This window comes from Miniopterus schreibersii, assembly GCF_964146895.1.
Source record: "Miniopterus schreibersii genome assembly, chromosome: 6".
In the NCBI taxonomy this organism is placed as follows: Eukaryota; Metazoa; Chordata; class Mammalia; order Chiroptera; family Miniopteridae; genus Miniopterus; species Miniopterus schreibersii.
The window spans coordinates 90,532,678-90,602,838 of record NC_138107.1 but is presented as its reverse complement, the minus strand read 5'-3'; the positions used below and the strand labels follow the sequence as shown (position 1 = coordinate 90,602,838).

Here is a 70,161-nt window from a genome sequence, read left to right as displayed (position 1 = left end):
CACGTGATCCCAGCCCTTAATGCCGCCACGTTCATTCCTTAAACGTTCTTACGCTGCTGCAGTTTATTAAGTGGTTTCTTACGTAGAATTAAGTTATTTAAAATAAAGTCCACACTTGGAATATCCACAGCAATAGTGATAAGCAATTGGACAAGCGTCTGTTTCTGCCGCGAGCTAGCCCACGTCGGGTGGGGCGGGCGAGGGGGGACCGTGTGGCTCATCGTCCGACTGACACGCGTCTGAGGGAGACTGAGGCCGCCCCGCAGGCGTGAACGGGGGCCGCGCTCTGCCCCGTGTCAGCAGCACTGCGGGGGACACGCGTGCACAAGTGCAGGGCGTCCCCCAGAATGTGCACCGCTGGTGGCTCAATTTTGAAAGTGAAATGTGTTTTAATAAGCACTGCCTCTGTACTTATTCAGAATGTGTGCAACGTTTTTTAGGGGGGCTCCCTGTATGTGTGACCTGTGACGGTTTTGGAGACTTAAATGGAAGTTTCATCGTTCGAGTCAGCGTTTAGGAATGAAGACAGCTTCTAATGCGAGAGACAGTGTAATTATCTGGGTCACATCTGGGGCTTTGAAGCTCGTTATTGGGCATAATGGTCGCTTGTGACTCTCCCGGGTCTTCAAACTACCCTGTGACTTGGGAATATTTGTGGCTGAACGTTTTACAATATCAAACGTGTAAACAGTCCGCTGGGAGCATCTCCTCTGGTGCCAGGAGTGTGGCCCTGGGTCCGCGCTGTCTGCCGTCGGGCTCCCGCCCGGGGAGAGGCCCGGCCGGCGGCAACGTCCGCTTTGACGGCCACAGCCCGGGGCTGGAAGAGCAGAGGGTCAGCCAGCAATGTTGAAACCACCTTGTCTGGGCCGCGAAAGGAGATTCCTGGAGGTCCTGGGATGAGCGGACACACAGGAGGGCAGGGCAGTGACCCCGATGCCGTTCACAAGAAACACGGACGGTTCGCCGGCCCCGTTCCTGAGCAGACAGCGGGCAGCGGGCAGGTCCCGCCTCGCGATGCCCACGGTGCGGACGCTTTTCTCCGTGTGGCTTGTGGTTTACCTCTCCAGGTAGAAACCTGAAATTGATGAATTATTTTCTTTTGTCTTATGGGTTCAGAACTATGGGCTGTTAATTCAGTTTGTTAAGAATCCTTTGAATGAATTATAGTTTATTTGTAATTATTATTTGTGCGTGTTAAGTAGGTCATAAGTGACTCAATGAATAAATTATAATTCAAATAATTCACCCCCCGCACACTCAGGCCAGATGACCGTGGCCCGGGCCAGCAGCACCTTCCGGCTGCCACCTGCTCTTGGCCCCCCCCCGACATCGAGCTCCAGCAGGAGGAGGGGGCCCCTCACCCCAGGGAGACTGGGTGCAGGAGGAGGGGCGGGTGGAGCTTCGCCCGGTGAGGGTGTGGACGCCGACGTCCCCCTGACCGGGTTTTCATGTTCCAAGTGACCGTCCCGGGCAGGGCCTGGGCGCAGACGGGGTGAAGGTGTAACTGCCCTGCGTGTCTCTCCTCCCACGTTCAGCTCATTAAATCAAGTGGGTGCCAGTGACGACTGGGCCATGCGGCTCCTTTGAACCACATGATGCCAACAAGCACCTCAAAATCATTATCTGTCCTTGAGGGCTTCGGGTTTGGGACTGAGATGACCGGCTGTGTCCTCGATTAGCCAGGTCTCTGGGTCGGCTTTCACGCTGAGCCCTCCAGCCCCGCGAAGCCCGCTGGGTTCCTCTGCCCCTCTTCTTGTTTGAGTCAGCAATGCCCGGCTTCCGCTCGTCCGCACCGACTTGGCGAGGGTGCGCGGTGTCGAGTGGAATTTGGAGCGGCGGAAAATAGCAGGCAGGCCGTCGACCAAAGCCAACCGACCCGAAAGAATTTCCACAAGGATCCAATTTCAGCTCCGACCAAGGCGCTGAATACTTTACGCCTGAGCCACCCCTGCTAAGACCGAAGTGGAAGAAGCCGGGGCGCGGGGGTGGAACAGCCCCGTTGCTTTCGTGCCGTGTAAACCTCCAGGCCAGGCCGCCCGCAGAGGACGGCGGGTGGTCCCCGCGCAGCCTGGTGCCGTGTCCCCGTGTGGGGCTGGAGCGTCGGTCCCAGGGCCCTACCGTCTCCTTCAGGTGACGGCGCAGGGCCAGCCAGAGGGAGCTGGGGGTCCGTGTCAGCGTCCGTGTGCACCTGCTCAGAGTGATATAAAAATGGGCAGTTTGTCCCTAAGTAGCACGTGATTTCTTTCCACACACGTCGTGAAGGCAGCGGTCGCCCAGAGGAGTGGAGTCGTCTCCGCCTGGCTGCCGTCGGGACAAAGACAAAGACAGAAACTCGGCTCTGAAAGCGGATGAACCCGGGACAGAGCCACCTCAGGGAGACCGTCTGCGTCCCCTCTGCTCCATCGCCGCTTCGGAGGAGCACACGACGCTGGCAGAGAACAGAGGGGCCTGCGCGCGTCCTGACTGACTGGGGAGACGTCTGTGAGCCGGACGCAGTGGCGTGGACACCGCCCGGGCCAGAGCGAGGCGCACCCAGCACCCACGTTCCTCCCCGAGGACGCCCCCGAGGCGCCCAGCGGGACAGGAAGCCCCCCGTCGGTGCACCTGGCGTGACGGGTGCTGTCTTCTCTGCTGTGCCCTGAGGCTCACGCCGTGCTTCCAGCGTTGCGTCTGTACCGCCCTTTGCTCGTCCGCAGGAGGGTGGCTTCTACTCGGGGTTGTGAACATCCCTGCGCCTCTGCTGGGAGCACACAGGCCAGAGCCCCGGTCACGGGACGGTGGATCCTGCCGAACGGTTCTCGCCTCCAGGTCCCGGGCTTCCCGTTGCTCCGCGTGTTTTCCAGCACTTGGAATCACCGGCCTCTCGCTTTAGCCACCTGCCAGGTGCCTGGCGATTTCTCCTCGAGGGCTTGTTTAATCCACACATTTCAACCATGTTCCTCGAGTGCACTTGCTCCGCATCCTGTGTGTTATGTTCATACATGTATGTGTATGTTATGCTCATGTTTGTGTGTGTATGCTCATGTTCGTGTGTATGTTCACGGGTGTGACATTCACATGCATGTGTTATGTTCACATGTGTGCACACACGTGTACACACGTGTTCTAGAAGCCGTTTTGTTCGCTCCTAAATCTACCTGTTAATATTTTACAGGCTCCAGTTTCTTCCCCATAGTTTTAATTTTCCCTCTTCTTCCCCCGCACACACCTCCATACTCTTCAACTGATAATTCCAACGTCTGAAGTCGTCAGGGGTCGAATTTGCCATTTTTTCCCTGCAGGCTCTCGCACATGGTGGCTTTTTCCCTTGTTTTGTGATTCTAGGCTCCACGTTTATAACAGGCTGACCTTCGTGGAAATCCACGGGCTCCTTCAGGGAGAATGACTGTCCTCCCAGGACCACGTCTGTGCTGTCAGCGTGGTTGCCACTCACCAAACGTGGCCACTTAGGTCAAAATGAGTGAAAAGGAAACAGGAAACCAGCTGGTTTGCACACTCGTCTGGTGCTCTGTCATGGCCGTGGCAGCCGTGGCAGCCGTGGCAGGTCCCATCACTGCAGACAGCCGTGTTTGAAGGTGGCACACTGGGTCGCAGGGGCTGACGTGGATTTGGACCTGGAATCAGCAGGCACCTTTTAGTGAGCGGGGCGTTTTCCTCATGGAAGAGGGATATTCTGTCTTCCCGTAATGTGTGTGTATAAGCGGCTCTATCCCAGCTCCCCGCTGTCCTTGGCTGCATTCAGCTGAGTGGGCAGCGAAATCCGTGGCTTCAGACTCTGGTGGGGGGAACACTGTCCCCCTGAAACCCGGGACTCAGTCTGCAGGCTCTGGGGATTTCCTGCAGATGTCTTTGAGCTTAACTGAGCATTTACAAATTTTGGTTGTAATTCATCTAGTTTTTTGGAGTATTTGGTAGGGCAATTTTTTAAAAAAATAACAAGTTCCCTACCACCCTGGGCTCAGCACATGTGAGAAGGAGATGCTTCATGGAGGGCGTTTCCTGCCCCCAGGAGAAGGTCACACCCGAGTTCCTCCGGCTCCTCCAGGGTGCCCCGGGCATGCCACTGTCCTGCCCTGACTCCCTTCCGTGTCCCCCTGGTCCCCGAGCATCTCAGGAGCAGCAACTGTGTCTTATTCAGTGCCTGGCGCTCCCCGGCCCAGAATGGACACCCACTTGCATCTGAATTTTAGCATCAAAGCGCTATCAGCTGTGAGATACCTAACCTGGAAGCTCCATTGCTGAGAATACCACGTGGACGGGACGCTACACCTGCCATGAGCTTCCCGTGGTGACAGCCCTGCGCCCCGGCTCACGGTGGAGGGATTCACTCCTAGACTTGAAAGAGTGCAAGTCACTAGGAGATTAAAGTTTCATACTTGAAGACAGTGGCAGTGGCCAGTCGGTGGCCACAGGTGGCCTTGGGTCTGTCTCCCGATCGGGGTCCCTCGAAGCTGGTTCTCACCCCGCCCCCAGGTGAAGCTACTGGGGACCCACAAGTCCCTGCGTTTTGCTTAATGGATGCGCCAGACAGGAATTCCTCACAAGCAGTCACAGAAAGTACCTTGGTTCTACTTTTAATATTTTCATTTTTAATAAGGAGTCTGGGGAACGTGGAGATGTTTACGGCAACGCAAGGCAGACATGTCCAGCTGGTCCCCCAGTGTGACTTCTTTGATGACACTCCCTCCCCTGGTCTTCAGGGCTGTTCCCAACTCTGGGACCCTCTAATGGGAGTGAGTGTGCACAGAATGCTCTTGCTGATACTTTCAGAACACCCTCCCGTAACCCCCAGAGCCACTTACGGGCCTTGTTTTCAGACGTGACACCTGGAGGGAGATGAGCCGCTGGATGAACAGGGCATGTGGGGCGACTCTGGGCCCGTCACCTGAGCATCGCACACGCAACACAGACACGCTTACCTCCAACTTAATTTTCTTTCTTGGAAATTGGCCAAGTGTGACTCATTCCTTGAAGTGATAAGAAACAGATCGTCTTTGGTTAAACTACTGAAAATTGTTAAGATGGCAAATCGGTTGTCACAGCAGCGAACGGCGAACTCTGTGCTGGGAGGAAAGTCCGAAGGTCTCTAATCACAAGGCCACCGCGTGAGAGGCGAATGCACACGGCTCCCGTGCGACCCCACGGCCCGCGGCGCGAGGCTGAGGTGCGGGGCGGGACCAGCCCCGGCTCACTCGCTAACCTGTGCCTCCCAGTGTGACCCCGAGAAAGCCACCTCTGAGAACCGCCTGTCGTTTTTATATTGTAGACAATAGTTCCCACCTAACGAGACCGTGGAGATGAAGTGTGTCACCACCTGGCGCAGGGCAGACAGCAGATGACACCGAGCGTGGCTGAGCAGTCCGGTTACCACCCAGCGTCCTGTCCCACAGACGGCCTTCTGCAGGCGCCGGCGAAGCACACGCTGGGCTATGATTCTGTGCTGCGCAGCTATTTTTGCATTAAAATTAAGCCTCGGTGTGGAAGTGCACTTTTTCTAAGAAAAAAAAAAAAAATACAAAGACCTATGTGTCTCTTTATCACGAACCAGAGAACTTTCAGAGTGTTGTCCCGAGAGGAGGAGACGGCAGCGGGCGGTGGGTGTGTCCCCACGTCCTTTATCAGAAAACAGGAGCTGGGCTTCCAGCGCATAACTTAATTCGTACATTGGATCTTGGAGCCATACAAGTTGTTTATGTCACCACAAAATGACAGTAAGTTTTAAAGCTTAATGCCTAAAAATACTAATATATAAAGAAACAAATAAATCTTTATGTCTACACAGAGTTGATGAAATAACTACACAGGAAAACAATGAAAGTGACCGAAACAGTCCTTGTGCGTCCTCCGCGAAGCACCGAGGAAGGCGAAGACAGCTGCGAAAAGCTGACGATTTTTTGTTGTGATCCTATTGTTGAGTCGGCAAGTAACACTGTCATGCTGAGAACTTTGGGTGTGGTGTGTGGGATAAGGGAGCGTGGTGATGATATTTTATTCTGTCATTTACAATATTATTTTGAACCTAGTTTCTGGCACAGGCTACAGAAAGCACAGATGTAAGATATAAGAGGTTTAGTGCAAACCCAGAATTATGAATATAAGTGGCTACCTCAGAATGAACTCATAATGTATTTTATATTTAAAAAAAGAGCCCTGTAATTTTTTCCACTAAAATGGCCTAAAAATAATGGCCAGTGGTAATGTAGAAAAAGTGAAATCGGAACCTTTTTTCATATCATGCCACAAAATTAACTCAAAATGGAACATTGACCTGAATGGCAAAACTAAAGTTATAAAATTTCTACAGGAAAACGTAGAAAATGTATTCGTAGCTTTATAAAAGGTGAAGATTTCATAGAATGTCACAGAGAACACTTAACCATAAAAAATGGTGAGTAGGATTTGATCAAAATCAGAAGTTAAAAATTTCGGGTCCTAAAATAACCCCGTTGAGGAAACCTGCAGGTGACCACAGACCAGGATGGGTCTAAATATAATGAATCTGGTTGAGGCCAACCCTGTACCTCAAGAAGGTAAAAAGAACTCCTGAAATTTAATGACAAAAAGTCAAAACACCCAATGAAATGGACAAAAAACAGCAACAGACGCGACATGCAGGTGGCTCAGGCCACAGGAAAGAGCTCAACAGCGCCAGCTGCCAGGTAAGCCGAGGCCACCCGGTGCCACGGCTGCCACCGCAGCCACCAGCGGAGGCGCCACGACCGGGAATTCTGCACATTGCTGGTCAGAGGGAAACGGGCCACGGCTCTTTGAAAAAGTTTCCTGTTTCTTAAAAAGTTAAACCCAGGGATGCAGCAATATATGTACTTAGCAGAAATGAAAACGTGCTGGCAAGAGGACGGGCACAAAGATGTTCACTGTGGGTTTACTCCTAACAGCGCGATCGTATGTTACGAGCTAGAGGCTGCTGCCGCCGCGAGAGTCAGTAGAACAGTGTGTGCAGGGAACGAGGCCCCCTCAGCAACGAGGAGCTACAGACCCCGAATCTCAGACATCAGGAGAGAGCCAGGCACCAAGGAGCACACGGCCCGTTCTTGCAATTCCCTGAACGGCCGGAAAATGCAAAACCAGCCGAGGGTGGCGACAGGGCAGTGTTTCCACCGGGATGCAGCTGGCGGGGGCGCCGGGCCTGCGGGCAGGTGCGGGGGTCGCCCCTGTATGTTTCCTCCCAAAGGGATGAGCGATTCGTGTGCGGAGCCCCTGCTGTTTGTCCAGGGAACGGCTTGTCCACGGGCATTTCTGGGTGACTGAAATACGCGGTCCCCCCCCCACGCATACACACACTTTGAATAATTACGAAGCAGTGTTCGTTAAAATACATCGTTTCCAAATTGAGCCATCAGCTGTTACCGTGTGCCCGTGTTTTTGAGACACTGTATCTGTAGGTCAGTATTTATACGACTCTCGAAACTGTGGGACCCCCTCCCTCTTCTTTCACGCGAGGCGGCCCCGGTGTTGACTTGAGGGCGGACATGACCTAAACCGGGAGAAATTAATGGGAACCGGAGGCTGATTCACCCGCCGCCCCAGTTACCCCGCAGCGGGGTGGAAACATCCGCCGGAGTCACGCAGGTGAAGCGCCGGCGCTACAGCTGCCTGAAGCTTTAATTGACTCTTTGTAACCGCTCGGCGAGGAGCCGCTTGGAGTCCGAAGGTCAGCCCCGGGGCCGGGGAGCCTCGAGGGACCTGCCACGCCCGGCCGCGGGTCCGCGTGGGCCGTGCGCAAGGCGCCGCTGGTTCAATCCCTGCGGGCGCCCCGGCGGCGGAGCGCGGACTCTGGTGAAAGAGAAGGTTCCGCGCCGCGGGGGAAGCCGTCCCCGCAGAGATGAACGCGGAGTGAGTCACGCGCGGGGGGCTGGGTGGTCGCCTTTCCCGGGACATCACGCGGCAAGGCCCTTGCACAAGGGGCACCCCGGCGCGTCCCGAGGCCCTGGGGTGAGCGCGGGGTCAAGGCCGCGGCTGAGCGCCCGGGCGTCCTGCTGGGTGCGGACGGGGTGGCCCGGGGCGTCCTGCTGGGTGGGGACGGGGTGGCCCCGGGCGTCCTGCTGGGTGCGGACGGGGTGGCCCGGGGCGTCCTGCTGGGTGCGGACGGGGTGGCCCCGGGCGTCCTGCTGGGTGCGGACGGGGTGGCCCGGGGCGTCCTGCTGGGTGGGGACGGGGTGGCCCGGGGCGTCCTGCTGGGTGGGGACGGGGTGGCCCGGGGCGTCCTGCTGGGTGCGGACGGGGTGGCCCCGGGCGTCCTGCTGGGTGCGGACGGGGTGGCCCGGGGCGTCCTGCTGGGTGGGGACGGGGTGGCCCCGGGCATCCTGCTGGGGGCCGGCCCTGCCCCTGGAGCGTCTCCGGCGCCCAGTGCACCCCCGCTGCCCCCCCCCCCAGGCCTGACCCGCGGCCCCTCCGGGGAGCCCGGAGCCCGAGAGCGGCTGCTCACAGCGGGGTGGGGTTAAGGGAGGAGGCAACGGGTTACGAGGTCGGGAGGCTCGGCGAGGGGCCCGGAGCCAGCCGGGGCGCCCCAGGAGACACCGGCGCGGGCGCTGCTGGAGCCACGTGGGACCCGGGGCCCCGCCCAGCGCCCGCCTCCAGCGAGGCCGCGGAGCCTCAGGAAGGTCCGGGCGCCGTTTCAGCCAATGGGACGGAGGCTTTCTCCATCCAATCGGAGCTGTCCAGCTCTGGCCAATCAGAGGGGGCCTATTCTGACCAATCAGGACAGTGCCTTTTGGGCCAATCAAACTTTGAAGATTTGGGCTCATTTGCATGAGGACGGACCAGTCAGGGGCCGGGCGGGTCCTCTGCCTATATAAGCCGGCTCCCCTCGCGCCCCGCCCTTCCGGTTCCGCCCGCAGCTGGGCCGGGTTGGCCGGGCGGAGCCGCGTCCCTGCGGAGCTGGAGCTGGAGGTGGAGGCGGCGCTGCCTGGCGGGGCGCGTCCGTTCCGGGGCGGCCTCACCCCAAGGCCGCCTGGCGGCGGCGCTGTCGCGACCGAGCTGTTGCAGGGGCGCTGGGGAGGGTGATGGGCCGACGGCCCCGCCCTCGGCGCCCCAGCCGGGCAGGTGAGCAGCGCGGGGTGGGCCGCGGGGAGCAACGGGGGGCGCGGGGAGCAGCGGGCCGTGGGGAGCAGCGGGGGCGCGGGGAGCAGCGGGGGCGCGGGGAGCAGCGGGGGCGCGGGGAGCAGCGGGCCGTGGGGAGCAGCGGGGGCGCGGGGAGCAGCGGGGGCGCGGGGAGCAGCGGGGGCGCGGGGAGCAGCGGGCCGTGGGGAGCAGCGGGGGTGCGGCCCCTCGGGAGGAGCGCGAGGCTTCCCGGGCGCGCCTGCTCGGAGCTGAGCCTCGAGGGACCGGGGAGTGGGAGGCGGGTGCGCAAACCGGGTGGGAAAGGCACCCCTGCGCGGAGCAGCGGGGCGGGGCACGCAGGGGAGGCCCCGCGAGAACGTGCCCGGGGGGGGGGGGCGCGGGCGGCGGGCGTGGGGAGAACCAGTTTCTAAGGAACCCGGGCCCCTCTGTTGGCCAGCGAGCCCCATTCAAGGTGTGGGGGGATGCGGCACCTTAGAAGCGTGAGTACACCTGCCGTCGGGGCGGGGGGGGGAGGGTAGAGCGCACCTGAGCACAGGTGAGGTCGTAGAGGGTCAGGGCTACAGTCCGTGGTCAGCTCCCGACCCTCCTGGTCTTCATGGGTCGTGGTCCTCGGAGGCTCACCTGGCGGCTGAAAGGTGACCCGACACCCTCAGTTCTGCGGGACAGGGTCCCACGCGGGGCGTGATTCTTTTGGTCCAAGCGTCTGGGCTTTGCAGCTGGACAGGCCCACGCCCCGGTGGGGGTTTTGTGTCTCGCCAGCTGTGTGATTCCGTCAGGTGGGTTAACCTCATGGAATTTCAGTTTTCTTAGCTATCCGGTGGGAACGACACCGCTCAGCGCTGCAGGCAGAGTCTGGTGTGCAGGTCATGGGGAACGTTAGTGGTGCCGACATCTCCCCTTGTGGTTGCCGTGTCCTGTCCCTGTGAGGAACGCGGCTCCCGCTCAGGGCAGCCTGGGAGGGTGAGGTCGCGGGACCAGGGCTGGGAGACACTGGGGTGAGGCCCATCCAAGGAAGACAAGACGCCCCTGCTGCCGTCTCTGTCCCGGGACATCCAAGAGCAGGTGTGGGGGGATGTGGACAGTGCCTTTGTTTCCTTGGTGAGTCAGAGTCACCGGGAAATGTCTGGTTGATATCATTTTGTCTGTGACTGGAAATACAGACCAGAAGAGAGTTTGGGGCTGGACGTGTAAATGTGGAAGAATGATACGGGTGAGCGTGGCGCACATGGGCATGGCTGAGCTTACAGGGATAAAAAGTGAGGACGGAGCAGGGCTGAGGATGGAGGGACACCTGGGGCCTGCACTCGGGATCACCGGGAGGACAGGAGCCAGCTCGCCAGCCACACAGAGCGACTGGGACACCGCCAGGCCCGGAGAGGAGAGGGTGCCAGGGACCCAGTCACTGCCTGATGCCGCCCTTGGTGTGGGGCGTGGCTGGGCCCAGGTGTCCCCTCCTCTGAATTCAACCTGATGTGGCCCATGGTGGTGAATTCACTTTTCCGCAGTTATCTTGGAATTCAGCAGAGTCCACTAGACTGCTTGCTGAAAACATCCCCATTTGGCCTGAAACACCCAAACCAATCGTGTGGCTGCAGAAAACCCTTTCTTGTGACAAAGCATCCAGCTGCCCCTACTGGGACTGAAGACTCCAGACTCTCAGCAGGTAATGCTGTTTCCCTTTCTCAGAAAGGAAGTGGAATACACAGAGAACGGGACTGGTGCGTCCCTGGGAGGTAGACGAGTCTCACCCCGAGTCCCTGCACTTGTGCTGGGGGTGGGCTTGCTGTTTTCCTGGGAAGGACAAGAGAATCTTGGCTCTCGCTGCCTCACAGGGGGTGGAAGTTGCAGTCGTGTGACCTTTAGATGTGCCCTAAACACACTAAGGGAACGTGGTTAGGTTTCTGCTCCAGGAGAGGAAAGTGCTTGGAAAATGTTCTCTCTTTGCAGTATCCCAACCATGTTTCCTGAACATGGCTCTGGATCTGGGACAAATTCTCTGGTGCCCCCGCCTCCGTAAGGGAAAGGGTCATGAGGTCCCGGCTGCTGGGGCCGCAGTGTTGTTCAGCCATGCAGGGCCTGTGCTGGGATCCAGCTGTCCTTGTCCTGGAGAGGGATGAAAGGGAGGCGAACTCGCTGGGGCCCCTCGCCTGGCCTGAGATGTCCCCGTCACCAAGCTGTGAGGAATCAGAGGAAGGCCCGGCAGATGGGCTCATTCTGAACCCCAGCTGCCTCTCAGGCGTCTGTGAAGCGTGAATGTTCGTCCCAAGTCTGTTTTGAAACGATTTAAAAAATGGGTAGGAGGTGGCCCTGCCCCCAAGAGAATGTGGTGAATCAGCCAGCGTTTGTCTGGGTGCATTTCTCCCCCCACCCCCCCACCCCAGGGCCTCCTCATACCATCTCTCCCTCTGGTAGAAAGTCAGAGGCTCACTTTGCAGGAGGGGCTGTCTGACCACTGACCAGGCAGCTCAAGCTGCTGTCTGCATCCCTCTGTCCTGGGCAGCTGGGCCTCTGTCCTCAGAGGAGACCCTGGTCCTCTAGTTTCCCAGGATACAGCTCCCAGGCAATCTTAGCGGACATTGTAGGAGAAAGACCAGCCCCCTATTTAGGCAGGTCCCAATCCCTGGAACCTATTATTGCACACAGCGGGTGAGGTGGAATTAGGACCTGGAGAGAGATCATTATGGATCATCCACGTGGCCCTAAGGGCACCACGTCCTCACGGGGGGGAGGGAGAGAGACATCTGGCAGAGAGGAAGGGACGTAGCCCCTGAGGCAGACGTGGTACTGCTGGTGAGGAGATGGAGACAGGCCAGGCCGGAGCCCAGGACCCTGAGCACTGAGGAGGAAGGAAGTGGCTTCTCCCAACATCTGCAAGGAGAGCCTGACATCAGCCCGCGATGCTGATTCTAGACTCCCAATTTCCAGAGCTATGGGAGGATACCTGTGTGTTGCTTGAAGCCACAGGACAGGAATGTGATGGATGGACGCCTACAGAGAAGAAAATTGACGTTTCTTAGCTTCTCTGTGTCATGTGTGGCCACAGTGCTGGGTTCTGACCATTGGGCTATACGTGGGAGTACAGCTTCACCTTCTGGGGAGTCTTCTTACGGAAAGGTGTTTATGTCTCCTCTGTTGTCTTCTTTCTGCGTGAGACCCACACGTTCTCCTGGCACCAGCGGCCATCCTGGACCTCGAAGCAGATTTGGGAGTTGAGACCACATGCGGAGAACCCACAGGAGAAAGTGAGCCCAGGAACGGATCCTCGGGGCCCATTCCAGCCCAGTTCCCACCAGATGTTTGATGTAAAGAGACAGAAACTGTGTTCCGTTTGCACCCGTGTGTCTCTGGCAGCCTCCCCTGCTCCCAGCTGGAAGAGCCACATTCATCACCAAGGGTCGCCTTACCCGTCTTCTCCAAGGGGTCCTGGAGGTGAACTCATGCCTCTGTTTCTTGCTCACTAAAACTTTTAACACAGTATTGATTATAAATTGATAGGAAGAAAACGATCTGATGAGATTAATTTACATAAAGGTGTGGCCGACACCTTCTCATAGTTTATGTTTGAAGAGTAAATACGTTTGCAGTCACAGGCCACTCCCAGGTGGTGCACTTCAGGCTTCAGGGTGAAGTGGAGGAAGTGAGGCCGAGCCCTGTGCACACCCTCAGTGTCTCCCCAGCACTGAGCCGTATGGGCTGCCGGGGATCAGTTCTTTTTCCTTGTTTGTGTTTTAGGTTTTGTAATTGCTGTTTAATTTCCTGTTCATTTGAATTTTGCTTAGCTTTACTCATAGAAGACAGGACTTTCTGTTTTTATCTATGTCCAAACATCCTAACATTGTCCTCTGAACATTTTATGGAGCAAATGCCTGTATGGACTGTGCTCACCTGGGAAGCAATGACTCATGAGGCTCAGGTGTCCTGAGCCATGTCTTCCTGCTGTCTGTGGAGTGGAGCTTTCAGGTGCTTCTGTAGGTCAATTTCCCAAGGCTCTGTCTCTGACCCTGCCCTGTGGATAGAGGTGGAGCCACAACTGCTGGCCTCCTCCCGGCCCGGGACCCAACACACGTCCTGCTGCTTGGAGCAGCAAGAACCACAGCTGGGCCTGTATGCTAGAGCAGGAAAAGCTGGGAATTGTACCGACGACAAAAGCAATGCTCAGCTCTGTGCAGGTCACCGTCTGCTGAAGAAACACCAAGACCCTTGTGAAAACAGATGGGGCTGGTTTTGTACCTTCCTGTCTTTAACAATTCAAAGTCAGGTCTTTCCTTTTCTCAACTTCCAGCCAACATCCAGACCTGCAGAAGGGACTTGGGAAGGGTCACTGAGGTAGAAGGCTGGGTGCTTAATACTACACAGGCTGGCTGGAACTAGAAGCAAATACTCAGCTCAAATTCTTTTATCAGAGTGGTTTCGGCAGGCTTGTCAGCTGCCTCATGGAGCGACTGTGTGTCATCCCATCTAGGCAGCCATGGGAGAGCAGCTCCGAGTGATGGGGTCATATGAGCCAGCTGAATGCGACCCTTCCAGACACGTGGAAGAGGGTCTGTGTTTTCTGATCAAATTTGATGTTTGAATTTTTGATGGGTTAAAGTATTTTTTTAGATTTTAAAAATAAATAACGATTCCTGTGAGATGTTACCCCTTTGAAAGAAGTTCTAAATGTCTGGTACACATTCTGCAGAGTTATCGCTGGGAACAGGTTGTGTGAGCTGGAGTCCAGAGCTGCTTGGAAAGCTGGTTATTTTTTACCAGAAGGAATCGGGGCTTGAGAAGTGTCGTACTGCACATTTTAAAAGGCTAACAAATTGCAATTTTATAAACCTCAGGATACTTGGTCTGTATGTTGGGGTGCAGCCCATGATAAATGGGGTGTCTTCCCTGGGCCCTGGAGTGACTGAGGAGGAAGGTGCGGACTCGGCAGGTACCCTTTCCTGCAGCCACCGCCGGCCTCCCATCCCCTTGGCCTTTCTGCTTTGCTCTATTGTGGCCACATTGTCAGAGCCATGGAAGTTCTACCGTGGCTACTCTTCGGGTCATTAATGTGATCAAACATGGTCATTACAGCAGCACATTCACTGAAATCTTATTAAACCTGGTGGCTTGTTTCATATAAGTTATTTTACATAATCCTTAAAATACATCTATTAGGTGGCCTTATTTTGTATGTATCAATTACTTAAGTACTCCTGACAGTTGGTGTAACTTGGCCTTAGTCACGCAACTGGTCCCGAGTCTGGGTGAATTTGTGGTCCCAGGAGCACAAATCTTAAGTTTTCCAAAGCTGCTCACTGCTTTTCAGTCAAGAAATGAAGAGCTAGAGGAGAGAAGTTGTTTGGAACTTTTCTTATTTACTAGCATGAAAAATTCATTCTTAGCATAAACAGCATAAACAGTGCTAAGCCAAACGAGGGAATTTAAACCTTTGATGTGACTGACTTGTAGGTATTAGATTCCTGAGAACTGATAAAGGTAAGGAGTTATCTCACTGTGTTTTGATTTAGCTTCAATTTTGGAGTCACATAGGAAGTTGCAACATTAATAAACTCAGATAAATATCAAACCATAATTTTTTATAGCCTCTTGATTGAGTGGAAGCCAGGAGGTCTTAAGGATCAGCATGGGAAGGCGGATTGCGCCTGGTTCTGAGAGGCTGCTCACTGGCTCTTGGAAATGCCTGGGATGAAGAGTCATCAAGGCAAAATTATCTGGTGTTTACTTGATATAAATGCTTTCATGGTCAGATTTCCCAAAACTGGCAGTGCTGGGGCACATTATTAAATGCCAGACACAAAAGACAGATACTGTGTGATTCCACCTCTGTGAGATATTCAGAGTGGTTACAGACATGAGAATGGTGGTTGCCAAGGACGGGAGGGGAGGAGGGAGAGATAGGAAGTAAGTATATCATGGGTAGAGTTTCAGTTTCATAAGAAAAAAGGACCGACTTTTATGGAGATGAGTAATGACACAACATACAAGTGTATCCACAACCACTGAACTGTACACTTAAAAATGGCTCAGATGGTAAATTTTATGTCATGTGCATTTTAGTAAAATCTTGGGGAAAAAAAAGGGAAATTCTCTATTATACTTCAAATAAAATCCAAGATATTTTGCCAGCCCTTGAACTGTCTTTAAAAAGAACTACATGGGTTTCTTCCATTAGAAATGAACAGACACTGAACAGAAACACCATAGTATGAGTATAAATCTCATAAGTAAAGGGAAAGATTAGATACACAAAGAAGGTAACAGGGTGGAGTGAGTGTACATCACTTTTAACCATAGTGTAAAGTCAAAAGACAAAATTCTTTACTAGAACCACAACAATTGGTGAAAGGGTACACAATGTAAAAAGTGAATTCTGACATTAGTAACAGAAAGTGGGAGTAGAACTGAAAGTGTCGAATTTTTATGCACTTGCAATTATCAGCTCAAAATAAACTTTTAGGACAATACAAAGTTTTTAAAATATATTTTTGATTTCAGAGAGAGGAGGGAGGGGAGAGAGAAACATCAGTGATGAGAGTTATTGATCAGCTGCCTCCTGCATGCCCCCCCCCGGGGGGGGGACTGAGCCCACAACCCAGGCATGTGCCCTGAGAACTGAACTGCGATCTCCTGTATCCTAGGTTGGCACTCAGCTGCTGAGCCACGCTGGCTGGGCAACAAGACAAAGTTTCATGCATGCTTCATGGTGACCACAAAGTAAGAGACCTACTTGGTGGATGCAGAAAAGGAAATAGCCAAAGCACATTACAAAAAAAAAAAAGATCAAATCATGAAGACAAGAGGCACAGAGGAGCCAAAGAACTAGAGGAAAAGACAAGAAGAATTTATCCTTTGTGACAGCACGGATGGACCTGGAGAGCATTATACTAAGTGAAATAAGCCACTCGGACAAGTACCATGTAATTTCACTCGTGTGGAATTTAATGAACAAACTGAAGTAACAAGCAAAACAGACTCTCAGAGCAGGTAGACAGCTCACGGCAGGGGTGTTGGGGTGGGAAGGATTGAGCAGAAAACTCATGGACAACAGTGGTGATTTCAGGTGGCGAGTGATGGAGGTGGAAGAGGGTATGGGGGGGTAAATGGTGGAAAAAAATCAAGAAAAAATGTCAATAGTAAGTTCTTATCTATCAGTAATTTAAGTGTAAATGGATTAAGCTCACCAACCAAAAGACAGAGTGGTGGGATAGACTTAAAAAACAAGATCCAACTCTGTTGTATATAAGAAACACACTTTAGATTTCAGGACACATACAGATTGAAAGTACAGGGATGGAAAAAGATTCTGTACAAATGGTAACAGGAAGAGAATGGTGTCTATACTTATGTCAGACTGAGTGGGCCTTAGGGCTAAACTGTCGCAAGGACAGTCACTGTACAATATAAAGTGGATCAGTTCAAACCAGAACATACAAGTATATGCATCAAACATCAGAGCTCCAAGTAAATGAACAGTGACAGATCTGAAGGGGGAAACTGCAAGACAACAATAGCAAGAGAAAGACTCATACCCCATTTGCAATGATGGGCAAGCCATCCGGACAGAAAGATCTAAGGGAAAGCAGACTTGATCTATACTATAGACCATGTGGCCCAGACACATATGTAGACCACCTGCCCCCACAGCAGAAGGCACATTCTCCTCCAGCACATGGGACTTTCTCCAGGACAGATCACATGCTAGGTCATAAAATAAGTTTACCAATTTTAAGATGATGAATCATTTCAAGTATGTTTTTTAACCACAATGGAATGAAACTAGAAGGCAATACCAAAAGGAAAATGGAAAAATTCAGAAAGATATGGAATTTAAACAACACAGTCTTGAACAATCATTGGGTCAAAGAAGTAAATTTTAAAAATTAGTATCTTGACAAATGAAAACAGCATACCAAGACCTATGAGGTACATCACTAAGGAGGAAGTTTATAGTGATGTCTACATTAAAAAAGAAAGATCTCAAAAAAAAAAAAAAGACCGGACTTTACACTTCAAGGAACTAGAAAAGAAAGAAACAAGTCCAAAGTTAACAGAAGGAATGAAATAAATATCAGAGCAGAAATAAATGGAATAGAGAATAAAAGGTATAGAAGCAAATCAGTGAAACTAAGATTTCATGTTTTGAAAAGATAAGCACAATTGAAAGACCCTAAGCTAGACTAACGAGAGAGAGAGAGAATCAAAGTCACAGAAAGTTAATTAAAATGATCATAAGGGACTATTATGAACTACTATACACCAAAAAGTTACAGCCAAGAAGAAATGGAATAATTCACTGAAACATACAACTTACTCAGAATGAATAAAGAAGACAAGATTCCTGAACTGACACGTAATAAATAAGGAGATGGAATTAATAACCTAAACCTGCCAATGACAAAAGCCCAGGACCATATGACATCACAAGTGAATTCTACCAAACATTCAGTGAAGAATTAATATCCATACTTCTTCCAGTATCATAACACCAAAGCCAGGCAAAGACCCCACAAAAGAGAAAGATTACAAACCGAGATCCCTGATGAGCATAGATGCAAAAACCCTCAGTAAGATATTAGCAAACTGAATTCCACAGCACAGTAAAAGGATCATTCACCATGACCAAGTGGGAGTTACCCTGGCATGCAAGGATGGCCCAACGTGCAGACCCAGAGTGAGGGTAAAGATCACATGAATGCATTATACATGGGAAGGCATGTGGTAAAGGTCATGTTTCATTGTAAAGCCCTCTATAAGTTAGGTACAGAAGGACTTCAACACAGCAAAAAGCCTGCAACTAACATTTTACTCAATGGCGAAAAACCAACACCTTTCCCTCTAATATCTGGAACCAAGTAAGGATGCCCACTGTCCTCACATCTATTCTACTTAATACCTTGAAGTCGTAGCTAGAACAACTTGGCAAGAAAACGAAAATTCATCTGAATCGGAAGGAGTAAAATTACTTCTGCAGATGTCATGATCTTATATGTAGAAAACCCTGAAGACTCCACACACAAAAACTCTTAGAACTAACACAGCATAGTTTCAGGACACGAAATCAACATATAAAAGTCAGTTGTGTTTTTAATACACTAAACAAATTATTTGAAAAGGAAATTTTAAAAGTCACATAATACAGGGGTGGGCAAAACTAGATTTACAGTTGTGAGTACAACAGTTTATGTATTTTCCATACAAACAACCTACTTTTGCCCATACCTATAGAACAGAAAAGAAAAAAATGTTAAAAAAAAATTGACCAGATTTTAAAGATTTCTAGTGATAGCCATAAACACACACTAGGTATTAGAAGAACTATGAAGAAATGTAAACACTGAAATTCCAGTTAAATCATAACATTTTTATAGATTGGTTTAGGTCTTGGATAACCCAAAACTTTATTTTTTACCAAATTTCCCTTAAGCTTTAGATCACCAGCTTCACTTTTGAATGGACAATTTCAATTAAAAACAAGCCCATGACTACCTGGTTTTTATTACTGTGCTAGGTGCTTTAGCAAGTAAATTAGCAGACTTTTAAAAGACAAATTAAGAACCTTTTGTGTGGGTTTCTCACTGCTTTTCTGAATAAAATACTTTATAAAACTTTTGACTAGAGAAATATTTTCATTTTTCAATAGCTTCAAAATCTACATAGTGAAATGAACATGATAAAAGACACTGTCAGGATCTCATATTAAAATTAATGAGTTTCCTGTCATATTCCCTGAATCATATCAGGTCACTGTTGCCTCCTCGTAAATTTCTCCTAGCCGTGAGTAGCGTTTAACACAGCGCGTTATTAACTGCCCATTGAGAAACCCCACTCGGGTCCTTTCCCTTTCTCTTCTTTGTTTTTTTAATCCTTGCTCATATAAGTTGTGATAGTTAATTTCATGTCTCGACTTCACTGGGCCATGGGGAGCCCAGGCATTTGGTGAAGCACTACACTCTGGGGTGTTTGTGCAGCATTTTTGGATGAGGTTAACGTTGGAATCTGTAGACTGAGTAGAGCAGATTGCCCTCCTACTGTGGTAGGCGGCGTCTGACCGGTCGAATGAACACACTGACCCTCCTCTGCGTCTCAGGAAACCCTCCTTGCCTGACTGACTGAACTGGGACATCGTCTTTCCTCCACCTCTCAGACTCCGTCAGAAATATGGGATCTTTCCGCATGTGGAGCCTCCCGGTCTTCAGACTGGACCTAAATTACCAGCTTTCCTGGGTTGCCAGCTTGCTGGCTGCAGATCTGGGCCTTGTCAGCCTCTGCAGTTGTGGGTTTCCTTACAGTGACTCCATCTGTGCATGTGTGCGCTGCACTGGTCGCCTTACTCTGAGAGCCCTAACTCCTGAGGTTTGCCCGGCACTTTGAAAGCATCCACAGTGAGGAGAAAGCGAAGGCCTGAGCCCTCCTGGTGGGGTTGTGCAGCGTGGGGCATCTGGCCAAATGCGGAAGGAAAGGAGGTGCTTCTGAAGATACTTCAGCAGCGGCTGCTCTTTGGGAAGGTTAGGGGTGCCCCACGTTGGGTCCACATTTACCTCTGTTGTGCTAGCAGCTCGGCTACAGCCTCCGAAATCCCTTGCCCTCTGCGCTGGACACTGAGCGTGGCAGGAACCCAGCACATGCACACCTGCAGACAGCCATGTGCACACAGCCACGTGCATGCCTGCAGCCAGCCATGTGCACACAGCCACATGCATGCCTGCAGCCAGCCACGCGCACATAGCTATGTGCACGCCCACAGCCAGCCACACGCGCACAGCCACGCACATGCCCACCACCAGCCACGTGCACACCCACAGCCAGCCACGTGTGCACAGCAGCCAGCCATGAGCACGCTGCCGCTGGCCTACCACCTCCCGTCTGTGCCGGTGCCTCGGTTGCTGCGTAATTACAAGAAGATTATGTGAGTGTCCATCATGTGGGCCTGTTTATGTGGCCGCAGGGCCGTCGACCTCCTCCTGGAAGGCACAGTCCTCCCTCCCCCAAGGACAGGCTGAGCAGAGCCTCCTGCCCAGCACATGCGAGCACCGCCTGCCAGCTGCCAAGCCAGGTGCAGGCCCAGCCGCCCCCGGCTCAGGCTGTGGGGGAGCCTGGCTTCTGCACCTGCTCAGCTAGTGTGGAGCCATCAGGGCTCGAGACGAAGGAGCGCAGGCGCCCAGAGGAGCTGGAGGATGGGAATGTCCATAATGACGTGCCCATGAGAGGAGACCGAGGACCCGGTTCTCACAGCCCCAAGACTGCGGAGAGCACAGGAACCCCGGCAGGGGGGCAGAGGCTGCCTGGGTGCGAGGGGCCATGAAGACATGGCTGAGGCACCTTCTGGAGGCTTCTTAGCGATGCCAGGTGACCTCCGACCCCTCCCAGGACATGCCCCAAACTCTACTCCAGCTTCATCATTTGTCCACCTCCATAAATTTAATCCCAGCTCCAAGAACCTTCTGGAGTTGGGGCTGCCAAGCCTAGTCCCCTGCCCTCCCTCGGTGCCGAGGCCGCCCTGGCCTGGCAGGACAAGGCGATTGGCCTCAGCTCCACTGTCTGGTGAGGTGGACGTGCCCTTGGTGCCCCAAACCTGTTCTGGTGGAGACCTTGGCTCAGCGAGAGGAGAGGGAGCGGAAAGCGATGGCAAGGAAGCGAGGTGGTTCCAGGGAGGGAGGGAACTGCTAGGAGATGTGGTGACAATGGGAAGGGTGATGGGTGGGGAGGGGTCTTGAGTTGGCTGATCTTGGAGGGACTTTGGGGCTGAGACCTGAGTAACTACTGGTAGAACCAGCCACCTGAGTGGCTGGTGGGAAAGTGCTTCAGGCAGAAGAAATAGCAAGTTCAAGTTCCTAAGCCCTGTGGGGGAGGCACAGGGTTGAGGTCCAGGGAGCAGGAGCCAGGGGAGGCGGAGAGGTGAGGGACAGGCAGGGGCCTGCCACGGGAGGACACGGGGGTGGGTTTATTCCCAGGACAGCGGGAGTTCCCTGGGGGGTGCCATCAGGGCCGTCCAGTGCTGGCGTCCTGCAGTGACCCTGGGCACAGGCACTCTTGGTGGAGCGGCTGTGGGAGGGACGGGGGTCATGCAGTGACTGTGTGCCCAGCACAGGCCCTGTACCCCTGCTGTGTGGTGGGCTTGTAGCTTCCTGGTGAAGGGACATTTGCGTCCTCTGTCTTGCTGTGTTCCAGTCAGGGCAGGAGGGCTAGGCTGGCTCTCGGGGTCTGAGTAGGATGGGAGCTGTCAGCCTGTAGCCCGCTGTCCCAGCGACTGTCCTGCCTCAGCAAGCAGAGGGACACGTCGGTGGCCACTCTGGGTTAGAGCAGTGAACAGACAGGTGAGGGCCCAGCCTGGGGTGGGGCTGCCTCACGGGCCTGCAGGCGGGTGGACCAGGGCTCCAGGGAGAGAAGTCCCAGGACTCCTGAGGGGCTGGTACTGTGCTGAGCTCACTAAGTTATCAGAAGAGCAAAGGGAACAGCGCTTGGGTGCTGGGCTCCCCAAGGTCACATGCACAGTCCTGGGCCTGGCTCCGGGGCAGGGTTGGGATCACGCCCATTTCACAGGAGAAAACACTGAGGCCCAGAGAGGGGACCGGGCAGCACTGCAGCCATCCTGGGCTGAAGCCTGAGCTCTCAGCTCATCCACCACGTCCATCGCCTCCCCGGAAGGGGCGTCCCTCACCCCCTGCCTCCTGTGTGCCCCACGGGCTGGTCCCTCTCTCCTCCCCGGTCCCAGCCCCAGCCTGTGTGTGGAACTCAGTCCACACCTAGAGCAGACGGGACCATGACCTCATCTGCGTGGCCTCTGTTCCCATGAGCTTTTTGTCATGAATTCTCTCCTGCCTCTTCACGGAGGAATCACACGCTGCTGCTTCCCTCTGTTTCCAGTTATGAGAGTCGAGTTCCCGAAACGCCCCCGCCCAGAGGAGGGGTGATAAACCCTGTGCTTACTCACAGCCCAGGCCCAGGGGGACTAAGAGGAAACAGATGCCAGCAGCTCTCGGCTCCACGCTCCCGCCCTCGGTGTCACTGAGACCTGCCGGGATGCCCCGCGCCTTCCTCCCCGGGCCCCACACGGCACGGTGAAGACTCCTGGCCCTAGCCCCAGACTCCATGGTTCCCACGGGGAACCAGGACCTATCACAGGGCAGCCTGGACCTCCCCAGCTGGGTGGGCTCTTGGCCACCCATCTCCTCACTATCCCGTCCAAACACAGCCCACTCGGAGTTTGATATGGGAAGGAGCACAGTGGTCATTTTGTTCATTCATTTGTGAATTAGTTCGTTCATTCTTTAGCTCAAAGGTACTTATGGAGTGTCTGTCACTCCTAACACCTACCAGACACTGTCCTAAGTCCACAGCCTGACTGCAAACGGTGCCACACATAGTCCCGCCCGCCGACTGCCTGAACCCCCCCATCTCTGACCATGGTCCGCGGTCCTCAGGTGGCGCTCAAGTGTCTCTTGTGAGTGGAAGCTGCTGCCAGGAGTGAGCGGGACTCTTAGCCCATCTCCTTCGGCATAAGTTCCAAATGTGCCCCGGAACCCACAAGCTCCTTTTCCCCGATGGTTCTTGAGACATTTGCAGCCAGTGTCCTGGCCTTCCTGGGCCCCCCGTCCCCTCTCCACCTGGCCGGGGCCGCCTCCTGCATTGACACATCAGGGCCTGGAACCAAGCAGGTGCCCAGTGTGGCCGGACATGGGGGTGAGGCTGTCACTGCCGGGAGCTCTTCCATGGGAGGGCAGCCCTGCCCACACACCTGGGGGGATCCACACCCGTCTCCTCACCTGCACAGGGTGCCCTACATCAGGTGAAGCTTGAGCTGGGCAAAGTTTTCTTTTTATCCTCTCTAATGAGCTGCCTGAAACCCTGATCCATCTTCCCCACGACAAGAGCGTGATCCCTGACCTTTGGCCTCAGAGAAGTTTCCAGGCTAACCCGCCCGGTCCACGGGAGTCCTGGTGCTGGTGGCCCACCCGGCCTGGGTGCTGATGCTAGAACCTGCCCCCTGGGTGGACCTTGTATGTTTACAGTCTTGTCTCGAGCCCCCTCCTGTCCTGTCCCTTCTCTCGTCTCCCTAGTCTTGGCGTGGGTGTCCTCCGTCCCACCACCCAGTGACCGTCCACGTCGCATGTGAGCCAGACCCTCACAGCCAGACCGCGAACGCTCTAACTACTCTGCGGACCTGGCAGCTTCTGGTCGCAGAATCACGGGAGCACCAGCCGAGGGCCCTGGGGATGTGGCAGGGGTCCCGCATCAGGCGGGTGCAGGGACTAAGCGAGAGTGCCCAAGAGGACAGCCAGAGTGACACGCTGTCCATCGGTGGCAGGCAGGCAGTGACCCTCCACATCCCACCTGGCACCTGGTCCTCGCCCCACACTCCCGGCCCCACCCCACTACCCTGGGCTCCTCCAGCATCTCCACCTGGGCCGGGCTGCTCCTTCTGCTGGGACAGCCTCAGTGCCCACCCTGGCATCTTCCTGGGACGTCTCCACCTGGAGCATCTCCACCCGGGACCCCTCCCCACGTGTAATGACCCAGTTGGCTCACATTCTGTCTCCTCAGGAATCCCCCCGACTGTCCCCTTTGGAAGACACCAAGGAGAACGTGTGTCCTGCTGACCCCCAGCAAGGTGGTCCTGCGGCCGGGAGCTCTGGACAGGTAGCCGCCTTCCTTCCTTACGGTTCGTTTCTCCTACTCAACGGGGAGGGCGGTGTCACTGTCTTCGTTACCCGGAAGTTCCCAAAATGCACAGCAGGGCTGGGCCTGCGCCTCCCAGCCTTGCTCAGCACGTGCAGGGTGAGCGGGTGAGCAGGCGGGGAGATGCGTGCGCCCCTTTGCTGGCTCCTGAGAGAGGCCTAACCCGCACCTCTGGCAACACCCGCCTGTGAGAAAGTTAAGGTGAACTGGCAAGTTGACAATTACCCACTAAAAAGACTTCCAGGGAAACTGGGTGACATGCTTTAGATTTAAGAAAACACCCATTTAGTCACATAGAGTCCAGATGTTTTACTCCACTGGTGGCTTTATCACCAACTCTCTGCCCAAAGGAAGGGCTGCATCCTGTGAGCCGGGTTTCTTTCCTCTCTGATCAGAAATCGATATTGTCCACGAGATGGTGAGGAATTGGCTCCCATAAGGAAGACATTTTCCAAAAAGTGAACAGGGGATGGGGCCCTCCTCCTCCTGCCCCCCCGTCTGTCCCGCACACCCAGGTAGAAGCCCGGACCTGGACCAGGTGCAGGACTGCAGGTGCCTCAGCGGTGTCGCCGGCCAAGCTCCAGGCTGGCGCAACTCTAACTCCAGGCACACGGTCTCACAAGTCTTCAGTGGCGACTTGGCCTGTCCACTGCTGTGCGTGTCCACCTCCAGGCCCCAGAGCCCTCTGCACGGAACTGGCTGGTGCAGCCCCCCCGCCCCCCAGGTCTGGGGTGTGTGAGCTCCAGGGAATGGCCAGGAGTTTGGCTGCTGCCACCATTCCTACTTCTTGAATGTTTGTTCTGCAGACCGCACCTCAGGCCGCCCCTGAGCCCGTGGAAGCCGAGTGGGCCACGTGGACCCGTTGGGGTCTGGATGTCCACAGGGAGAGGCCGGGCTGAGCAAGAGAAGCCGGATTTGGATGCAAACAATTTCTCCCAAACCTATTTCTCCGTCGTTCAGCTGCGGGAACTAAATTGTGTCCACTTGGTTTTGGGTTAAATATTCTTTGCACACGATAAACGAACCATCTGTGTGGCAAAGCATGAGCTGTAGACTGGTTAGCTGCTCCCTCACCCCTTCGCATCCCGCGGACTTGTCTCTGGTGGGAAAGGCCCACTTGTTCCCTGAGAGAAGGAAAGGCTTTCCTCTCTGGCTCCTCCCCTGTGGTCCTCCGGCAGGAGGAGTTATGTCATTGCTTCGAGGGAATGAATTAAGCTCGGAGACAGGAGCATATAAAGCCGTGGCTGCTGCCCGGAGGCCAGTGCGCCCCCCGCTCGTCTGCAGAGGCCCCCGCCCAGCACCAGCTCGTCCCAACCCCGAACCAGCCCTCGCTGCAGCCGTTTCTCTTACACGGTAAGACTTTCTTTTTTAAACTTTACCAAATCATTTGACTATAGTCAAATTTTCAGAGAAGGCTCTTCTGATTTCTGAGAGGGAGCAGGCAAATGGGAGCATAGATTTATAGCTGGAGGTGGGCGACGTGGCTGGGACGGCCATGCAGGGAGCCTGTCTCCACGCAGATTTGTGCTTAACTGAGGGACTGAGGCACGGAACGCGTTTTAACCTTTGTCTGCAGGGGGATGCTGAGACCTTCCCTGGCACCCGGATCACACCCTGACTTGTTATTTCATGAACGTACCTGCCCGGGAACCTGGGCAAATATGCTTTTTCAGCTACAGAGTAAGAAGTTTGCACATTAAAGTCTGTTATTCTGGGGGAACCAGGAGGCAGGAATTGGAGGGGAAAAACATTCCAGAGAACTTGAAAAAGTAATCAGAGAGATTATAGGGACTCCAACCGCAGACGTTATTAATACCTGGAGAGTGGCTTTCAACATTAGTTATTTATGAAAAAGAAATAGTAAGTGCCTGCAAAGTGCCAGGTGCCCTGGAATACAGGTGTGGGGCAGTTAGGTCGGCCTGGCTGTTATCCAGGGGCCTGTCTCTGTCCATCTGGTGGGGCTGCGGGGGCCTCAGGAGCACAGGCTTTGATCCTGGCACTTGGTGGGGGGTGAACTTGTCTCCCAGAATGTTATTTTTGCTGCGACGGCCCATATAGAAAGAATTTTAAAAGATCTTTACAAGTTCTAATGGCATCCTGTGGCGGGACACTTTTGGAAATATCTCCTTTGGCAAAACTCAAACCAGGAGCACACTCGAGTGTGGACGGTGCCGTGCCTGTCACCGTGGTGTGTGTGACTGTCGTCACGTGATGTATGAGCTCTGCGGTCAGTCAGAGGACGCTGGATGCGGTGAGGCTGGTGGCCCCACCAGCTAGGCTTGGTTTTTTTGTAGTCGGGATCCCGTGAGATGAGACCCTCACCCTCATATGTCGGAGAGACACCGAGACACTTCTGTTTGGGGAAGCATGGGGCTGGATGTGGCCGGAACAGAGCTCATTCACCCTTTAAGCCTGGACTCGGGGAGCTGGGCATCCAGAAATTTAAAGTTGATTTTCGGATGGAGGCTGCCTTTGCCAGAGCCAGCCTTACCTGGAGCCCACAGGGGTCAGCGGTGTGCTCCGGGTGCATGGTGAGGGCAGGCCGTGCGGACCACGGACGTGGGCCCAGAGCGAGCATGGACACGGTGTCTGCTCACGTCCCCTAATCCTGTTAACAACCCCACTGACCTCATTCCGTCACTGCCACTGCACGGGGAAGTCACGGGCGTTCGTTCCAGCTGGGAGCCCAGCCAGTGTGTGACCAACACCCGAGTGTTTGCTGTGCTGAGTGAGCCCTTCACAAACGTCAGCTGGCTTAGCTTGCTCCTCACAGTCACCCAGGAGGCGGGTATTTTAAACCATTGCTTTAAAAAAAAAATTCATCTTAATTGGTTGAGAGTATTACAGATGTCCCCTTCCCCCCACTGACTCCCTCCTCTGCACTCTCTCCCCCCCCGTCCATGGGTTATGCACAGATGCATATAAATTCTTTGGTTAACCTCTTCCCGCCGACCCCCCTTCCCTCTGAGACCCCTCAGTCTGTTTCATGCTTCCGTGTTTCTGGGTCTATTTTGTTTGTCAGCTTGTTTTGTTCATTAGATTCCACATATAAGTGACCACCTTTTATTCTACAGGTGAGGGGACCCATGCAGAGAGGTTAGACGGGTGTCCTAGGTGGCACAGCAGGAGCCCACAGCTCAGCTCTGGGTCTCAGATCTGGGCTTCCCCGGGTCCTCTGCTTCCCCGGTGCTGCCTGCAAGCTCCCGGGCTCCTTTGGGGGCAGAAGGTGTAAATCGGGCATCTGGATTCCAGAGGGACCCGGGGGCCCTGCGGGGTGTTCCTCATCCTCTGGGGCATCTCCCCTATGGGAGACGACTTGGCCAGTTTACTGAATGTTTCTGGAGGGGCAGCCTCCTTGTGTTTCTTCAGCACCGAGACCCTAGCTCTCTTTGATATCCTGAAGGGGGGGAATCAGGCCTAAGTTTTGGGGCTCAGGGCCCAGGCAGCACAGCAGGGTGGGCCTGGGTGTCCAGCCCCTCATGGGGATGAGAGAGCCCAGACCCAGGACACAGGGCTGCCCAGCAGGGGTTAACGCAGAGCCGCCCGCCCGCCAGGTCTCCTGACTTCTGGTCCAGCCTCTGCTGAGCCAGCCAACTGAAAATCCCAAGAATGGAAAAACAGGCTGTAGGAAAAGAGCCAGGCAGGGTGAAAAATTATATCCAAGTAGAATGTTTTGTTTTTTGCAATTATGATACTCCAAATTAAGCTCATTTCTCACTCAATGTACAGTTAATGTTTATTCTATTTAATTAACTTATGCATAACTTTTTTCTTGGCCATTTCCACACAATGCCTCCAGGGATCAGTTCCACCAGGCTGATGTTTTTCTAGGTCCAGCTCCCTCGGTTCCAGCCTGACTGTACTGCTCATCAGCAGCTCCGAGCTGGGCCAGACGAGACTTTTCCAGGCCTCCTTTTACAAACCTCCTGTAAACCGGAGACCCCAACAGTAGCATATACCTCCTGGTCATGATGACGATTAAATAATACAGATATTTGAATGCAGTTAGCACAGAGCTGGTCAGCAAATGCTAGTCCATAATATTAGCTGCGATTGGAAGCCTGCCATCTGAGAGGCACGTTTCTCCTCTAGCGTTTAATTCCCACAAATCCGTTTGTTCCGACTGTTATATACAAGCTTCTTCTAACGGTCATGTGAGTAAGAATTCCAGTCTGCACTGAAGGTTTGTACTGTGACCAACAGGCTCTGATCACCTGCAGGCATCCGGCAGCAGAGAGGAGGGATGCTCTGGACGTTGGTCCTGCTGGCCCTCTGGGCCTCCTGCGGTGCTCAGGGTGAGTAGGGGCCCAGGGCGAGTGGGGGCCCAGGGCGAGTGGGGGCCCAGGGCGAGTGGGGGCCCAGGGTGAGTAGGGGCCCAGGGCGAGTGGGGGCCCAGGGCGAGTGGGGGCCCAGGGCGAGTGGGCGCCCAGGGCGAGTGGGGGCAGGGCCTCAGGGACCTGGTTCTCAGGGTGGGTCACCTGAGATGAGGGGCTGGACAAAGTGAAGTTAGTGGTTGGAGCGTCTGACCTTTTAGAGCCCTTTTCACTTCCTTTTAAATAAATATTTGCTTACTTTTGGGTCCATACCAAAGGAAAGGATTTATTTTTTGAACATTCAGGAATGAGAGAGAAATACCACCTAGAGATGCATTTTTCCTGGGCACACGTGCACCTGTTTCCTCCGCGCTGCATTCACAGCGTGAGGTGCTTGGTATTTTGTAACCTCTTTGCATTTCACCTGTTTTCCTTCTTAAAAATACATCATAAATGTTTCCCTCTATCTCTGTTCTTTGTACAGCATGATTTTAACGCCTGTACAATGTGCCAGAAGATAACCTGTACATCTTTTTGGCCAGTTCTCACTTACATTACTTTACTTTTACTGATATAGACGACGCACAGGAAATACCTTTGTAAATGAATCTTTACTTCTGATTATGCTTCAGGATAAGTTCCAAAGGTTGAGTCAAAGGTTGTAGTTATTCTAAGGATTTTGGATCTGTTGCCGAACGGCTCCAGTGAAGGTGGTACAGCTCACACTTCCGTCAGCAACACTGTGATGACGACGTTTTAATGAGCCAAGCGTCCAGTGCAAAGTTAGACTTTGTTTAAATGTTCCGTCCAGTAAAGAATCTTGAATTGTTTGAACTGCTGTAATTTTGGTGGCTCTGAGAGCTGCTCTTTCCAGAGGTGACGTCACACTACACGCGTGCAGACTCGAGGCAGCCGCTGTCTCAGACCCCGGCCCGCAGCGAGCCTGGCAAATGCGGGAATGGTACCTGCAGAGTAGAGAGGCCAGTGTCACGAAGCCCGAGAGGCCACGCGAGCAGCCAGGACACGCTCTTTAGGACTCTTTCTGGGCAAACATGAGGAGAGGGCCGCACCAACACCCAGGCTGGGGGAAGGATGGAGCCAGCAGGGGCTCGGAGTCTGGGTGGGGACAGGGTCCGGAGCACGTGAAAGGGTGGGACCGGGCCCTGCTTCCTTCCTGGGAAGTCTTGCTGGGAAAAGTGTCCGCTGAGCTTAACAAAGTGGTGGGCGACCTTGTTGGGGACCTTTGGCTGTAGCTCCTGACCTGTCAAGGGAACCAGCCCCCGTTTTGAGGTGCAGGCGGGAGAGGAGAGTGGGCCTCGCAGAGCACGGCAGCCCTGCACCCGGAGGAGGGGAAGGGGCGCCGGGCGTGGGGGGCCTCATGCATCTCCTGGCCCCTCACCCCGCTGTAACCCCTGCTCGGCTCCCTCACGCAGCTGGTGACCAGGGCGAGGACACGGCCTTCGACCTCTTCAGCATCAGCAACATCAACCGGAAGACCATCGGAGCCAAGCAGTTCCGGGGCCCTGACCCCCGCACGCCCGCCTACCGCTTCCTGCGCTTCGACTACATCCCGCCGGTGGGCGCCGAGTTCCTGGGCCGCATCGCCCGGCTCATGCGGCAGAGGGAGGGCTTCTTCCTCACGGCCAGCCTGAAACAGGACCGCAAGTCCCGGGGCACCCTGCTGGCCCTTGAGGGCCCCGGCGCCACCCGCAGGCAGTTTGAGCTCGTCTCCAACGGCCCGGCCGACACGCTGGACCTGACCTACTGGGTGGATGGCACCCAGCATGTGCTGTCCCTGGAGGACGTGGGCCTGGCCGACGCCCAGTGGAAGAACGTCACGGTGCAGGTGACCGGCGAGACCTTCAGCCTGTACGTGGGCTGTGACCTCATCGACAGCTTCATGCTGGAGGAGCCCTTCTACGAGCAGCTGAAAACGGAGAAGAGCAAGATGTACGTGGCCAAAGGCTCTGTCCGGGAGAGTCACTTCAGGGTACGTGGGACAGGGCCACGCGACGTGGGGAGGGCTCCCCGGGCAGCCGACCGGGCCTGTGTTGCAGTAGATCAGGCACATGCACATGCACACGCACACACACTTGTACCTGTGCACACAGCTCACAGTCAATGTGTGGACATGCACACACATGTACAGCCACTTATACACACACGTCATACATGTGCTCATGAACGCCCACATGTACACGTGCACACAGTCACACACGGGCACCACACCCACGCACACATTCACGTGATGTATGGTGATACACGTGTGTTCACAGGCACCTCATGCACACGCACAAATACTACGCACATATGCATGTGTGCTCAGACACCTCTCATGTTCACACACAAACACTATACAAATATGCACGTGTTCACACAGACATCTCTTATGCACACACCCATGTACACACACACGCACACACAGCACCAGAAATCAGCAGAGCCAGTTGTCGCAGGGACACTTTTTACCTGCACGATAGTCACTGATGTTCCGACGAAGGGTGATGGGTGAACAGGGAGTCAGCCCAGTCACACGTTCCCAGTAACCCAGACTAACGTTGTGATGCTGAACCCACTCCCACATCCGCTTCTCAGGTGATGCGAGAACAAGGAACACGTTACCTTTCTAAGGAAAGGAACCTGCCAGTTCCATGTGCACCTTCGTTACAGAATCTCCCGGAAGAGGGTTGTTAAAACCATGGTGCAGGGCTAGCACTGTGTTCCCTTCCACGTGTCTGTGTGTTCTTCGGAGATAACTGAGCGATGCAGCTCGGTTACATGAGTAAAATGGTTTGGTCAGGTGCCTGGCTTGTTCCGGAGTTACTCTGGTGGCCGGGGTTAGGGGTTAGGGTTAGGGGTTAGGGTTAGGGGTTAGGGGTTAGGGTTAGTGTTGGGGTTAGGGTTAGGGTTAGGGTTAGCGTTAGGGTTAGGGTTAGGGTTAGGGTTAGGGTTAGGGGTTGGGGTTAGGGTTAGGGTTAGGGTTAGGGTTAGGGGTTAGGGGTTAGGGTTAGGGGTTAGGGTTAGCGTTAGGGTTAGGGTTAACGTTAGGGTTAGGGTTAGGGTTAGGGGTTAGGGTTAGCGTTAGGGTTAGGGTTAGGGGTTAGGGTTAGCGTTAGGGTTAGGGTTAGCGTTAGGGTTAGGGTTAGGGTTAGCGTTAGGGTTAGGGTTAGTGTTGGGGTTAGGGTTAGCATTAGGGTTAGGGGTTAGGGTTAGGGTTAGCGTTAGGGTTAGGGTTAGGGTTAGGGTTAGCATTAGGGTTAGGGTTAGGGGTTAGGGTTAGGGTTAGGGTTAGCGTTAGGGTTAAGAAGCTCCATAGCATATAGGTGACCTGTCTCCACTGTGATGAGCGGCTTCTCACTTGTGTGGGAGACACTTTCATCTCATTGTGTCTGTGGCGGGGCCAGCAGATGTTCTCAAGACCTTTAGCCAAATGCAATAACCATCCGAGTCCCCTGCAAGGAGCGAGTAGCCTTGAACACCCATCAGAACATCCTCAGGTGACAGAGCTACCTGTTCCCCGGGGCCACCCTCGCTCCCCTCTGTGGGACGCTCCCACTCTCTGTGTCGTGCCTGAAACAGTTTGAGAAGCGACACACAGGGTGGCCCTTCTACAGACTCCAACCTGCTGAGTGCGGGCACTTAGAGAAAACACCCCAAGTTATTATCACCTCGAGTGTTTTCCTCTCATCCACCGAACATGGCGTCACGTGTGGCGTTTGCCCATCGCTGTTTCTCCCCGTGTGTGCTCACAGGGTCTGCTGCAGAATGTCTACTTGGTGTTTGAAAACTCCGTGGAAGACGTTCTCAGCAGGAAAGGCTGTCAGCAAGGCCAGGGAGGTAGGTGTGTCCTGAGCCATGTATTTCCCGTCTCATTTCCTGTCTCAGGTGGATTTCTGCTCTGGGGGGTGTGTGACTGTGAGTAGGGAGAATTAAAATTAAAACATTTGGATGGAGTGCCACCTGGCAGAACGATGCTGTGAATGCCCAGGAGAAGGGGGGGTCTCGGGGAAGGGCAAGGACATCTGACTGCTTGGTGCACAGCAAGCTGAAGAATAAAAGGTGCTTTGGGTGGGAAATTAGACAGATGAGGAGCTGAGGGTTGTTGGGACGTTTGGAGAACGTGGGATTGAAAATCAGAACGTCCCCCGGGGGGAACGGGTATGAGGTCCCAGTGCCTCACAGGGCCCAGGCCATCTGCACGCCTCTGCTCCACCCGTGGGTGGTTCCAGGGCTGAGTCAGAGCTGGTCAGGGGTAGGACCGTCCTGCTAAGCCCGTGGGCCTCCATGGCGGGGACGTGTGCAGACAGCCCGCCCGGCACCCACAGGCAGGGCTGGCGGGCTGCACCCCGAGGTGGCTCTGATGGGGCCCCCGTCATGTCCCTGCAGCGGAAGCCAATGCCATCAGCGAGAACACGGAGACACTGCACCTGAGCCCTGCGGTCACTTCCGCGTACGTGGGCCAGAGCGCAGGGGAGAGGCCAGGCGTGTGCGAGCGCTCCTGCGAGGAGCTGGGCAGCATGGTCAGCGAGCTGTCGGGGCTGCGCCTGGTCGTCAACCAGCTGCACGAGAACCTCAGGAAAGTGGTGGGTGCCGGGGCGCACAGACCCCACCTGCGTCCACAGCAGAGGGCCCCTGAGCCTGTCCTCACTCTGTCCAGGATGGGTGGTCCTTGTGGAGGCCGAGGGAGTGGGCACAGCGAGACGGAGGCCCCTCTGGCACCTTCCACACGAGCATGGGCGGGCAGGAGCAGCAGAGGCCGCCGGGGTTGGCACGGGCGGGCAGGAGCAGCAGAGGCCGCCGGGGTTGGCGCGGGCGGGCAGGAGCAGCAGAGGCCGCCGGGGTTGGCGCGGGCGGGCAGGAGCAGCAGAGGCCGCCGGGGTTGGCGCGGGCGGGCAGGAGCAGCAGAGGCCGCCGGGGTTGGCGCGGGCGGGCAGGAGCAGCAGAGGCCGCCGGGGTTGGCGCGGGCGGGCAGGAGCAGCAGAGGCCGCCGGGGTTGGCGCGGGCGGGCAGGTGCTCACGGTGCGCGGAGCGCCGCGGAGAAGTGACGTGGGTGAGGCTTGGCGCCGGCGAAAAGCCTGTGAGGGTTCGCGGGACTCGCGCACCCTCTGCCTCGGGGGTTGCGGGTCCACACGGCTCCCGCTCTGGGGGTCAGAGCTGCAGCGGGGGGACACCCTTCCTTCGGGAGCCTGGCCCTGAATGCTGCCCACTCCCGTCTGTCCTCACATCCTGCCCCGACTTCCAGTCGAGCGACAACCAGTACCTCTGGGAGCTCATCGGCGGCCCCCCGAAGACGAGGAACATGTCTGCCTGCTGGCAGGACGGCCGGTTCTTCGCAGAAAACGAAACCTGGGTGGTGGACAGCTGCACCAAGTGCACCTGCAAGGTGAGGCCTCGGCAGTGTCTGCCCCAGCGGCACAAGCGCTCCCGGCACGTGGCCGTAGCCTGGACGTGGGTGGACCTTGGCCGACCGGGGGGTGCAGGGCAGCCGAGAGTGAGAACCACGGAGCAGAGCTGACTGCAAACCAGGCCTCAACCAGCCTCACTGCTCTGCACATAGAGAGACCAAGGCTGAGGGGGCGACCTGTCCAGTGCCGGAGGCGGCGGGGATGGAGCCCCAGGTGCCCTTTAGCTTGTGTTGAGGTCCAGTCAGCCCTGCGAGGGCCACAGAGCTCAGCAGGGACGTCCGGGGACGGCCTGTCACTGCCCAGAGCCTAGCTGGTGGGTCGCTGAGGTTCTCCAAGTCTCATGTCCCTCCACCTCCACGGAGGGTGATCTCGGACCTCACAGCATGAGCTGACCCTGCCGTCCTGTCCGCCACCTGCCCCAGCGGGACACTCTCCGTTGTCACTGCTGGGGGGCAGGCAGGGGACACAGACGGCCAATGCTGGGCACCCAGGGCAGAGTGAGCTGAGCCCCTGGAGTCGGTTATAGGGCCTGTGGGGTGCAGATCACTGTGGACATTCCAGGGACCCTTCAGTGCAGCCTGGTCCTGAGCTGACTTTCCAGCGAGTGTTACACAAATGCCTTTCTTTACTTGCAGAAATTTAAAACTGTTTGCCACCAAATCTCCTGCCCGCCAGTGACCTGCGCCAACCCGTCACTGCTGGAGGGAGACTGCTGCCCATCCTGCGTCCACTGTGAGTGGCCGTGGCCCCAGCGTGGGGTCCTGTTGGTGTCACTCTTGTCTGCTCAGAGGGGTGAGGGTCAAGCTGCACAGTCCCAGGGGCACTTCACCCGGCTGTTCATTTCACGGCTCAGTGACCAGCAAGCGTCTGCAAGCCCTTGAGTTAGGGACCAAGGGCTTCTGTCCTGGCCGGTCCCCCTCGATGAGGAGCCCGAGCCCCAGTGACCACCGGACACAGAGAACCCCGACGTTGGCTCCAAGCGAGTACCCACCCAAGAGGCAGACACAACCTGGAGCTCCGGGTGTGTTACCACGATGAGTGGTCCTGGCAGACACACCCTGACTCCGACCTGGGGCCTGACCTGGGGTACCCAGTGTTTGCCCCAGAGCATCTTCCTCTCGGAGGTTCACACCGTGTCCAGGGCACAGGTCCCACCGCGGGCATGACCCCGTCCCTCCTGACCCATCGTCACTGGGCGGAGTCTTGAAGGCCTGTGTTTCCCTCCCAGCGGCAGATGGCGAGGAGGGCTGGTCCCCATGGGCGGAGTGGACCCAGTGCTCTGCCACCTGTGGGCCAGGCACCCAGCAGAGGGGACGGTCTTGCGACGTCACCAGCAACACCTGCCTGGGGCCGTCCATCCAGACGCGGGCCTGCAGCCTGGGCAAGTGTGACAACCGCAGTGAGTGTCAGCCACTGGGCCCCGTGTGATGGGTCAGCACCCCTGGCCCTGGGATTGGGTTTTGGGGGACAGCCACTCACTGTCCTCTTTGGGAGGCACCTGGCCTTGTCCACAGGCCCTGCTGGTCCCCCTCCCTCCAGCCTGAGTGACAGGCGACTCCAGGGCCGGGGAGAGGGGGCCTGTGCTGATGTCTCCTGCCTCCCCTGTGCTAGTCCGGCAGGACGGCGGCTGGAGCCACTGGTCACCGTGGTCCTCCTGTTCTGTGACCTGTGGGGTCGGCAACATCACTCGGATACGTCTCTGTAACTCGCCGGTGCCCCAGATGGGGGGCAAGGCCTGCAAAGGCAGTGGCCGGGAGACGAAAGGCTGCCAGGGGGTCCCGTGCCCAGGTGAGAGGGCAAGGTGGGTGGGGTGGCCTGTGGGGCAGCGGGCCCAGGGCCCAGGGGCGTGGCGGATGAAAGGTGCCGGGTCCCCTTGGTGGCTGGCCCGGGTGTCCCGCAGCCCAGTCCCGGTTCTCAGCCTCCACACACGGGGCCGTGAATTTTCTTCCCAGAGGTAAAAATTCACCACCTGAGGCTCCCGCACCTCCATCACCCTCCAGCCTCCGGCCAGGAGGGGGCTTCTTCCCGCCTTTCCCGCCACGTTGGGGACCCCGCCTCACCGGGTCACCTCCTGCCCGCCACGTGGGTCACCCCCCCTGCCCTGCCCCCGCTCTCTCCCGCAGTCGACGGCCGGTGGAGCCCCTGGTCGCCCTGGTCTGCCTGCACCGTCACCTGCGCCGGCGGCATCCGGGAACGGACGCGCGTGTGCAACAGCCCCGAGCCCCGGCACGGAGGGGAGCCCTGCAGGGGGGATGTCAGGGAGCAGCAGATGTGCAACAGGAGGAGCTGCCCCGCAGGTGGGCGCGGGTGGGGCGCGGGGCTCGGCCCCCCAGCCAGGGCCTTTGGAGTCACTGCTGGGCTTTTGTTCTGATTCAAGGGAGGAAATATATGGGAAACACAGAGAAAAACCGACTGTGGGCACCTGGAGGCACCCGCTCCTAACAGCTGTGTTTGGTTCCTCTGATTTTTGTGTAAAAGCAGAAACAGTCAGGATGGGTTGTGCACAGCAAATAGCGAGTGACTCACACCTGAGCCCCCAGCTTCTCGGCCCAGCCGTGTGCTCTGGGCTGCAAGACATCTGCCATCTGTGCTGTGATCCTGGGCTTGTCACCAGCACGGCGCCCGTGGGGGCCCCGGGGCACAGTGAGTGCCCTGGCGGCTGACGCCCCTCGGCCCCGGCCTGACCCCTCTGCTCCCCGCAGACGGCTGCCTGTCCAACCCCTGCTTCCCGGGAGCCCAGTGCAACAGCTTCCCCGATGGCTCCTGGTCCTGTGGCTCCTGCCCCGTGGGCTTCCTGGGCAACGGGACCCACTGCGAGGATCTGGACGAGGTGGGTGCCGGACCGGGCAGGGCAGGCGGGCGCGTGCAGAAAGGGGGTGCTCGGGCTCACATCGCTTGTCCCTGCAGTGCGCCCTGGTCCCCGATGTCTGCTTCTCCACGACCAGCAAGTCCCAGCGCTGCGTCAACACGGACCCCGGGTTCCACTGCCTGCCCTGCCCCCCTAGGTACAAGGGGACCCAGCCCTTCGGGGTCGGCCTGAAGGCGGCGGAGACAGAAAAGCAAGTGAGCAGTGGGCCCTTTGTGTGGTTCTCAGGTGTCCAAACAGCAGGAATCCGGGGAATTGGAGGGCGGGAGAAGAGGAAGGCGGCATTCTGGGGAGAGGGCAGGATGGAGCTGCTCCCACGGGGCCAGGGCTCTGGGACCCACCACCTACCGTGACCGCTGACCAATGGGGACCCAGGGGGACCAGGTCCCGGTTTTTCACGAAGCTGCTTCCAGGCCCCTCCTGAAGGAGCGGAGTCCCGCGCGTCTGTCCGGCCAGGGCCGGCCCGGGTCTCTGCGTTCTCACCGGCACCCTCCCCCCAGGTGTGTGAGCCCGAGAACCCCTGCAAGGAGCAGACCCACCGCTGCCACCGGTATGCCGAGTGCATCTACCTGGGGCACTTCAGCGACCCCATGTACAAGTGTGAGTGCCAGACGGGCTACGCGGGTGACGGGCTCATCTGCGGGGAGGACTCCGACTTGGACGGCTGGCCCAACAAGAACCTGGTCTGCGCCACCAACGCCACCTACCACTGCGTCAAGGTGAGGGCGCCGCTGGCCTCCGCGACGGGGCCGCCTCAGGGTCCCTCACAGGAGCGTCACTTTCCTGGGGCAGCTGGAAAGAGTGACAGGGACGGGGCTGCTGTGTTCACCACCTCACAGTCTGACGGGAGTCTGAGATCAGGCGTCTGTCTGTCGGCAGGGACACGCTCCCTCGGGGCAGCTCCCAGCGGCTGGTGGCCCAGGGCCCCCGCCTGCGGCCACCTCCCTCCCTCCCTCCAGCCTCTGCTTCTGGCCTGTTACCACCCTCTCCCTCCCCGTGCCTGTCCCCAGCCCCGACTCCCTGTGGTAAGAACACAGGTGCTGGTGTTTGGGGCCCACCGGAGACCCAGGAAACTCCTTCCAGACCCTTGACTCAGTCGCACGTTTTGCTGTGGAAGGTGACACTCCCCCGTTTCCCGCACAAAGTGACATTGTAGGTTCCAGAGATCAGGCTGTGGCCTGTTCTAGAAATCAGCACGAGGCCACTCTGCAAGGTGCCCCGAAGGTGCCAGTGCCTTTCTATTTATTTATTTAACCCGTACCCGAGGGCGCGCTTAGATGGGGGGGAGAGACAGAGGAACGTGTGTCCGCGATGCTCAACCAGTCGAGCCACCGGCCGAGCCGGCTTCATGTCTTAATAGCTTCAGAAATGTGGATGACACACGTGCAAAACATTTGCACGTATAAGTCTGCTCATCTCCTTAATATTTATGTCTATTCGTTCTCATGACTGTGGGGTAGTCAGTTTTATTTGGAATTCTCTCCTCCTGTCTGCCTTGGTTGTGGATGGCAGGTGTTGACGGGACACAGTGACTGGCTCTGGAGTGGCTGGGCCCGTCCCATCTCCCGCCCACCCACCTGCCAGTTCCCTGTTGAGCTCGGGGTCGAGCCCGGTGGTCCCAGGGAGGGCGCCTGTGGGTGGGATTGTTGCTGGAGGTCTCTATTGGGGTCAGCCACACCCTGGGGCTCAGGGTCGGGCTAACAGACGGTGCCCATGAAGCTGAGACTGCCATAGGGACACCCTGATTTTTTCTTCATTGGACTTTCAGACAGGAATTCAGTCACTAAAAAAATGGCACCTTGCAGGTCCTAACTATAAATCCACCTTATGAGTGTAAATAGGAGCTAAGGGAGACGGTTACTGGAACCCCACAGCTGGTCTGAGGGGCTCCTGTGTATCCTCAGCGGACGTACCCCCAGGTGTCCCCACCCCCACCCCTCCCAGAACGTTCTCCCTCCTTATGGGCTGGCATTGAATCCGGGCTCAGATGTGGCCCTGGGAGCAGCTTCCTTGGAGACATGGGCCGTGGGCCATGCCACCCATTGCATGCCCCCCAACTCCGTGGTGCCCATGTTACCGTCGCAGAAACGCAGCCTTCACTGCCTCCCCTCTCCAGCGTTTCCAGGTCCCTCGCGTTGTCGGTGTCTGTGCAGCTCGGTTGTGATTTATAGTATTTATAAACCTGACCTGGGACTCGTTACGCAAGTCACCTGCGTCTCGGAAACGCTGAGCCAGGCGCTGATTTGGAGCCTGAGCCTCAGTTTCTGAGCAGGTCGCCTCGAGGTCCCAGAATCTGGCCCTCTGGCTCCCAAGGGTGACGTTGGGGGAGCTGTGCCCAGGTGGATGAGCTGAAGTTCAGGGGAAGGAGGGGACACAAGGGCTCCGTCTGCATCCGCGTTCTCTCAGAGCAGTGGACGGTCCCTCATTAGGTGCTTGGCCCTGTCCACAGCTTCCTCCGCCTCCTCTCGTTGGGGGTGACGTGGCTTCCAGGGCAGCCCGTGAGAGCTGAGCCCCACGCCCTGGCCTTGCTGCGGGGTCGCTCCCTCCTCTGCGCTCGGGGCGGCGGGTGTGCCCTCAGCATCTTCACTCTGCCCCCCAGTTGTTTGCCTGCCCCCCTTAGGAAGGGCTCCGGGGATGTTTTATAACCACGTCCTTCCTCTGGTCGCAGGACAACTGCCCCCTCCTGCCCAATTCCGGGCAAGAAGATTTCGACAAGGACGGCATTGGGGACGCCTGTGATGACGACGATGACAACGACGGTGTCAGTGACGAGAAGGTGGGGCCGCACCCTCCGAGCTCCGCTCTGGGTTTCGGGGGTGGAGGGGTCAGGAGAGGAGCACCTCACACTGAACCGTCGCCTGGGGCTGTCGAGACGGGTGCTCCGCCCACATCACCCAGAGTCACCCGCGGACGGAGAAGGCTGGTCCCTCACTGAAGAAGTGGCGGACCAGCAGGGAGCTGTCTGGGGCGCTCGGCGGGAAACATTAACATTTAACTTACATTTATCCCACAAAAGGGGCGTATCTGCCCTCCTGGTGGTGACGGTGGTGGGCAGGGCTGTCGCTGAAACGGAGAAACTCACCTTTATGGCGATATTCGGGCATCAGCATTTCCCGGGGAAACAGCTGCAAAATGTGGAGGATTTGACATCAACACATGAGCCAGGACTTGCGGGTGCGGGGATCAGCTTACTCGCAGCCTTGCTGCACCGGAGCTCCGCTGACCCGTTGATTCACTCACTCCCTCACTCACTCCCTCACTCACTCACTCACTCACTCACTCATTCACTCACTCATTCATTCACTCACTCATTCATTCATTCACTCACTCACTCACTCACTCACTCATTCATTCACTCACTCACTCACTCATTCACTCACTCACTCACTCACTCATTCATTCATTCACTCACTCATTCATTCACTCACTCACTCACTCACTCATTCATTCACTCACTCACTCACTCACTCACTCACTCATTCATTCACTCACTCACTCATTCATTCACTCACTCACTCACTCATTCATTCATTCACTCACTCACTCACTCATTCATTCATTCACTCACTCATTCATTCACTCACTCACTCACTCATTCACTCACTCACTCACTCATTCACTCACTCACTCACTCATTCACTCACTCACTCACTCATTCACTCACTCACTCACTCACTCATTCATTCACTCATTCACTCACTCACTCATTCATTCACTCACTCACTCATTCATTCACTCACTCACTCACTCATTCATTCATTCACTCACTCACTCACTCACTCATTCATTCATTCACTCACTCATTCATTCACTCACTCACTCACTCATTCATTCACTCACTCACTCACTCACTCATTCATTCATTCACTCACTCATTCATTCACTCACTCACTCACTCACTCATTCATTCACTCACTCACTCACTCACTCACTCACTCATTCATTCACTCACTCACTCATTCATTCACTCACTCACTCACTCATTCATTCATTCACTCACTCACTCACTCATTCATTCATTCACTCACTCATTCATTCACTCACTCACTCACTCATTCATTCACTCACTCACTCACTCACTCACTCACTCATTCATTCACTCACTCACTCATTCACTCCCTCACTCACTCACTCACTCACTCCCTCACTCACTCACTCACTCATTCACTCACTCATTCATTCACTCACTCACTCATTCATTCACTCACTCACTCACTCATTCATTCATTCACTCACTCACTCACTCACTCATTCATTCACTCACTCACTCACTCACTCATTCATTCACTCACTCACTCACTCATTCATTCACTCACTCACTCACTCACTCATTCACTCACTCATTCATTCACTCATTCACTCACTCACTCATTCATTCATTCACTCACTCACTCATTCATTCATTCACTCATTCATTCACTCACTCACTCACTCATTCATTCATTCACTCACTCATTCATTCACTCACTCACTCACTCACTCATTCATTCACTCACTCACTCACTCATTCATTCATTCACTCACTCATTCATTCACTCACTCACTCACTCACTCATTCACTCCCTCACTCACTCACTCACTCATTCATTCACTCACTCACTCACTCATTCACTCACTCATTCACTCACTCACTCACTCACTCACTCATTCACTCACTCATTCACTCCCTCACTCACTCATTCATTCATTCATTCACTCATTCATTCATTCACTCATTCACTCACTTACTCATTCACTCACTCACTCATTCACTCACTCACTCACTCACTCATTCACTCACTCATTCACTCACTCATTCACTCCCTCACTCACTCACTCACTCACTCATTCACTCACTCACTCACTCATTCACTCACTCATTCATTCACTCACTCACTCATTCATTCATTCATTCACTCATTCATTCATTCACTCATTCACTCACTTACTCATTCACTCACTTACCATTTATGCATCTGTCTTCACCATGAAGCATATGGTTTGTCATCTTCGCTGTAGAAAATCTCAAAATGTTTGCAAGGGGCAGATGCCCATATAAGTATAAAGTGACTTGATGCCAGGAGTGTGCTGGGTGGGGCTCCCCGGCCCTGCTTCCTGGCCTCTGCCTCGGTCGCTCTCATCTGCTTGGGCTGCGTGACCTGCAGGTGGGAGTAATGGGTGAACCCCATGAGCCTGCCTGTGCTGCCTCTTAAATCCCTTCCTTGCTCTTCTTCCAGGACAACTGCCAGCTTCTCTTCAACCCCCGCCAGCTCGACTACGACAAGGACGAGGTCGGGGACCGCTGTGACAACTGTCCATACGTGCACAACCCTGCCCAGATCGACACGGACCACAACGGCGAGGGGGACGCGTGCTCTGTGGACATCGATGGGGACGGTCAGTGTTGTCTGCGAAGATGTGTTTAAGGTTCAGGTAGACGTGTTTGCAAACTTCTAGTCTGTGCGTGTTGGACACGCTCAGCCTCACCTGCTGCTAATGTGATGTCAGGTGATTCTCTAGGCTGTTCTCAGAGCCATCGTCAGTGTGCCCGTCTCTCCCTGTGGGCAGCGTCAGGGGTCGCCAGCCTCAGGACCACCCTTAGGAAACCGCAGTCGAGCGTCTCCTTCCTCTGAGGCTGGCTCTGGTGCCCTCACAGGGCCCCCCCCATGCTCCAGAGCCCATTTCTCTCCTCTCAAGACTGATTCCAAGCAGGGTCTGCAGCACTCGCCTCTCTGGGGAGACACATCCAGGGCCTCACCCCTCTCCATTCTCTGAACCATTCATTGCAAAGCTTCCCAGGTTCCAGGTGTCTGCGGACGGTGAGGTCTGACACCACTAGGCTGACCTTTAATCCGAGGGCCCTGGGCCCTGGGGACCAGACTCCACCTGGGTGCCGCCTCCCACTGGTCATGCAGCCGGCGGCAGCTTATGGGCCACTCCACGCTGGCCATCCTCACCTGGACATTCACCAGTGTGACTTGGTGTGACACTGACCGGCTTCCCTGGCCCCAGGACAGTGTCCGGCATGCTGGTTTCTGGGGCTGAGGGTGGCTGGGGCGTCTCCTTGGATCCAGGGGTGTCCAGGTCCTTTCTTGCCTGCGCTCGCCCCAGGGGACCCTCTCCTCTTTCCCAGACCCCAGGCTTGTCTCCCGCTTTTCCCGGGGCCCCGTTTGCAGCCTTGTCACTGGCAGCGGTGTCGCTATGGTCCACTGTGAACCTCTGTCTCTTCCTAACTCCCGTCTGGATGGAATCTGTGATCTGTGTTCAGGTTTCTTGGACTAAGGTGATACCTGAGAGCCTGTATCTCTGCCACTTCACTTTCTGATAACGGAGGGGACAGATGACAGGGCAACAGAGCCGGGGAGCTGCTCACCCAGGGTCTCAGGGCGCGTTTTCTGGGGGGATATTCAGGGAAACAGCTCAGTGGACTCAGGGACTGACCCACGAACACAGTCAGTGACCACCTTGGGTGGCCTCATCCAGAAAACTCACAGAGCTGGCGAGTAATCTTCTCATTTTACTGCCTCCTTGGGTCATTTTTATTCAGCGAAAGCCTGGCTGTAAGTTACATCACGCGACAGGAGGCAACGTGCTTCAGCCAACTCAGCCGTCTCCCTTTCCCTGATCTCCTGCAGACGTCTTCAATGAGCGAGACAACTGTCCCTACGTCTACAACACAGACCAGAGGGACACGGATGGCGATGGCGTGGGCGACCACTGTGACAACTGCCCCCTGGTGCACAACCCTGACCAGGTGGGTGTGATGAGTGTCTGTGAGCAGCGGGCCCGGGACCTTGTCGGTCATGGACGGACATGTCTTCGTGGGTTTCACAAGCTCGGCCAGGCAGGACAGCCTGGGTCTCCATCATTTTAACTGAAAACGTTCACTGAACTCTGAGCACGGCTCCTGCATCTCGGGGGCCACAGGCCAGACGAGCAGAGGCTTCGCCATGAGGTCTGAAGGGACCTGTCTCTCCATCTGTCTCTGCATTTATTTTCCAATTTAGTCCGAGGACTTGGCTTTTTCAGAGTTGCCTCTGAAGACACAGTGAGGAAAGGACACGTTGGTCTAGTTCATAGAATGCAGGGGGGCGACTCTAGGTTTACAGCTGTGAGTACGCGGAACAGTTTATTCACGTGCTGTTGTTGTTGAATTGTTTTCCGTACGAACAACTGTAAACCGAGAGCGGCCCACCCTGTGTACTGCGGTGGACGGTGTCAGAGGGAGCCTTGATTCTGGGTGGTTTTCTGTCTGTCTGACTTGGAGGGAGCCCTGTGGAGGGGGAGCAGGGACAGAGGCCTGGGCCCCACCCGGCTGTGTGTAGACATTGGGGTGACCTCAGGAAGCTGCTCCCGTCCACAGACCCACCGCCCACGGGTGGGACGGGAGCTTCCAGCTCAGGCGCCCGCAGGTGGCTTTCCATCTGCACCCGGTTCACGGGACGGATGCTCAAGGCTGCTGCCCCTGTGCCCCGTCCCCCAGACCGACGTGGACAATGACCTCGTGGGCGACCAGTGTGACAACAATGAGGACATCGATGAGGACGGCCACCAGAACAACCAGGACAACTGCCCCTACATCTCCAACGCCAACCAGGCCGACCACGACAGCGACGGCAGGGGGGATGCCTGCGACTCGGACGATGACAACGACGGGGTTCCCGACGACAGGGACAACTGCCGGCTGGTGTTCAACCCCGACCAGGAGGACTCGGACGGTAAGTGTGCGGGCTGGACGTGGGGGCCGGGAGGACTCGGACGGCAGGTGTGCGGGCTGGACGTGGGGACTGGGAGGACTCAGACGGTAAGTGTGCGGGCTGGACGTGGGGGCCGGGAGGACTCGGACGGCAGGTGTGCGGGCTGGACGTGGGGGCCGGGAGGACTCGGACGGCAGGTGTGCGGGCTGGACGTGGGGGCCGGGAGGACTCGGACGGCAGGTGTGCGGGCTGGACGTGGGGACTGGGAGGACTCAGACGGTAAGTGTGCGGGCTGGACGTGGGGGCCGGGAGGACTCGGACGGCAGGTGTGCGGGCTGGACGTGGGGGCCGGGAGGACTCGGACGGCAGGTGTGCGGGCTGGACGTGGGGACTGGGAGGACTCGGACGGTAAGTGTGCGGGCTGGATGTGGGGGCCGGGAGGACTCGGACGGCAGGTGTGCGGGCTGGACGTGGGGACTGGGAGGACTCAGACGGTAAGTGTGCGGGCTGGACGTGGGGGCCGGGAGGACTCGGACGGCAGGTGTGCGGGCTGGACGTGGGGGCCGGGAGGACTCGGACGGCAGGTGTGCGGGCTGGACGTGGGGACTGGGAGGACTCAGACGGTAAGTGTGCGGGCTGGACGTGGGGACCGGGAGGACTCGGACGGCAGGTGTGCGGGCTGGACGTGGGGGCCGGGAGGACTCGGACGGTAAGTGTGCGGGCTGGACGTGGGGGCCGGGAGGACTCGGACGGCAGGTGTGCGGGCTGGACGTGGGGACCGGGAGGACTCGGACGGCAGGTGTGCGGGCTGGACGTGGGGACCGGGAGGACTCGGACGGCAGGTGTGCGGGCTGGACGTGGGGACCGGGAGGACTCGGACGGCAGGTGTGCGGGCTGGACGTGGGGACCGGGAGGACTCGGACGGCAGGTGTGCGGGCTGGACGTGGGGACCGGGAGGACTCGGACGGTAAGTGTGCGGGCTGGACGTGGGGGCCGGGAGGACTCGGACGGTAAGTGTGCGGGCTGGACGTGGGGGCCGGGAGGACTCGGACGGCAGGTGTGCGGGCTGGACGTGGGGACCGGGAGGACTCGGACGGCAGGTGTGCGGGCTGGACGTGGGGACCGGGAGGACTCGGACGGCAGGTGTGCGGGCTGGACGTGGGGGCCGGGAGGACTCGGACGGCAGGTGTGCGGGCTGGACGTGGGGGCTTTCAAGGTTTCCTTGCACACGAGGGTGTGCTGGCCACGTAGCAAATGGGAGGGGAATGGAAGAGAGACGCGGAGAGCACGCTGGGAATTCTGCGTCTTTTTCTACTGAAGCAACAGATACTAACACAGCTGGTTTATTGAACTGGGGTCACCATTACCAGACACGGGGGCAGCGTCCCGTCCCCTGTACACCAGGGGACCCCGACCCTCCCATCACCTCAGTGGAAAATGGGATAAGCAGCTTCCAAAAAAGGGAAGTCCCAGCTCCCTGGGCAAGTCGTTTACCACGTAAGAAAGACGCTCAGAGCGCCAGACGGACCGAAGGCAGGGAGGAGACCAAAGGTAATAAAAGACATTCTGGAAAATATTTAAAAAACAAAACAAATGCTGCTGGTTCAGTTGGTTTCTTGCCAGTGCTCAGATTTTGTGCTGCGTCTCCGCTCAGAGCCAGGGGGGCTGACGGTGGCCCGTGTGCCCCGGGGACCACAGTGGGCCTGGCTGCAGTATTGTCACAGCCGTGCTGGAGGCGTGTGCGACGCCTCAGGGCATCAGCTCAGCGTTTAGAAATTATGAGAATTAACCCGTGAAATACTGCAAAGTGCTCACCTGGGCTCCCAGAGTCTCGGCAAAGTCCTCTCGGACCCGGGAGGCAGGCGCCCAGCCATGTCCTGCTCTCTCATTTCCGGCTTGTTGTTGGCGACAGGTGATGGGCGGGGAGATGCTTGTAAAGATGACTTTGACAACGACAGCGTCCCTGACATTGACGACGTGTGTCCGGAGAACAGCGCCATCAGCGAGACTGACTTCAGGAACTTCCAGATGGTCCACCTGGACCCCAAGGGCACCACACAGATCGACCCCAACTGGGTCATCCGCCACCAGGGCAAGGAGCTGGTGCAGACGGCCAACTCCGACCCCGGCATCGCTGTGGGTGAGCCTCCCCAGTCCACGAGACAGTCAAGGCTGTGGTCCAGCTGTCCTTTAAAGCCACGGGGGTGGGATCAGTGGGTCCTCTGGTGGCCCCGTCCCTCCACGGGCTGTAAGACCTGCTCAATGCATGCATTTGCCTCGTCTTTCTCTGAAATGTAATTTTCAGGGGCCGTTTGCCATTTTATTTTATGACCTAGGCCACAAACCATCACCTAACACCGTGCAGCTCCGCTCTGGCTCTGTAGGTTGGATCTGAAAAGATGAACCCCCAGATGCTGTGTTAGTGCCCCAGTAACAGACCCCGAGCTGAGTGGCCCCAGAGCTGCACATGGTGGCGAGGGCTGGTCCAGGCCGCCCCTGAGGGCTGCTTCTGACTTCCTCTCACAGCCCTTATCCCCCTGGCCTCCAGGTTTCGACGAGTTTGGGTCTGTGGACTTCAGCGGCACATTCTACGTCAACACCGACCGGGACGATGACTATGCCGGCTTCGTGTTCGGGTACCAGTCCAGCAGCCGCTTCTACGTGGTGATGTGGAAGCAGGTGACCCAGACCTACTGGGAGGACCAGCCCACCCGCGCCTACGGCTACTCAGGCGTGTCCCTCAAGGTGGTCAACTCCACCACGGGGACGGGCGAGCACCTGAGGAATGCTCTGTGGCACACGGGGAACACAGCGGGACAGGTGAGGGAGACTGCCTGGGAGCCGGGCTCCTTTGACTCAGCTCTGCTGCTGGGGTTTTGGGGAGAGCAGTCCCACCCTTCTGAAGGCCCTCACCTTGGTTTCTGTCCATCTTAACTCAGTGACAGTAATTTTAAGCATCTTTTATTGAGTCTCTCCCTAATTAAAGACACCAGGCCTGGTACTTTTATGAACACTATTGGTGATCCTCTCACCAATTAAACATATTTCCCTCCCCTGCTAGTGACAGGGAGATACGTTTAGAAAGTGTATGCCCTGGCCAGTGTTGCTCAGTGGTTAGAACATCGGCCCTCACCGAAGGGTCACGCATTTGATTCCCGGTCAAGGGCATGTACTTGGATTGCAGGCTCGATCCCCAGCCTAGTCGGAGCGCCTGTGGAGGCAACAGATGGGTGTGTCTCTGTCACATCAATATTCCTCTCTCTCTGTCTCTTTTCCCTCTTTCCCTCTCCCTCCTCCCACTCTCTCTAAAAAAAGAAAAAAATCAATGAAAAAATATCCTTGGGTGAGAATATTTCTCCCCAGGTCTCAGGCTCAGGATGCAGAGGATCCAGAATTTGGATCCGTGAGTCCAGCTTAGGTGCCTGGGCTCTTGGCATTGACTCCTGGTCCCCACTGTTGGGTTCTCACCTGCCCTGGAGATTTATACTCTGGGTCTGAGCCACAGGGGTTGGTTTGCAGAGCAACATCCTCAGCTTTCATGCACTGGTGTGAAACTGTGCTTAGGACTTAGGCTCCAGTTATACTCAGGACTGATGTTGTTCCCTCAGGTGCGGACGCTCTGGCATGACCCCAAAAACATTGGCTGGAAAGACTATACTGCCTACAGGTGGCACCTGACCCACAGACCCAAGACCGGGTACATAAGGTGAGCCGCTCAGGTTGCCGATGTTTCTATCGAAAAGTCTCACATTTAAGGGTGCGCTTCTTTGGCCAGCAGGGTTGAACCTGAGCAGACGGCCGAGCCCGAGTGAATTCTAACCTGTCCTTGTTCTGGATTTTTCTACTTTAAATGCCTTCTCTTTTCTGTCCTGAATCTTCTACCACTCATCACTTATTTTTAAAAAACAAAAACTGTTGACGAGAAAGTCAAACTCATCTTATTAAAGTGACTGGGAGGATGTCGAGCACCCGTCCTCCTTGGGCGACTCCTGTGCGGAGGAGACGAGCGGTCGGTACTTGTCTGCGGCTCCCGGACTGGCCGGCGCTGCACCTGGAGAGCAGCTGCCTTTATTTCTGATCCATGAATGGCTCGATTTAAAACACTGCCGCAAACAAAATGTGCACAGATACCAGTCCCACAGAATGTCATTCTCTGGAGACAACACCATTTGTGATGGGTTTGAGTAAAAAAAAATATGATGATTAAAATGTAAGTTTTTGTGCAAAGCTAAGCTTAGTTAGTAAGGGCTCCATGCAGTCGGGGTCACAGACGTGGCATGTGTGGGTCCCACAGTAACACGTAGATGTGAGCAGACTGGGTGCCCAGGGCCCTGTTTCCATGAGGGTCCCCACACACAAGTTCCCCCTTAGTCACGTCTCCCTCCTGTCCGAGAAGCCCTGGGGCACCCAGCCCCGTCCTATGCATGTCGGTGGAGCCTGTCCTGGCTTCCGGGCAGCTCACAGTTAGCGGGGACACAGTAGTGAGCACGTGGCTGACGTGCCTATGATAAGCCAAGAGATCCCTGACTCAGTGGGGAGAAGCTGGCGCCAGGCAGGGGAAGGGTCGCTGGCTCCACGGAGGGGGGACTGGGAGGGACGTGCTGCTCACCACCGTGGACTGTTCTTGATTCTGAGAGGCGGAGATGAAGGTGAAACCTGCCTGCACCTGTGGCCACAGCCAGTGATGGGATGAAGGAGGCTGGGATGATGCTGAGCCACGGCCGTGGGCGTGGCCAGGAGGAAGCGGAGCCACGGCTGTGGGTGTGGCCAGGGGAGCTGAGCCACGGCTGTGGGCGTGGCCAGGAGGGAGCTGAGCCCATCCTCCGTGGAGTGTGCTTCCCAGAGTTCACGCTCTTCTCTCTCCGTCCCGCCCAGAGTCTTGGTGCACGAAGGAAAGCAGGTCATGGCGGACTCAGGGCCCATCTACGACCAGACCTACGCAGGCGGGCGGCTGGGCCTGTTTGTCTTCTCTCAAGAAATGGTCTATTTCTCAGACCTCAAGTACGAGTGCAGAGGTGGGTGTGAGGACAGGTCTCGGCGCAGGGCGGGGCGTGTGTGCCTGGCCCGTCCAGATGTTTGGTCAACTTGAGTTGCTTTTGTTTGTTTAAGTGTTTGTTTCTAGTTGAACGTGGAGGCCTTTGGTAGGAAACACTGGTCCCCACTGTTCTCCGCCCTGTGGCTTCCGGCACGTTCTCCACCGTCAGGCCCCTAATGGAGCTTCACAGTGTCGCCCTTGTGAAGGAAGGAAGGGGGGAGGGAGGGAAGGGGCAAGGCTCAGAGATGCTTCTCAAAAGCACACCTGAAACCAGACGTCAGGTACAGAGATGAAGGAAACTCACAGTGTTGACTTTGGGGAAGGTTTCTTGTCTATGTTAGGTGGCCTTCCTAGACAACTGTCCACCCCCCTCGCATGTCAGCATCCACGTATTCAACCATATCGTGGATGTCATTTTTTACAATTAAAATGATATTTTCGGTTATAGGTAATACAGAGTAGGACCAGACAAAAGCCATGGCCCACCATCCTGTGCTCACTGTTTTCTGTAGATGTGTGAACCGGCCTCACTGCGTGTCCCGCACGTACCGTAGATGCTGTTACCAGACACCTCAGTCCTGCCTGGTCCTACGGCTTCTCTCTTCAGCAGCATCTTCTGTCCTTGACCTTAACTTCGATCGGTTCTTCACCGCCTCCCTCAACCCCAAGCCCAAGCGCCTTCAGAGGATGAATTTTGATGGGCCAAAGATGAACGTCCCACCCGCCCCAGGAAAGTGATGATGCACGAGACTGTATGTGGAGTGACCATTGACAGGACATTGTTTCTTCCCGTTTGTTTAAAAAGAGCGACGTTTACTTATAAAGTGCAATTACTGGTTGTATTTATGTGTATATGGAGTTGGACCTGCCGTGGCGTTAGCAGGACAGTGTCGCTACCTGACTTTCACCGCCTGCAGTGGCCTCTGCTCTTGGTCAGGCCCACGCCGCTCCAGGACCATGCCGCTTGTTAGGTCCCTTAGGAGGAGGCTCGGGTCTGGGGGAAGGCCGTAGGGGTGAGGTCAGGAGGTGAGTCACCTGATGCAGTTGGGCAGTGAACTAATTGGGACGTTAAAAATGAGAATTAGTGAAAACCTCTCCCCCATTCTTGTCTAAAGTGAAAGCCTCGCCCTTGCAGAGATGGGTTTTATCCAGGAAGGAACATCCCGGCTAACTGGCTGGACCGTGGGGCAGATGGGGGCCTGGCGAGACCGCCTCCGTGTGACGGTTGACAGGGCGGGGCCCTCACCCAGGCCGCTCTGGCGATCTCAGATTGAGAGAGCTCAGCCAGCTGTCGCCTGGTCCCGCTTCCGACCCTCTCTCCAGCCTCTGCTGCAGAGACGAGACACAGGGAGGAGCCCCCAGTGCCCTTTGGTGTCCAGTTCCCAGCCTAGGCTTTGAACCACGGAAGAGTTGCTTTTACCTAACTGAGTAACACGTTTCATTAAGGTTCCAGTCGTAAATGTTGTGCTTGTATTTATTGAAAGAGTACAGAATGCAGTTCCATTCCACGGTAACTTATTTTAAATGTGCCAAGGAAGACACAGGTGGTACAATTCCTAGAAATAAACGTCTCACTAGAATATAATAATATAAAGGTAGTTACAGCAAATTATCTCCCTGTCAAAATACGAGGCTTTATAACTTACGTTGTCAGAATAAAACATGCTGTAAGATGCGGAAGAACAAATAAATAATGAGAGTTTACGGTGGAACTTGAGTAAATACTGTCGCGGTGACTTAATTCGACATTTCCCCCCGTTACCTGCCTGCTGTACAGAGGATTTAGAATCTGACGACCGAGGAAGTCGGCACAAAGTCTCGCCAGAGCCACCTGTAGTCAGCCACCCGGTCGCACGCGTTGGGCTCATTTCTGCTCTAAGCTGCATGGTCCTTCCGCAGGGGGTTGATCAGAGAAGTCGGGTCCGTCCGACTGAGGCAAATCTCCCCTTTCTGTTAATAGCGATTTCATTTTGACGGCAAACCGAGCGAATCCGTGGTTTGTCTTAACTCTGACCTTTCATTTGATGAAGTCAGTTTGCTGCTTTCTTGGAGGTTGATTTTCTTTGTCTTCTGCACTTTTACTTTCTGTGGCTCTTTAGTCCCAGGACAGCAGGGTTGCAGCCGTGGGGCCCGTGGGGTGGGGAGGGCGGGGCTCTCGCTGCCGGTGGGCTCTGGCCCGAGGACGCGGTGGTGTGGGCGGTGATGTGAATGTTCAGAATGTACCATATTTTTTTGTAAATTATTTATGTGTTTTGAACGAACTTCTCGTGAAGACTGATGGAATCCGCTTGTTTTACCAACGACTGTAAATACTTATTTATTTGTTCTCAGGGTCAGCGGTTCACTGCGGAAACCCTGCCTTTAGCTAGAGACTCGTTTTATACTTTAAGATGAACAGAAAATAAATTGTAAAAAGGTTTTCTATAAATGGATCTCTCTCCCTTTTTTAAAAAAGAAGAGTTTCTACCTGGGGGAAGGGAGACACCCCAGCAGGAGATTTGTCATTTCCCCTCCTGAGACGTGAACACGCCCGTCGGGCCCGTGTTCCCTGATCCGATCTCTCGGGGGAAGGTGTCCTTGGTTCTCGTGGGGAAGGAAGCTCTGATTAAGGGTCACGGACGGTACAGCCACACGTCTCCTCCGCTCGTCACTGTAAAAGGCCGGAGCTATGCCGTGGATTTTAGCGAGTGTTGCTGAAAAGATTCAGGAAAACATAGCGTCAGGGGGGACCCCTCGTCAGTCCCCGCTGCACCCCGACCCACTCTCATTCCCCCAGAGGTGGGAGGAGCAGAGGCCGCAGGAAGGACAGACCGAGAAGTGGCCTGAAAACCAGCTCGGTCCCCAGGAGGGGGTGGCGATCGTACCGTGGCCCCGGGGTTTCCCAGCAGGTCTGGCTGCCTGGGGACTTGAGAGAGCAGGAGAGAGCAATGCAGGGGCGAGGGGAAGGCCGGGGACAAAGCAGCCTACTCGGTACTTGGCCGAGGCACAGGGAGTGAGTCAGACCTGGAGCAAGAGGCAGGAAGGCCGTCTGAGGCCAGGAGGGCGCAGGCCTGGCTTTGACCTGGGCTGTGACACAGCTGACGAGGGACCTGAATGCGGGGGAAGAAACCCGACCTCACACCCGTGTGAATCCGGAAGCTCTGAGAAACTCGGAAACAACAGTAAGGGAGCGAGTTCCGCCGGACGAGAGGCAGCACTGGAAGGAGCTCAGTGCCCGTTTTACACGTGAAACACAAGATGCAGAATATGTTTAATGATGCGCAGACGTCAGGCATGAAACAGGTATGTTTTTTCCGTACGTTCAGAATTTTTTTGCCATTCATTGAAATATACCCGTTTTCTGACAGGCTGCTGTGCCCCGTGCATGGCCCGGCCGACTCAGATCCCCGTCTTCACGCACCAACCGTCAGCGTCTCTCCGACCTGACACGGGAATGAGGTGACCCCGGCCTGCGGTGACGTCAGTGACAGAACCTGCCGAGTCCTCTCTTCCTTCTGGGCGAGGTTCTTACCTGCAGCCGTGGCCTGTGAGCCACGTGCCAGGAGAGGCTGAGACTCAGGTGTGGTAACAGCTGGGCCCTGAAGCCCTGGGGTTGACAAGCCAGCTGGGCCCCGGGGGGCTCACACTGTCCGGCCCAGGAGCTGGTGAGGAAACGAGAGAACACTGTCACCCACGGGATCCAGAGGGCCTGTGGCCCCGGGTGGGAGTCGGGGAGCGATGTTCAGAATGGACTCACGGTAGCCTGGGCCTCTGCAGTCGGTTGAAGGGGGTCCCCCCAGGGCTTCCATGAGTTTCAACATCTCAGGTTTTGCTCAATCAGCCTTTTGTTCCACTGAGTGGCCTGAAGGGAAATGCTCCTTGGCTCTGCTCAAGTGACCGACCCGTAGAGTCGGGATACAGACACCTGCAGAGAGGGGTTCTGCTGGGGACGGAAAGACCCATAGAGAGATTCACAGGAATCAGGGCTCTGGAATCCAGGGCAGGAGGAGGGGACAACTGGGACTTATTGGGGACAGTCCCAGGCCGGGCCCCTGCTCCCAGGGGAGCCACTTGGCAGGGAGCCTGAGGTTCAGAGACCAGAGCGGCTCCCTGCCAGCCCAGCGTGGGGACATCAGCTCTGGGGATGCCCTGGGCATTCCTGCCAACAGCCTGGGCCCTGAGCCGCCTTGTGTCAGCCACACGACCACATCCGACCCTCGTGTCCCCGAACAGCGTGCCTGCCAGGCCCTCTGAGGGCTGCGTAAGAGCCTGACCCCTTGGTGGCCACTCAGGTTCTGGCAGGACCCACTGTCACAGGCTGCCTCACTGGGCAACTCACTCCATGTCTCAGCCACAGCGACGCCTGAAACTTGTACCACTTTTTAGACATTGCTTGTTCTATGGAATGACTTTTTCACCCCAGACACACCAAACGTGTCTGAAAAGAGACAGTTTGATCCTGTGGCTCCAGCAAAGTCACGTCTTCCTCGGGCCTGACACACAGCCTCAGTGAGAGGATCACAGGGCACATGGGAAGCAAGGCCCGTGGGCGAGGCTGTGGTGGCTGCCCGGGGACAGGCGCCCTGAGGCCGGGAGGGGTGGCCCCACAGTGCTCAGACCTCGGCCCCCTCTGGGTCCCAGGACCAGGATGGTGGCCCTCGGCCCTCAGCCTTTCATTTGCCCAGAGGGTGTTTTCTGTGCAGTAACTTCAGGCTGGAAGGACCGTCTGCCCGCAAGAGAATTGAGCATCCAAAGGAGTGATTTTCGGGAAGGAAAAAAAAAAAAACATAGAAAGAGGAAAGAAATGTTAGTACAATAAAGTTGATTGCACTTAATTTTGTGTACCAATTATTTACGTTCAAATTTTTGTTTATTATATATATACGTTTGCTTTGTTCAGTAGATTTATTTTCCTGTTTGTGAAAACTGTTCCATTAGCCTTGGTTGGGACAGAACACACGTGCTTTTTCCTATTTAAAAAAAGGGAATTATTTTTCTTTTTATATAGTTTCAGGAACAAATTACATTGTTAAACAAGTAATATGTGGCGCATCTGTACAAAGGAACACCACTCAGCTGTAAGAAAAGGTGAAATACTGCCGTTTGCGACAACATGGGTGGATCTTGAGAATATCTTGCTGAGTGAAATAAGTCAGACAGGAAAGGACAAGACATGTGATTTCACTCATGTGGGATATAAAGCTGAAAGCAGCAAATGAACAAAGAAAACAAGCGAACAAACACACTCAGACACAGACACGGTGTGGTCACGGAGGGAAGGCGGGGGACAGTAAGGGGTAAAGGGGCAAACATACGGTGACAGAAGATGTGATTTTGGGAGATGGACACACAATGCCATGTACAGATCTGTATCCTAGGAACCTTGAAACCCATATAATTTTATTAACCAATGTCACTCCAATAAATTTAATAATAAAAAGAAATATAGTAAATGCATTTGTATATATTTACCATGGGATATTTAATAATTTATATTTAACATTGCATCTAATATCATACACACCCACACACACAATAGGTGTCTCATGTAGACAAAACCTCTTCACAGGAGTAGTTTCCTTGGAAATTATTATCTTGCAGGTCAGAATTATTGCAATGCAGGTAAAGGGTTCAGCCACTTCAGAAAGATGAGGAAGGCGGTTGGCATCAGGGGCCCATCAGACTCCAGAGTTTCCGCTAAGCCTGGGGAGGAAGACCGTCAGCATGGCTCGGAGAGCCTGGGCCTACCCCAGAGCAGGACGGGCCACCCCGACGGAAGCTCAGGTCCTGAGCACGTGGACAAGTGGTGGCCGATGATCTTCAGGGCTATTGCATGTTGTTTGATAAAGAATATAATATCTGACTATTCTAAAATCCATCTCTACAATGCAAAAGTATCTCATTCAAAGGGCCTTATAAGTAATTTCTTTTTTTAAATTTCCAAGCTCTTTTCTAATGCTTTATCTTTCTGGGATTAAAAAATGGGTGTAACCCTTAAGCTTACACAATGTTGAAAGTCAATTATATCTCAATAGAGTTGAAAAAAATGGGGATTCAGTAAAGCTGCAGAATATGAGATCATGGGAAAAAATGTCCGTTGTGTTCCTACACACCTTCGTAAGTAATGGAAAGTGAAATTAAGACAATTCCACATACCAGAGCCTCCAAAACAATGAAACGCCTAGAAATAACTTCACCCAAGGAGGAGAAAGACTTCTGCAGTGAAACATGGAAAGTGTTGCTGAAAGAAATGAGCAAAAAGAAAACTAAATGGAAAGGCCTCTCGTGGTTGTAGCCTGGAAGGTTTCCAGTTGTCAGGACGATGGTGCCACCCAGAGCAATCTACGGATCCGGTACTTGTTATCAAAATGCCAACAGCCTTTGTGCAGAGATGAAAAAGATGATCCTCAGATTCATATGGGATCGCAAGGGCTGCAAAAAGCCAAAACCGTACTGAAAAATAAAAATTTGGAGGACTCACATTTCCTGGTTTCAAAACTTACTGCAAAGCTACAGTATTCAAGACAGTGTGGTGCAGACATCGGGACAGACATCTGGACCAACGAAACAGAACAGAGGGTCCAGAAATGAGCCCGTATACTTAACAGCTAATTGGTTTTTCACATGGTCCAAAACCATTCAGTGAGGAAGGGGGAGTCTCTTTCCATGTGCAAAGAACTGAAGTTGACCCCATTCACACTACATACAAATTAACTTAAAATGAGTCAGCAACCTAAGAGTAAAACTACAAAACTCAGATAAAAACACGGGTAAGCCTTCACGACCTTGGGCTTGACGGTGGATTCCTAAATATGACGCAAAAAGAACAGGAGAAAGAAGAAACAGGAGATAAATTGGACTCTCTCAAAATGAAAAAATAATATGTGCATCAAAGCACATTATCAAGAAAGCAAAATAGGAGGCAATGTTTACAAATCTCATATCCGATAAGGGTCTGGTGTCCAGAATATATAAAGAACTCTTACAACCCAACAACAAAAAGTCAAGAAACTCAAATTTTTCTTTTAAAAAAAAGGGGGGCAAGGGATTTAAACGGACGTCTTCCAAGGAAGAGATTACGAATGACCAATAAACCCATGAAAACGTCCTCAACACCATTAGTCATCCGGGGCATGCAAGTCAAAACCACAAGGAGGTGTCCGTTCACACCCACTGGATGGTTAGCATTAAATCCAAACAAACAGTGTTAGCAAGGGTGTGGGGACATTGAAACGAACTGCTGATGGGGACGCGAACCGGGTCAGCTGTGGGGGAGACCGACCAGCTGGACGTTTCCTCCGAAAGTTAAACACGGAGACTCAGCAGGACCCAGCAAATCCACTCCCGGGCGGGTACCCTATAGAATTAGGAGGAGCTACTCAGACGAGCGCTCTTAGCAACACTATTTACAATAGTCGAGAGGTGGGACCGTGTCGCGTGTCCGTCAGCAGGCGAGAGGGTAAACGGAAGGTGGCACGTCCAGGAAACACAACGGTGCTGAGCCTCAGAGAGGCAACCGCAGCCGGACCCTGCTCTCGGGCGTCTTGGTTGGGTTTTGGCCCCGCGGTCATCCCAAAGGCTGGAGTCTAACGTGCCCAGCTGAGCAGTCTCCTGGGAGGCGAGGGATTTGAGTTCAACCAGCGCTTCCTGTTGGGACCGGGGCTCCCCGGAGCGCACCGGCCTGTTTCTGCGGCGGGTTCCCGAGTTCCTGGAGGAGACCCCGCATCCCGCTCGAGGGAGGTCGAGAGCCAGAGTCACGGGTAGGAGTTGATGTCACAAATGTACGTGTCCCCATCAGACCCCAGCCTGAGCCCAAGTGGTGCAATTGCCTGTTAGTAGGAGGGCAGGGGGATTTGGTTCAAACGGATTTGACTAAGTCTAAGGAACAAAGGAGCTCAGGGCCTTTTACAGAACTGAGTGGAACTGGCCGGGTGTTTGGGGTCAAGTTCCCAGCAGCTCCTCCCTCTCCCTCTGCATGTTCCTCTCCCTCTGCATCTTCTCCGTGGCTCTAGCATCTTCTCCGTGGCTCTAGGGACTTTCCCAGGAGCTCGCAGTGGACAGTCCTGAAGGCTGATTCCCAGCTGGGAGGGGGCAGGAGCAGAGGACACCGTTGACCCTGGGCTTCTCTTTGCCAACAAAAATTGGATTATCAGAGGGGCCCTTAGATCTGAAGGTGGGAGTGTCAACAGTATTTCCAGTGAGTGCCAAGAGGGGACACCTGTGACCACACCTGTGACCGAGAGCTGAGGGGAGTGGGGAGAGGAGAGGAGGTGGTCAGAGCGGACCACCTGTTCTCAAGAAGTTCGGTCACAAAAGTAAGGAGAAGATAGGCTGGTTTCTTAGGAACCAGAAGTATGTGTCAATGTTCCTCCTCAAGGTCACATTAGCCATTTTGGGGCCACACTGGGCATTCAGAGGCCCCGATGCATTTTCTACAGCCAGGATTTTGGAGTTTTGTGTGTTTTTTTTCATATTGAGACTCACTTCAGTAATTGCTGCCACTATTTTGAGCATATTTTGAGTGTGGGTTTCCTTTGTAGCTTAATAAACTGCAAGCTTTGCCCATTTTAACAATAATTATGCCGTGTTCATCTTCTCACAGGTTCTATGTGTTTCTTAGTTTTTGACTGGACACTGTCTTCCCCCTGCTCAGCCCAGATTCTAATTCAGGAAAAACCCCAAACCCAGAACAGCCATTACGCTGCTCGCCAAAACATGACTCAAAAAGTCGTTTTTGAAACCAAAACTCAGCAAATCGCTGTGGTTCTCTTGGTGGCTCGTGGGGCCATATCTGGCTCTTACTTTGTTATGCAATGGACATTTCCACATTTACCTTAAACCACTAACATTCACTTCGTCACACACCAGGATTCTGAGTTTCCGAGAAAAGTGCAGTTAGAAAGATTCAAGCTGGGAAGGCCTGGATTCCTGGGGCCACGCCTGTGGCTGAAGGAGGCGCTCCGGCAGGCACACGGAGACACTCGCCTTTCCTAGCTCTGGGGACGTGGCGGAGATCTGACCCACAGGGCGGCCGGGAGACCTTCGAGCCATGGTCAGGGCCGGTGCAGCGCCGGCCGATGAGACTGGGTGGGGCGAGGGGCTGCCAAACTCCCTGAGTGCATGAGTCTGCACCCCTGGGCTCACGGACCCAGAGACTCGGTGACCGTGATGGGAGCCAAGTCCCCACGTCCTGGGCTCATGGACGCCGGCAGCAGGGGTCTCAGTTCCACAGCTTCAGGCTGGACAGGTGCCCTGTCCTCTCTCCCTCCTTCAGCTACATGTCCGGGCATCAGACTGAAATGTGGACACGCACACGTGGGAGGTCTCACTGTGACGTGGACACACCACGTAGAGCCCGTGCCCTTATTCCTTCACACCGACCACACCCTCCCTCATCCCCCGGTGTCCCATGTGGCAAGTTGGGGGTGCGAAGCTCTTTGATGTAACAGTGTGAGGTCGCGCGTCCTAATCTCATCACCGGTAGAGGTTGCAAAGAAATCAACTGTTTCTCCAAAAGTAAAGACTTAAAAAAATTTTTTTAATTAATTTTAGAGAGAGAGGAAGGGAGAGGGAGAGAGAGACGGAAGCATCGGGGTGTGGAGGGGACACGCACCGGCTGCCACCTGCACCCCCCCACTGAGGATCGAGACACAACCTGGGCATGTGCCCGACTGGACATTGAAACGGGGACCTCTCGGCTTTTGGGTTGATGCTCAACCACTGAGCCACAGCAGCTGGGCAAAAGTAGAGGCTTTTTTTTTTTACCACTTGTGAGGCAGAAGCCAGCGCCTACGTTTTCCATCAGCTCCGGAAAGACCGCTGTCCCCAGGTTCCGACTAGGCTCCCAGGGCCGGTGTAGAGAAGGGCCCTGCGGACTTGGCCTCGTTTGGGAGCCAAAAATCCAGCATCTTCGCGGGTCCCCGGGTCATCCTGGCTGCTTTGAGAACTGCGCTCATGGGCTGGAGCTGGGCAGCCCTGGCCCCCGAGTGTCCGGCTAAGGGCCGGGCACAGCTGGCGGTTGTTACGTGTCTGGAGGGCGAGTGGGTCCGTGAGTGTGGCGCTTGCTGTTGGAGGTGTGACCGTCGGTCACTGCTGCTCACAGACCCCCGCCTCCCCGGGGCTCACCTGCCGCTGATCCGCCGGATCCGTAAGCTGGGGGAAGCGGAGCGTCGCCAGGAGAGGATCCTTCGCAGACACCCTGGACCGTCCTGAAGGGCCGGCCCTTGCTCCCGAGGCCTCGGCTCTTCTCCGCAGGGCCGGGGGTTGCAGGCTCCGCCTTCCCGGCCGCCCGGCCGCTGTCGCCCTGAACTCACGCCCTGTCACGGCGGGACGAGCAGTTCTGGGGATGAAAGTGCAGGAAAAACACGCCGAGTTTCCCGTCTCCACATGGTGCATTCTTTCTAGAACAAACAAGCATTCGCTGCTTTTGGCTGAGCTGGGAATTATCTTCTATGAGATAAATCTTTTGGCTGAAATATGATTTTTAAAGATTCTCAAATGTTCACGTCTTCATTTCTGCATTAATCGAATTAAAGTGGAGCCAGTGTCTCTGAAAACTCACAGGATCTTAACTCACGAGGCTGCTCTGAACTATGTCATCTGTTTATGTTCATCTCCCTCACTGGCGGGGACGAGAAAGACCCAATAAATAAGCAAACGGTCCTTCAGTCTCAGGCCCGGAATGAAGGTCGCGAGCTCTGTACGGAGCGAGCCAACCACGCAACCAAGCTGTGGTCGCTGCCCCTTCACGGGGACCGGACAACGGCTCTGCCCCTTCCCCGACCGGCAAAGTCCCCAAAGGTTTTGCGTTGAGCTTTTAAGGTCTGTGCTCTTATCAAACACATACCGATTCATTGGTCTTGGGGTTTATGTGGCTGTCTGTGAAGACCACGCCCAGTAATTGTCTGCTGCACGTGGTACTTATTAAAATATGCAAAATAGCCGTGGCTGGTGTGGCTCAGTGGTACAGTGTCAGCCTGCGCACTGAAGGGTCGCGAGTGCGAGTCCCAGTCAAGGGCACGTACCTCGGCTGCAGGTGTGTTCCCTGGCCCTGGTCAGGGCGTGGGCGGGAGACAACCAGTCGATCTCCCTCTCACATCGGTGTTTCTCTCTCTCGCCCTTCCGCTCTCTCAGCGTCCAGCAACACTGAAGTGCTCAGAAGACAGGACACGGGGTCCGAAGTGGCTGTTTCTACGAGGTCACGTAGCCGAGCAGGCGAGGACTCTTACTGCCCATCTGACCGCAGACTCGCTTGGAGCTGCCTCTCAAAGCCCCATGGTCACACCCTGGGGTGGTCAGGAACCCCTGAGATAAGAGGGGATCCCAGAAGAGCCCGTCTATCTTTCCAGGAGAGACCGTGGTGCTCTGGAGACTCGAATGTGGAGATCGGCTCTGCCATTCGCTGCTCACACGAGCCTGAGCTGGGGTCCTTGGGGCCCAGTTCCCGCCTCTGCCTCGGGGGACAGGACACAGCGTCCACGCCTGGGTGCCTACAGCAGCCACGGCTCCCTCCACACGGCCACGCCACCGTGACAGCCTCTTCCCATCAAAAGCTGTTTTTCAAGGACATAGATAAAAATAATTCAGAAATCGGTCTTAATTGAGTAATATTTATTTGTTCATTTTTTTTTTTATCCAAAGGGGGAAACATTTTTTAAAATATTACGAAAGGTTACAGATATGGTATTGAAAACAGATGGCCCTATGATGTATTCTCAGAAAATTATAAAATAATTTGAGCTTTGAAAGTATAAAGTACAGGCACGAGTCTAAGAGTATAATTTGGCTGGACGGAAATTGCTGGGCATATGCCGATTCTCAACTCGCTTGCAGTAACACCGACTTCCCTTTCCACTTTGGCGCGGCTGGGCGGCCACGTTTCCCTGCCCTGCGCTGGCTTCAGGAGAGAAGATCGGGCCTGCGGGGCTCGGGAGAGGGGCCTCAGAGCACGGCCTTCAGGGAGCCCGCAGAGAAGTGGGGATGCTCGTGTGGACCCCGAGAAAGGAGACGCCGACTCGGAAGGGCTCCCGGTGGCTAACTGGGCTCAAATTATTTTAAAGAAACAACATTCATGTGGCCTCCCCCAGGTTTGGCTGCACTGGGAGCTCCCTCAGGTCGGGGATCCACCCTCACGGTTCCTGTTTTCTGAACCCCCGAGAGGCCGAGGCCACCTCCCAGAGGATGTCCAGCAAATGCTTCCGAGGACGGGGGTCCGTGCTCAGCACAGTCCACACCTGGTCCGTGTGCGAGCCACGGAACCGGTAGCCGGTCTGTAGTCAGCTGCAGGCCTCCAGTGCGCAGCCCAGGAGCGTCCGACGGTGCCGGGTGTCTCAGCAAAGTTGGAAGAGAGGCAGCCTGTGAATTACAAAATAAAGCGGTTCAACATTTTGTTTTTCTCAAGGGAGAGAAAAAGCTACCTACGTGGCATTTGGTGAAACACCCTTCTTGATTCCACCCCCCATTCTCCCTGGGGGAGGGGGTGGGGACGCTCCCTGTCAGGTCCACGGGGCCGGGCCCACAGGGGAGCTTCCCGGCCCGAGTCCCGGCTACTTTTGCACGTTTCGCCGTCTCTGGAAACCCACCTGTGATGCCCTTGGCAGGGGTCGTGCTGGACGCGGCAGAGAACTTAACTGAAAAAGAGCCATGAACTTCCCTGGGAATGCTGCTCAGGTGGGACTTTCCTGGTGGGAACTGTCCACTCCTGTCTCGCTCCCTCCTTTTTATTTTAAACTCTTTGCTCAGTCTTAAACTATTTAAAACTAGATTATAGCAAAGTCTGGGTAAAGTCAACACATGCTTTGCAAATAATTCAAATAGAATTATGCGTGGGCATCCCTTGTGGTCGGGGGCGTCCGATTTTCGCCTGGCCACTCTCAGCAGTTTTAAAACAAGTTCAACATCTTGGCTTCCCCACGTCCTCTCTCAGATTTTGAAAAATCATTAAAAAAATCCCGTTTACTCGTCTGCCTTAAAATATCCTTCTGATAAGCAGACGTCTCCCGCTGCCAAGAGTCACCAGCTCATTGCCGCAGCCGGCGCCTTCGGGACTCGGAGGCAGCGATTCCGCTGTGGGCTCGCCGCCTGGCTTGGCTGTTACCGTGGACTCCGTTTTTGCTTAAACTTTCCATCTTTTATTTGCCTGTGATAACATATTATTTACAACCTATGATTTCTAGTTTGTTCAGAATTCTCGTGGGGGCTGAGCGCGCTCCCCAGTTGGTGGCCCTCTCTTACCTTCCCTTCCTCCGGCCCACGACGTTGCAGGGGAACCGAGTTTCGTCGCCCCAACCAGGCCTTGGAGTCACCGCTACTCCATGGGCACCAGGTCCCTGCAGCGGCTCCTCCGTCCCACCCGCGGGGCCTGGAAACCAGCTGAGGGGCTGCCAGGCACAGGGCTCTCCAAACCACACAGACCAGGCCCCAAGGAGACGTGAGGGTGGCGGCTTCTTTCCACCAGCCGGGCCTGGCTCAGCCTCTCCCGCTACCCGGGGTGGGGGTGGATCAGGACAGTCCAACTGGCACCAGCTGACCAGGTAGCCCGCTGTGAGCTGAAGGAGGCTCAGCCCCCGGACGTGAGGACAGTCCCTCGCTGGGGCCCCTCCCCTCCCCCCGTGCTAAACGTCTCGTCTCTAGAGTGGTCTCATCTCCTCCGGTCGGGGTCTGGCCGGGTCACACCTGCCCAGCGCTGCACCTCCTCCTGGGCAGCGGCTGCTCGGGGGAAAGGATCACACAGGTGGCGGCCACTCTCGGTCATCTTCTCTTCCACTCTCCTGTGCCGCCGATGCCAGTCTGCCAGGGTCAAAGGAAAGAGTGAATCAAAAATAAAGCCCGTCCCGTGTCCTGTCTGGAAAACATTACGCCCTTTCTTCCTGTGCCTTCGAGGCCACGGGCTCTTCTGGCCCCATCACCTTTGCCAGGTTAAGTTCCCCTTCCCTGTCCCAGTCCTGCAGGTGCCACGGGGGCCAGGAGGTGCCTCCCTGGGTGAGGGCTCAGGGCTCGGGGACCCGCCGCCCCCGTTGGAGGCCTGGCCGTCCCCAGGGCCTGTGAGGGAAAGATAAAGTCTACATATTGTTGCTGCCACAAAAGCAACACCCCCCGCCCGAGACGGCCCTGGTCCCCCTGGTCGGCACACCCAGGCGGGGCTGCCTGGCTCTGGGCCTGGCCGGCCGGTCCACCCACGGCCCCTTCGCCTGCTGTGCCCCGGAGTGTGACTTAATCAGAGCTGTGATTTCACCAAGCCAGTCAACAAATCAAGACAGTTTTGAAGTGTCGAGATGGCAGGAAAGGAGGTGTTTCGTGGAATTTAAACGGGGCGAAGTGGGGAGACCAGACACTCAGTGGGTGAGAGACTGACCCCGTGACGGTGACAAGGTGCTAAAGACCGGAGCTCTGGACGGGCCAGAGGGTGTTGGCGTCCGTCCCAGAGGCTCCCTGTCCTGTCCCTTCGGATGCAGGCTGCAGACTCTCGCATGCCCTCCAGGAACGGAGGATCCCGACCTCCTCCGAGGCCTCTGGATAAAAACCCAGAGCGTTTCCCATAAACCACAACATCACTCAACAGTCCGTCTCCCTGGAAGGTGCCACAGAGAACATCCCCAGGCTGGCCTAAAGCAAGGGGGCCCATGGACGACCTGGGGTTAACGTGGGGTTCGGGGTGTTGCAAACCAAGCTCCGTGTCTTAGGCGGTGCTTCTGACTGCCCGCCGTCTGCGTCGGGTCCGTCAGGCCTCAGCGCTGAAGCTGACGGCTGCCTCCCCCTCCGCCGGGCGGCCCGGAGGCCGCTGGGCTGGGGCCGGGCCGTTGGAGCCCACACCGCGCGGCCCGGCAGCTGCCACGTTGCTGGAACTCCTGGCAGGAGTCTGAAACCCCCGTCGCCTGGAGCTGGTCCCGGAGCAGCAGGAAGTCTCTCAATGTTCTTTTTTTTCTCAACAGGCAAAGGAATCTTGAGTCCGGAGTGATGTCCAGGAATCGCAGTGTGAGAGCTCAGCACGAGAGAGTTTTATTTCTTCCTCAAAAAGTAAAAATGGAATCAAAGCCCACACGCTGGCACCTCATCTTTGTAACAAAGGAAAGGAGGTGCCTCCCTGTCGTCCACCTCAGATGGGCACCGAGAGAAGGGTGCCCTGGGGTCGGGGCGGGACCCAGGCTTCCCCGGAGGTCCCGGCTCCTCACCCCTGGTACCCGCCCCTCCGCTCCCTCGAGCTCCCAGTCCTCCCAGTAAGGCAGCGACAGGCTCGAGCTCGGGGAAGGTCCGGGGACGACTGGGGCAGGGGTCTGTGGTGCCCGCAGGGCTGTCTCCGGGGTGCCAGGCTCAGAGGGAGGCGGGACCTTGGCACCAGGAACCCTGGGCTGTCACCTCTCTCCTGTGCCCTTGGTGACAGACCCCGCGTGGCTCTGTGGTGGGTGGCGGGGCACAGCCAGCAGCTTGTTCTGGTCATCTGGTCATTGACCACTTGGTAACCGTGACGCTGGACAAGCCCATTAGAGCGAGTGCCCTGGGGTCACTGGTCTGATACGACCCTACGAACGTACGAGACCAACTGTGAGAGGGACGTTTGTCAGGTGCAAAGGGCTCCGGGGGTGTCAGGTATCAGGATTCTTCTTCTTTAAATCATCTCGGCTCCTCAGAGAGGAAGCGAGAGGCCCGTGGCCTGGGGTGACCTCTGGACGTCTCTGGCCTCCTTCCTGGCGTGGAGGGAACACACGTAGTTACCAGCAAGAGCCAGAGACCGAACAAAACGCAATCCTTTAAGTGGCCAAAGACCACCAAAGACGGAAACTTCAGCCTAAGTACCCCCTGAGCAAGGACACAGAAACAAAATGCACTTTTAAAAGCTGACTGAATCTCTTAGACCCTTCTGTTTCTTTTCTCTTTTTTTTTTTTGGCAATAACTAAATCTCAACAGAAAACATACTTTAAGTTTGTGTTGGAAAAAACAAATTAAAAAAAACCCAGAACAACAAATTGATTTCCTGCCCATAAACTTCATTTGAATAATCATCTTTTCAACCCTTTCTCTTTGAAAAAATAATTAGTTCTGATTGAAAACGTATTCTGTGCTATTTTAACATTAGTGGAGGGAAAATGGCGCCAGGTGTTAGATCGGGGTTCAGCAACCTCACCTGAGTCCCGGCCGAGAGGGGGCTCGGGGCCCAGTCTCCAGCTGGCAGAGGAAGTTTACTGAGAAAGTCAGAGGTGGAGACACGGGCTCAGCAAACAAGTTACGCCAAGGAAGGGCCCCTGGGGCTTAGGGGAGGGAGGCGAGGAAAACGTGCCGGGGAGGGGAGGGGAAGGGAGGGGCCCTAGAGCGCGGCCTGGGGGTCAGAGGCCTTCAGGGCGGGGATTCCAGGGCGGCCGGAGGGGATCCACGTGGACTGCGCCTCCGCTTCCCAGGGGGGTCCCCTCAGGGCCTGGTCTCCGCTGAGTGGTGGGCGGAGCAGGGCCGTTAGCGCAGCTGCTCCCAGGTCAGGCTTCGGCCGCTCCCTCCGGACTCGCTGCTTTTCTGGGCCTGGAGCTGGGACACAGGTGAGGCCTGGCTGTCGTCTCCAGGGGTTGGTGCCTAAGGGAGTGGCTGTCCGAGGGCGTGTGGTTTTGCCCGTTGCCAGGCTCCCGGGGCTCCGGGCCCTGGTGACCCTCTGCACCTGGCCCACGGTTCCTGCCCTGCTCACGCCTGTGTAGCCAAATCCACGCTAAGATTTGACGTGAATGAGCTCATCTCCTCGCACCGACCTCATGAGCTGGGCACTGTTCTTATTGCCCCAGAAGTGAGGAGACAAACAGTCAGTCAGATGCCCAGCAGCTCCCATTTCTGAGCCGGGTTCTGACTCCAGGAATCCACCGAGGAAACAGAACTCAGCACTTTCTATCCAGCTGGCTTCCCCTCAGTCCATCAAAAATATGGGAGTCATCTGATAAGAACAAATGAACTCTCTTAATTGCACATGTTCAGTCTCATCTAATCTATTCCTTCACCTGATTCTCCACGTTTTCATTTGCATGGTCCCACCTCCCACTCACTTTTCAATTGTTTGCAGTAGACCTGCCACGAGGATCCCCGGCTCGGAGACGCCTCCCAGGACCAGGGGCCCGACAGCCGTGTGTGTCCCCTCGGCCTGAGCCTGCGATGCAACGCTGGCCAAAGCACGTGCCGGGAGCCGTGAAGAGAAGGAGGGGGGCCCGTCTGCCGAAATCCCAGCAAACCCTCAGGAGAGGGCGAGGGAATGGACGCCTGTTGACAGGTGAGGGACGGGAGTGCCCGCAAACATTCAGAGAGAAGGTGGGAAAGGAAAGAATCCGTTTTTCTGAGGCTGGAGGACGTCCACCCAGGTGAATGCAGAACCTGGGAGCCAGAGCAGGTGTGTCCGAAAAGGAGGCTGCCGCAGGAGTGTCTCCATTCATCTCTCCATCTCTGTCTCTCTCTGCCTATCTCTGTCTCTCTCAATCTCTCTGCCTCTGTCTCTCTGTCTTTGTCTCTCTCTCTCTGTCTCTTTGTCTCTGTCTCTCTCTCTGTCTCTTTGTCTCTGTCTCAGTCTCTCTGCCTCTCTCTGTCTCTTTGTCTCTGTCTCTCTGTCTCTCTCTGTCTTTCTCTCTCTGTCTCTCTCTGTCTCTTTGTCTGTCTCTCTCTCTGTCTCTCTCTGTCTCTGTCTCTCTCTGTCTCTTTGTCTCTGTCTCTCTCTCTGTCTCTCTCTCTGTCTCTCTCTGTCTCTTTGTCTCTGTCTCAGTCTCTCTGTCTCTCTCTGTCTCTGTCTCTCTCTGTCTCCCCCTCCTCCCCATTTCCCTCCCTCTCCTGGATGCTCCGTGAAGGAAGGAACCACAGATGAGCCTCCTCACAAATGGATTCCAGATGCAGCCTCGACTTGGCTCACAGACTCGTTCAGTGAACACTTGTCAAATGAACAAACAGAGGATGTTTCATATCACGGAGGGTTCGGCAAAAACCTTCTACCCTAAGTCCCCGGAACAGTCCACACTCATTTGTCTCAGTCTCACATTTTGACTTCATCTCCTGTGGGCCCTCAGTCAGGCCTCGCTCCAATATCGACAGGTTTTTAAACTAGGAAAGCTGGAGCCTGGGCGTCTGTGTCCCAGCTCCCAGCAGGTCAGCCTCAGTGACATGAGCCACCTTCCTGCCTGTCACCAACCATTCAGTGCTCAGGCCCCCGAGCTCCAGAGCCCCCTCCAGACCCCCAGTGGCTGCCCTGGCCCAGGCCGCCCTGCTCCCCACGTCCATCGGGTCCTGCGGGCACCCACCCTCTGCTCCCCGAGCCTCGTGGGCCGAGCCCTGTGGCAGATACGATCATGGGAAGGCCGGGCTGGTTTTGAGAGAAATGGCAGAAAGTCTAAGACACTGCGACTGATGGTCTAGACTAGAGGCTGCAGAGAGAGGAAAGTTCGAGGAATCGAACAACCTCAAGCCTGAGAATGGGGGGCCGGAGGACCAGTGTTCCGCGAACGTGCCCAGGAAGCAGGGGCCTGTTTCTGCAAGAAAAATGAGCTGTTGACGACTGAGAAGGAACCTCGACAGCAGCCACAGACGCGACGTGGAGCCAAGTGACATGCGTAGCTGAATGGAAAAGAGCTCCCGGACGTTTCACGCAGCAGCTATCCATTTCCGTTGATGGTAAAGGCAGGCGAGGCCGCGGCTTGTGTTGAAGACTTAATTTTCAAGGCCCTTGCCCACAGTTTCTCTCAGTCTGAAGGCTCTTTCCTTCTGGACCACACCCAGAAAGACACTTCTAACCGCTCCCTCCATGTGCCGGCTGACTCCCCGCCACGCAGCGAGCCCAGAGCTCTGCGGCAGCCACGCGTGGACCGTGGCCAGCCCAGGAAATGAGCAAAGACAGCTCGCTCCTGTCCGATGAATAATGTGTCTTTGTTACTTCTTTTCTGCAGGAGGAAAATCATTCCATTGTGTTTCGATGACATAGACGATCCTTCCACTCCTATGAGAATAAAATAAATAATTCTGAGCCTGGTTGCGTAAAAAAAAAATAAAAATCTCCTGTTTACGTATCAGTTTCTGCCAGAGACGCTGGAGGAGGGAATTGCGTGTGGTGGTTGTGTCTCTCCGCGCCCTGCAAACCCACGGCCTCGTGCCTGGTCTGACCGTGCCCGTCTGTGGTAGGGGTTGCTGCCACCCCCACCCGATGCGAGTGCGCCCTCATTCCAGAATGCGTGCCCTGCAGGCGTGGAGGGCGGGGGCTGCGGACGCCTCTGACACCCGCCGCCACCCCGTGGGAGGTTCCTCGGGCGTGTGCAGCGAGGGGACAGAGCAGAGCATCTGTGTCTGTGTGGAATCTGCTCTCCTGGTTTATGTTGGGAAACATCTTTGTTTTTCTTCAGTGACCCTGAAGTATTGGAGGGACCACAATTGCCATAAACTACGAGCTTGCCATCTGGCTGCTACCGATGCAGCTTAAGCTCATTTCTATATTCGTGTTCTATGGTTTTATGTATCGTTTTAAAACGGGATAAGCACAGTATATATTTTAAGTTGCTGATGACTCACCTCTGTGGCCCCACGGGGGCACCCAGGATGGCGCTCACGCAGCACCACGTGGCCTCGCTCAGGATCCCGCCCTCTCAGCCCTGCACCAGAGTGCGCGTGGTTGACGTGTCAGCAAATCCTGTAGCACCTCAGCCTTTAAATGAACATATATTTAGTACAGGAAATGGGGATATAGCAATAAACACAACAGGCAAAATCCTGTTACTGCGGAGTTCGCTTTCTGCTGGGGAGAGAAAATAAAGCTGTACGTACCTACGAGTTGCTGCAACAGAGAAAGACAGAGGGGAAGGGCGGGCACCCGGAGACCTGAACCCGGGAGGAAGCGGGCTGGCCACCCGGAGGGGCACCCGGCCCAAGCGAGAGGCTTGCACCTGGGGGAGCGGATGTGCACACACGCCCTCCACATGCAAGTGTAAGATTTCATTTGTTTCCTGCTGATATTCCTGTGTCTGAATATATTGCAGTGACTGGGCCCAAAAGGTGGATTCCCCACGTCTGCACCTAACCATGGAGTCCAGAGCTGGGAAATTTTTTTTTCAATAAATGAAAAATCCATAAGCTTGTGTGGAAAACTTGCATTCTAGACCTTCAGTGTGCGATCCGTAACACGACCCATGCCCCCTGTGAAGTCCCCTCGCGAGAAGGAGAGGCGGGGGCGCTGGGCGCGATTGCCCTTGGCACCCAGCGGCCACGGGGCGCGTCTCCCCTTCCCCACGCCCGGTTTGCCTGCTGGACAGAAACCCAGAGGCACTGAGTGCAGAGACGCAAGAGAAACTGTCCCTGGGTGATCTCGATGAAGCAGTTCCTTGGTTGAGGTTCAGAATCCCCCACCGATCGAGCGGCTCTGAAGGACAGACCCCCGAGGGGTTAGGAGGAAATGCCCTCTTAGATGGGGCCCTGTCCGCAGACCCGGCCACAGCACCTTCAGTTTCCTTTGCTTAGAAACTGCCTCATCTCCCCAGGCTCGGGGCCTTGTGTGTGAGCACAGTTGCTGCACTAAATGCTTAGAACGGGGGGTAAGGGCCTGAGCGGAAGGCCAGTGACGGGGGAACAGCCACTGGGGGTGCACACCAGCAAGCGGTCTGGTAATTAACTTGGGGCTGGTGAAGCAGAATCAGGTTTTTGTCAAAATGCGTTGAGTGACGTTCGTCCACTAGTCTCCGAGCGGTGACTTCTGCTTTGCTGCCCACCATGGATTTGTGCTCGGGTCCCATCGCTGGTGGCTGGCGGTGCCCCCTCCACCCTCCCTGTGACTCGGCGGTGCCCGCTGGCCCAGATCCTGGGTGAGGTCAGCCCGCGGAGGCCGGGTTCTCAGGGACAGGACCACGGGCATCGTCACCGTTTTTGAGTTTGGACAAACTTCTGAAAATAAACAACCCGCCTGGCGAGGGGATGCGAGGCCCTCCTGGCCTCTCCCCGGCCGGGTTTATGAAGCTTCGCTTTACCACTTCTCCGCGCTGGAGCGTCGCTGTGGATTACGCACAGGGCCGTCGCGGCCTGTCCCGGAGCAGATGGTAGTCATCATCTTAATTCCGCACGGAGGAGGGAATGCTCAGCTGAAAAGAACGCAAGGTTGTTTTTTTTAAGTAACCCAAGACTGCGCTGACATGAGCAGCCTTTCAAAGGCGG

The 70,161-nt window shown here is 55.4% G+C and overlaps 1 protein-coding gene across 3 annotated transcripts; it reads left to right on the top strand.

The window, feature by feature from the left end:
- Window positions 1–24,971: 24,971 nt before the first annotated feature.
- Window positions 24,972–50,867, top strand: THBS2 (thrombospondin 2). Of its 3 annotated transcripts, none has more exons than XM_081140772.1 (22): window positions 24,972–25,104; window positions 27,972–28,046; window positions 29,498–30,054; window positions 31,817–31,901; window positions 32,451–32,647; window positions 33,307–33,447; window positions 34,105–34,201; window positions 34,698–34,868; window positions 35,081–35,257; window positions 35,593–35,766; window positions 36,172–36,299; window positions 36,377–36,532; window positions 36,836–37,054; window positions 39,004–39,111; window positions 41,552–41,711; window positions 42,950–43,068; window positions 43,798–44,032; window positions 45,924–46,151; window positions 46,560–46,831; window positions 47,620–47,717; window positions 48,887–49,026; window positions 49,495–50,867. In XM_081140772.1, the coding sequence occupies exons 2-22, from the start codon at window positions 27,995–27,997 to the stop codon at window positions 49,506–49,508; spliced, it is 3,528 nt and encodes a 1,175-aa protein (XP_080996898.1). In that variant the 5' UTR covers window positions 24,972–25,104; window positions 27,972–27,994; the 3' UTR covers window positions 49,509–50,867. The 3 variants fall into 3 exon arrangements, with proteins under 3 accessions (XP_080996898.1, XP_080996899.1, XP_080996897.1); XM_081140773.1 differs by having other exon boundaries at window positions 27,955–28,046; window positions 49,559–50,867; XM_081140771.1 differs by having other exon boundaries at window positions 27,955–28,046.
- The last annotated feature ends 19,294 nt before the right edge of the window (window positions 50,868–70,161 follow it).

Bases quoted from the DNA above. Each gene is read 5' to 3' on its own strand.
- THBS2 (XM_081140772.1), top strand. From the start codon at position 27,995: ATGCTCTGGACGTTGGTCCTGCTGGCCCTCTGGGCCTCCTGCGGTGCT. The intron at 35,767-36,171 runs GTGGGCGCGGGT...TGCTCCCCGCAG, and splicing joins CAGGAGGAGCTGCCCCGCAG to ACGGCTGCCTGTCCAACCCC. The intron at 46,832-47,619 runs GTGAGGGAGACT...TTGTTCCCTCAG, and splicing joins CGGGGAACACAGCGGGACAG to GTGCGGACGCTCTGGCATGA.